The sequence below is a fragment of the Diceros bicornis genome, unplaced genomic scaffold (assembly GCF_020826845.1).
Source record: "Diceros bicornis minor isolate mBicDic1 unplaced genomic scaffold, mDicBic1.mat.cur scaffold_263_ctg1, whole genome shotgun sequence".
NCBI classification, from domain to species: Eukaryota; Metazoa; Chordata; class Mammalia; order Perissodactyla; family Rhinocerotidae; genus Diceros; species Diceros bicornis.
Window position 1 is genome coordinate 224429 of NW_026691139.1, and position 72089 is coordinate 296517.

At 37.5% G+C, this 72089-nt stretch overlaps 1 pseudogene; it reads right to left on the reverse strand.

Moving 5' to 3' along the window:
• Window positions 1-882: 882 nt before the first annotated feature.
• Window positions 883-35771, reverse strand: LOC131402772 (androgen-induced gene 1 protein-like; annotated as a pseudogene).
• Window positions 35772-72089: the final 36318 nt, after the last annotated feature.

Sequence of the window (72089 nt, forward strand, 5' to 3'; positions counted from 1 at the left end):
AGTTTCCTCAGCTATGAAATACAGATAACAAGGTTCCTATCCCACAGGGATGTTGTGAATCTTGAATCAAAAGAGGTAACTTTGTAAACCACCTGGTATGTGTAATAAGAACTTCATAAATGGTAGTGTGGTGGGTATCGGGATGAAATTTAATCAAACTACAACTCACTGTGAAAAAAATACATTTTTTATGTTTAATTAAGAATTCTCATCTTCCATATAAGCTCCTGTTGGATAGAGGAGGAAAACGTTGTCAGCTCTTAGTGTTCTCAGTGTCTCAGTTTTTCGGTTTAGTCTTACCTGGAAAACCCAGTTTATATTGTGTGAAGACTTAATCTTTCAAAATTTCTCACCCTGATCTTGTTCCTCCCAAGATGGCATCTGGGTGTTGGTGTAGGTGCAGCTTATGGGATCTTGTAGCTGTGAAGTGTGGACTCCAGGTGGGGGGTTTTGTCTACAGATGGAGCATGGCCCCATCTTGGTTCTTGCTTGTCCATCAATCCTCTCAGAAGCTCGGCATCTCCCAGGGGTCCATGCAGTAGCTCCTGGTTTCCATGTCCAGGCTACAGAAACCAGAAGAGTTTTCTTGGGTCACCTACTAGCTCTCCCCGTCTGCTGGTTCTAATCCTTGGCCCCCACACCATGTTGGATGTGGCAACAGCAGAAAGAAAGCTTTTGTTGGGAGAAGTCACCCCTTAGCCTTGATGCCCCTAAATTCACCCACTCCTATCTGGAAGTCTCTGAGGTGACCCATCTCCACTTACATTTAGCCTTGAAGTGAGATGGCAGAGAAGCAGGAATCCTGGTGAGTCTTCTTCGTCTTATCTCTCTTTTAGCTTCCCACAGTTTTCTTTCTGCCTGTATAACAGGTATATCCCTTACATCATATCCTGAGTCCTCTCTACACCACAGCTTAATGAAATCTCTATCTTCCAGTCCTCCAAGCCTGGCTATTTAAAAATAAAATTTATTGAGATATAACATTGTGCAAGTGTAAGACATACAATGTGTTGATTAGATACAGTTATATATTGCACAATGATTACCACCATAGCATTAGCTAAGACCTTCATCACCTCACATAATTACCATTTTTTTTTGTGGTGAGAACATTTAAGATCTACTCTCAGCAACTTTTAAGAATATAATATAGTATTGTGAACTATAGTTACCATTCTGTACTTTAGAACCCCCAAACTTATGCATCTTGTAAGGCTTTGCTTTCAAGACTATTGTCGTCTTGGGAACTCAAAAACCCAATTTGATAAGGAAAATCTGAACATTACCGTTTGGCTGTCATTGTGTGTCTGCAGCTAAGACATCTGAAATTTTCCTTAATGAGATGAAATCCTTTGGCAGAATGGGTTTGAGGAGGGGGGGGTCACATCCCTATAAGTGGAAAAGAGAAAATTACGTCAATATATTTCCAAAAAGATCATCCTTGATTTAAAAAATCTATCATTTTTTAAACAATAAAAAAGTCTTTAATAAAAATTTTTAATAAACCTGAGCCCAGACAGCCTTTGGTTGGTGAGAAAGAGCTTATACTAATCTCCATAGTTCTGGGACCCCACCCAAGCCTGGCACAGTGTGGGGAAGTTAGGTGGATAAATAAAGAATATGTGCGCCACATAGAGAGTGTGAGGAATGTATGGGAGAGGGATGTACAAGGAATTTATAAACGGGAATTCAAAAGGCTTAACCTTTGAGAAAATTTGGTACCATCAGGATTAAAAATCCATAAACACAGGTGTATTAACTTTGTGAGAGTCCATTGAACTGTACACTTATGATAGTTGCACTTTTCTATATATATATTACCCTTAGTAAAATGCTATCAAAATGCACATACACTTGACACAGCAATTCTTCATCCAGGAATTTACTCCAAAGAAATAGTCATATAACATAGAGAGATATCTCACTATACACTCAAGGGTGTGCATGTTAGTACTATCCTGGTAACAACCTGGTATAAACTAAATGTTTGTTTACACTCAGGGACTGGTTGGGTCAATTGTTGTGTTGGTTAGACTAACTCTAGCTACTGTAACAAATAAACCCAAAACTGTCAGTGGCTTAATAAAAAGAAATTTAATTCTTGTTTGTTTAAGAGTCCAATGCAGATATTTCTGGCTAGTGAGTGGCTTTCCTCCACGCGATGATTCAGGGACCCAGATCCTTCTGTATTGTGGCTCAGCCAAGCTAGGGTCTCAGAGTCTTCTGCAGGCAGCGGCAGAAGGGGAAAGAAACAGTGGAGAAGACACACCCACTTCATAAAATCCTAGGCCTGGCCGTGACACATGTCACTTCTGCTCACGGTCACATGACCATACCTGGAAGCAAGGTGAGCTGGGAAATGTAGTCCATGGTTGGGCAGCTGCCTCCTAGTGACAATTCCACACCATAGAAAGGGGAGTGTGGAGTTTTTGTTTGATCTTTGGCTACCTCGCTATCTCTGGTGCATCTATAGCTCATGGATACAATGGAATACTATGCAGCTGTTAAAAAGCATGAGTTAGGTCTATATGGACTGACTTGGAAAGTTGTCCAAAATGTATTATTTTCTTAAATTTCTATTATAGAAATATTAAACAATCAGAGGCAGAGAAAATAGTATAACAAATGGCCATGTGCCCATTGTCCAGCTTCAACGCTTGACAAAAAAAATTTTGCTTCTCTTGGTTTGCAAGACATACTGTTGAGTGAAAGAGCAAGTAGAAATAGAACAGAGCTGCCCAAAAGAACTTTCCATGATGATGGACATGTTATAGATCCACAGCAGCCACTAGTCACATGTGGTTATTGAGCAGTTGAAAAATGCTGTTGGCACTATCTTCATGCTGCCTCAAACCTACCTCAAACCAACAACCAAAAGAACCCCACACTTCCCCCTCAAGGTGCAAGGACACTTCCTCTCTTCAGTTTCAAAATAGAGTTTCTCTGTCATATTTTGTTTCAGGGTGTGAGTCCAAAGGAAGGTTTTTGCTTCTAGACAAACTAAAGCAGCTCTCTGCTAAAAAGAGGGCACATAACTAGCAATAAACCCATATAAGAAAACAATGATCCTCAACTCCTACCTCACACCACACACAAAAATCACTACCAGATGGATCATAAACGTGAATGGTAAAATGACAAAGCTTCCAGAATATAGCATAAGAGAACATCTTCACCATCTTGGATTATGTAAATATTTCTTAAAAGGACAAAAGAAAGCACGTACAGTAATGGAACACATTAATAAATTGGGCTTCATTGAAAGTAAGAACATAAATTGATCAAAAGATATCACAGAGCCAGCCCTGGTGGTCTGGTGGTTAAGATTTGGCACTCTCGCCACCGCGGCCTGGGTTTGTTTCCCAGTCGTGGAACCACACCATGCGTCTGTCAGTTGTCATACCGTGGTGGCAGCTCACATAGAGAACTAAAACTAACAACTAGGATACACAACCACGAACTGAAGCTCTAGAAAAGGAAGAAAAGGGGCCAGCCCGGTGGCGTAGTGGTTAAGCTCACACACTCTGCTTCGGAGGCCTGGGGTTCACAGGTTTGGATCCCAGGCGTGGACCTACACACTGCTCATCGAGCCATGCTGTGGTGGCGTCCCACGTACAAAAAATAGAGGAAGATTGGTACAGGTTAGCTCATGGACAATCCTCACCAAAAAAAAAAAGAAAAAAAAAGACATCATAAAGAGTGAAGATAAGCTATCATAAAAGATACACTTGTAATATATATCTAACAAAGAATTCATGTTTTTTTAAAAAGCATCCTACAAATCAGAAAGTAAAAGAGAGACCACCCAATTTTGAAAAATGGCAAAAGACATTAACAGGCACTTCATAAAAGAGCCTACCCAAATGGCCAACAAGCAAATAAAAAATTTTAACATTATTAGTGACCAGAGAAATACAAATACAAACCACAATGGAGTATTACTACATATCCCCCAGAATAGCTAAATAAAACTCATAAAATAAATCAGAAAAAACACTGAGTCTATAAAGCACTGGTGAGGATACAGAATAACTGGAACTCTTAAACACTGTTGGTGGGAATGTAAAATTTTAAAACCACTCTGGAAAACTGTCTGGCAGTATCTTCTAAGCTGAACAAATGTGTATCCTATATGCAGCCATTCTAATCCTAAGCAGACATGCCCCAAACACACACACAAGCACGTCTATAGATACATTCTTCTTTTTTTTTTTTTAAATAAAGATTGGCCCTGAGCTAACACCTGTTGCCAATCCTCCTCTTTTTGCTAAGGAAGGTTGGCCCTGGGCTAACATCTGTGCCCATCTTCCTCTACTTTATATGAGACGCCGCCTCAGCATGGCTTGATGAGCGGTGCGTAGGTTCAGGCCTAGGATCCGAACCCACGAACCCCAGGCTGCCAAAGCAGAGTGTGTGAACTTAACTGCTATACCACTGGGCCAGCCCCAGATGCATTATTCTTAATAGCTTAAAACTGTAAATAACCCCAAAATGCGTCAGCCATAGGATGGAACGTAAATTTTAAAATACACAAAATGGAATGCTACAAAGCAATGAAATAGAACAAATTATTGCCACATGCAATCACATGGATGAACCTCCCAGACACAATACTGAGCAAAAGAAGCTAGAGAAAAAAGCAGTACGAGTTGCATGATTCCATTTCTATGGAAATCAAGAACCAGCAGCACTAGTCTACAGTGACAGAGGTCTTAAGGGTTGTTACCTTTGAGGAGGTAAGTCCATGGAGGGGACTCAAGGTGGCTTCTGGGGTGCTGGTGGGGTTTTTTGTGTGTGTGAGGAAGATTAGCCCTGAGCTAACATCTGTTGCCAATCTTCCTCTTTTTGCTGAGGAAGATTAGCCCTGGGCTAATATCCGTGCTCATCTTCCTCTACTTTATATGTGGGACACCACCACAGCATGGCTTGATAAGTGGTGCGTAGGTCTGCACCTGGGATCCGAACCTGTGAACCCCGGGCTGCCGAAGTAGAGCATGTGAACTTAACCACTACGCCACCAGGCCGGCCCCAGGGTGCTGGTGTTTGATATCTTGATTTAGGTGGTGGTTTACAGATGTGTCCCCTTTGTAAAAGATTTTTGAGCTACTCATGTAAGATTTGTGTACTTCTCAGTAAGTCTGTTACGTTTAGGTAATAAATAAATTAAGTAATTAATGAGTGAGTGAATGAATACAGAAATTTATAAATAAATGGGGCATAGTAAAATGGAGTCAAATGTGTGGAATCATGGTATTCCACACTAACGCACCTTTAGTCCAGGGGTTTAAAAGGCATTTCTCACAGTAAATGTCTTAGAAAATTCAATACCTATGTGTATACCACATATATAAGTCTGTTTGAAACTGGCAAAAGTGAGTGTTAATATCGTCACATACAGTTAAAAGTGTAATTTTATATACCAGAGCCAGATTCTGGGCTCCGTCCAGCTGAAGTTGTTAAGGAGAATTCTCTGAGCTGCAAACTGCCCTTCTGTTTTCAATTCCTAGAAACCGAGGTTAGATTAGGGACAAGGAAAACCAAGGAGTTCTCTTTCGCTTGCTGCACCATCGAATAGACACCACAGACATTGGACTATCCCAGTCAGAAGATGCTTCCTTCCAAGTCTTTTCGTTTGGTTTTAGGTTTCACAAGATACTGTCTTCAACTGAGTGAATTTCTCTTAAATGCCACGTAGCAAGTGGGAAAGCTTACAGAAAATTTTATCTCACCATTTTTAGTACAGTAAATCTGGAATGTTCTTAAAACAGATTTGAGTCTAGTGCCTCTAATTCACACTGTTAGAGCAATCTTACACAGTAAACACGGAGAGCAAAGCCAGCGTAGAGTCACCTCTGGCCACATGGGATATGACCTTCCCTTTTCTCTGAAAATCCTTTTTACTGAACTGCAACTTGAGACATGTAATTCAGCATAAAAGCTTTTGTGCAGCCATTTTGACAAGTCTAAACGTTCAAGCAAAACATATAACTCCACTTAAAACAACCATAATTCAAGGAAATGAGTTTTCAGAGGGAAGTTCATGTAAAATCATGCTGTCCATCATATATTTAACTGGACCAGGAATTTAATGGAAGTGTTTATCTTTGTTTCCCTCTTTTAGAAGAAACATAACCAGACAAACACAAAGAACCCCAGGAACTGAAACACACAAAAGATACGAAGTTGAAAACGTTTCCAAGTTATCATGGTGTAAGGATATTTCAGTTGATCTCCAAGCTTTCACAAGAGACTCCTAAGTCAGGGGTTCAGAGGACTCTTACAGAAAGATATCCCATCCACCTCTGACCCAGAATTCTTCCCCTCTTCCCTGTGTCCCCCTATGTCATCTTGTCCCCTTTGGAGCCTCCAGTAAGGCTCCTTCCCCTCTGCTTCTCAACTACTTGGTACAAAGGCTAAAACGCAAGTAAATAGATGCCGAGATTTCCACATATGGCCAGTTGGCATATTTTCATTGCTTGCATCTGGGGGAAAAGTTTTCCAGTTTACTTTTAAGGACCTACATTTTCACTTATAGTTCAAAAATATCTCAGTTCACTCAGACATCACTATAATCTTGTATAGCTAGTTTCCACAGTCTAGATGATAGGATCTGCATCTATGGTAATGTTTTGGATAAGCTATCACTTTGCTCTAAGTAAATTGTCCACTTAATGTTCTTTATTTACTCAAGACACATCTCTGTAATGAGTAGACATCTTTATATTAAAATCAATCCTTGATTTTATTTGTCCATCAATAAAAAAATTGCTTTTTTACCCTCAAGAAAATCCTAACCCAACATTTGATATAACCTATACAAATTTTATCGTAAATGAAGGCTTTCCTAGAACAGTGGTATAAAAATTTCACTTATCTGTAGATACTATGAAAATTGTTATGTTTAACTTTTAAATACAGAAATAGCTGAATGAAGGGCAGTGGTAGGATCTGGGGAGAAGAAGGGGTAATCAAGGGAGGCCACCCTGAACCTAATCCAGGGTCCAAATTACTAAATTGAACTAAGTTTGAGAATTGGGAGAATAGAATATACGCTTTGCTAATCGAGAGATATCCAAATGTTATTGGTAGAAACCAATATATTTACTTATTTATTCAATAAACATTTTGGGGGCTCTCTAAGTGTGCTAGACACCGTTCTATGTGACGAGGATTTGGAAATGACCAGGACATGGTCCCTGACCTCAATGAATGCAGAGTGAATTGGAGGAGACAGATAAGAAACACAAACAATACACATATTTGTTTTCTAGTACCACAAACTAAATGGCTTAAACAACAGAAATGTATAGTCAGTCTCACAGTTCTGGAGGCTAGAAGTCCAAGATCAAGGTGTCAGCAGATTGGTTCCTTCTGAGGGCTGTGAGGAAAAATCTCTACCATGCCTCTCCCCCAGCTTCTGGTAGTTTCCTGGCAATCTCTGGCATTGCTTGGCTTGTAGAAGCATCACCCCAACCTCTGCCTTCATCTTCACCTGGTGTTCCGCCTGTGTGTGTCTGTGCCAGACTTTCCATTTTTATAAGGACACCAGTCAGGTTGGATTAGGGCCCACCCTATGCCATTATGATCTCATCTTAACTAATTATATCTGCAATGACCCTATTTCTAAATCAGGTTACACTCTGAGGTACTGCGGGTTAGGATTTTGACATAAAAATTGGGGGGGGGGGGTGGAGCGGTGACACAACTCAATTCAAAACCATACAGAAAGAAGGGCATTCAACCTCCCTCTAATCATCCACAGACTTTCCTTAATGGCCTCCATTCCTACCACCTATTTCCAAGTCAGTCCCCTGTCCCTACCATCTGCCCCAGTGGGAGGCTGGCTGCCTGCAGAGCTAAAATCTCAATGAATGGGAGCTACTGCAACTGAGTGTGCACAATAGCTGTGTGAGGGTCCTTGCCTTCTACTTAACTTCCAAAGCAAAGCCATATGTCAGAACCCAGAATACTGAAGTTCCAAAAATATAAATCGGAGAACTCAGTAATACATTCCCTGACAGAAAATGATCCATTTCACTTGTGTTGCCAATTCAAGGATAGAATTGTGCTTGTGGACACATTTTTTCTGGAGCTGTGGGGAAAATATTGATATCATTTGGTACTTTTTTCTCAGTAAAACCTACATTTCATAGTGTTTATAGTCAACTTGAGGAAGCATTCCAGCTATCACACTCCTAGGGAAATATTTTAGACTTAAGGATGTAAATAATAAGAAAATGACAATACAAAACAGATCTCCGAGCTTCCCGAATTTTTGTCTCTGCAGGTCTATGCTCTGTTTGCTCACCCTCATGGCTCCATCAGCAGCCTCAACGTGAAGATCATTGACGCCTCTCTTCTGAGTGCCACTCAGGGCTCTGCCTCTTCCCCTAATATGCTGTTCACTACCTCCCACTCTTAGCACTGTCTTGAGTTTTCTCTTCGGTCGGTCAAATGCCTTTGGTTTATCTGGTTTCCTTGGTTGGGAGACTTCACTAACCACTTACCTTACCCTAGCTTGACCACACCCTCAGTATTCTGCTCTGTTCTCCTTGGTCTGTACCATGCTGCTCTTCTTTTAAACATATTTTTGTGAAAATGTAGAAATGTGGCAATGAGCTGAGAACACACTCAGAATTCTGTCTTAGCTGAGCTAAATTGCTAATAGGCCATTGTCCACCCCAGACAGACATCCCCAATTCCAGGCTTTAGTTCTAGGCCCACTAGCTGTAGCTCTGGGATACACTCAGGATATTCTATGGCTTCCATGGTTTCTCTGATCCAGCACTGAAAAACAAAAACAAAAACAGAAGAGCTCACACCTGGGCAGGCTAAGAGGTCTTTAGTAAATCAAACGTCATACACTCAAGGTCTTTAGAATTACAAAGTGCCCAGTTGAGACAAAGGACCACTATCTTCTTCCGCAGATGGCATCTTCAGGCTGGAAAGAGGTGCCCTCATGAGGAAAAGAATCCCTCCACTAAAATGAGGTCAGAAGGAAGCTCCACCCTCAATTAAAAGAGGGGCCAGTGTCCTTCATTTACTACTGTGAAGGGATTAGAGGAATATAAGGCAAAGGCCTTTATAGAATAGGGCTGGAAGCCCTGTAACTTGGCAATGGTTCTATTTTTTATTTTAGTCCCTTGTCTGTTTCCATGGAAGAATTAGCTGTAAAATTTGAAATAAAAAAGTTCAAGAAAGGCAATGAGGAGGATTCTCAGAAGCCAGCATGGATCAACTCTCACCTCCATATTTGTGTATCAAATGGCTTCTGAGAAACAATGCTGTGGTTGACTAAAATAAAAAGAGAAATCTCTTACCACCATCCCCACCACTACCACCACCGTCAGCAGCAACAACCATCAGAAACACTGTCAGTTCCCTCCATTTAGTTCAGAAAATGAAGGCAAAATACTTTGATGAGGAAAACACTTTTCACTCAGTCACTCATAAGAATTCTGGCTAGTACCCAAACCTCTTCCTGGGTCCTGGTAATTCTCCTTTACTGAACAATTTTGGGTTAGAACTTCGCAGGAAGAAGGAAGTTTAGTAACTCATTTTGGAAAACTTTGATATTTATCACATCTACCTGTCAATGCTATAAATGAAACCGCATGAGCTAAAACAGTGTACTTCTGAACACAGCCATATCCTTCACCAGGCAAAGGCAGAACAGGTATATGCACTCTACCACGCAGTGTGGTTCCTTATGTGGGTGGTCTTAATTCAGCTAATCAATGTTACCTTAGTATCCAGCAGTGACTGCTCGGAGCAGAGTTCTCAGTCATTCATAAGATCCTGTACATGTCTATTTCACTACACTTTCACATTGCTTTATAAGTGTTTGGGTCTGATGCCCCCATTAGACTGCAACAATTCTGAAGGCAGGAGCTGTGTATTACTTGTCATTGTATTACCATAACCTAGCAGAGTGGCACATAGTAGGTATTTAGAAAGTGTTTGCTGAGTAAACAAGTCAACTAATAAAAAATGGCTCCTTTTTCATTTTCTTTGCGTTGATTTTAAATGTATAATTCGGTGACACTTTCTGAAAGAACAGATTCACTGGTAATGGCCTAAGACATATATGTATGCTAGATATTTGTGCTAATGTGTACACAAATCTTCAGGACTCTGGGATAACATAAAAATTAAATTAAGTGGCAATCCAGTGTATGGAGTTTTATTTGTTTCTTTGTTTTAGTTTGCTTTCGACTTTGATGAAAAAATAAACGACTGTTTTGATATGTCTACATCTGTCTCTGCTCATAACTAACCTTTGTATTTTATTAAGTCAGATATCTGCTAAGTAGAACAAAAAGTAAAGGTGCACGATGGTGATGAAAAATAATGTCAACTCCACTATTATTTTATCTAGGACACTTTTACATGCCAGATTCAGAATGTTAGCATGAATGCAATGATAAACAATTAGTATAATCTCTCATTGGGTATATTCTGTCTATGGTCTTTAAAATATATCCAGGGGCCGGTCAGGTGGCGTAGTGGTTAAGTTCGCGTGTTCCACTTTGGTGGCCCGGGGTTCGCCGGTTCGGATCCTAGGCGCGGACCTACTGAGGCAGTGTCCCATATAGAAGAACTACAACTCTACAACTATGATATACAACTATGTACTGGGGCTTTGGGGAGAAAAAAGAAAAAGAGGAAAATTGGCAACAGATGTTAGCACAGGGCCAATCTTCCTAGAAAAAAAAAAATCCAGAGTCCTGAAATAATATTTCGATTTAAAGTCTCCTGGATGTTTTAGGTCATTCTTCTGACTGAAAATGTTTGCTAAGACATTAATTCAGGATCACAGTAGATGTTTCCATCGTGGTCATGTCTGACATGTCATTCTGGACTCTGTCTCCCCGATTTTCAGGGCCCCATCCCTACGGCTGTCCTCCAACAGTCTCCAGCCCCTGCAGACCTCTACCTGTTCCAAGCTTCTTTCTAGAAGGAATACATGCCCTTAAACACGGTCTTCCTCTCCCCAACCCTTCCAAATAGCTCCTCTTTCCTCTAACCAATAATTCCCCAGAAATTAGGCTAAGATAGTAGAAGGCAAACAATGCAATTACCTAATTAGAGTAATTTGCACAATGTTGTGAATAATTGATATGTACCACTCTTGCAGGCTACTTGCACTTTAATCGATGGAATGTTCTCTCCAGGATTTTTTTGATCATTGGGTTCAGTGGTTTCCCAGATGCCTCTACATGTGCCATCTCACTATCATATTTTCTCACCTTATTCCCTTAAAATAGGAACTTCAAGAATGAAAGCCAGCAATCCATCTCATTTTTGTGAACTTAGCTGTGCCTGCTACTTAAAGCAGTTTAACATCAGTATAAGTAAAAAGAATTATAAGAAAAATAAAAGGTTTTCAGATATGCATCCAAAGATGATACAAAATAAAATTCAAACTTTTTTTACAACACTGAGCTTAAATTAATTATTTAAGGCAATAAACTTTAAGTATGACCATATTATTCTATTCTCCATTAACATCTTATAAAATCTTTATGGAGGGTATGTATACATAACTTGCCTTTTAAAACAAAGGGAATAAAGACAGATCAGAATTTTGAGGGAGCACTTTTAAAACTAGGAAGATTTAACTAGCACATTTTCATAATATTGATTCTTATTATTTCCTAAAGTAGATGAATACTTTTTTATTTTGTAGATTAAAAAATGTCAGTTCCTTCTTCTTCAGCTTTCCTTATAAAAATAATTGATAGCCTTTTCTATCCATGTCACATTGAGACAAAAGCCAAAAGAATATTTTTAATGAAAACAAAACTCCAACCATCTCTGAGACCAAAGTAAACAAGCTGGGTCAATGAGTAGAACACACAGTTTTCTAAGAGCAAAGGGAAGCCCTCTTCATGCAAATCTTATGGTTCAGAAGATCCACTTAGCAGTTGACATTGGAAGAAGAGAAAGTACTAGCACAAACAGTGGCAAAAACTAACCTAGCATAGTCAGTGGGTGACATCAGGGCCCATGGCATATATCCCATGGGTGTTGAAAGTTTCAATAATGCTGATTGAAGCCATGTAAAGGGTAAACACATTTTTAAATCAGTATGACACCACTGACAAACAAAGAAAATCATACTTGAATGGAATTCAATGCTGGCTGAATTTTACTAAAAAGCTGGCCACAAGTCTGCCATTACACACATGTTTCAGTTCGGCACTGGGCCTCTCCAACAACAACGCAGGTGAAATTCCACAAAAATCCGCTCCTGATAAATCATCCTGTCTAGGTCTCTGTCTTGCTTAGAATATGGAGTACCCTATGTCATAGAGCATAGCAAGCTTGGATTACATAGAGAGAGTATCTATATTTACTGTTAGAATTAGAAATCTCTTTGAAAGCTCTTTGATCTTTGCAATATTCTGGGTGAAAAGCTTATGAAGTTTTCTGCAGTAGCAGCAGCATATAAAAAAAGCTAATGATGTGCTTTTAGTTCTTTGATATTTATCACTTTTTTAAAAATAAAGACTTCACTGTTTTAAGAGCAGTTTTTGGTTCACAGAAAAATTAAAGGGATGGTACAGAGATTTCCCATATACTCCCTGCCCCTTCTCCACAGTCTCCCCCATTATCAACATCCTGCACCAAAGTAGTACATTTGTTACAACTGATGAACCTACATTGACAAGTCATAATCACCCAAAGTCCATAGTTTACCTTAGGGTTCACTCTTGGTGATGTATATTCGATGGGTTTGGATGAATGTACAACGACATGTATCCATCATTATGGTATCATACAGAGTATTTTCACTGCCCTAGAAATCCTCTATGCTTTGCCTATTCATCCCCCCGACCACCCCCCAACCCCTGGCAACCACTAATTTTTTTATTGTATCCATAGTTTTGCCTTTTCCAGATTGTCCTATAGTTGGAATCACACATTATGTAGCCTTTTCAGATTGACTTCTTTCACTTAGTAACATGCATTTAAGGTTCCTCCGTGTGTTTTCATGACTCGATAGTTCATTTCGTTTTAGTGCTGAACAATATTCCACTGCCTGGGTGTACCACAGTTTATTTATTCATTCACCTACCGAAGGACATCTTGGTTGCTTCCAAGTTTTGGCAATTATGAATAAAGCTGCTATAAACATCTGTGTGCAGGTTCTTTTGTGGATATAAGTTTTCAACTACTTTGGGTAAATACCAAGAAACACAACTTCTAGATCATATAGTAAGGGTACATTTAGTTTTGTAAGAAACAGCCAAACTCTCTCTCAAATTAGCTGTACATTTCCCAGCAATGAATGAGAGTTCCTGTCGCTCCATATCCCTGCCAGGGTTTGGTGTTGTCATTGTTCCAGATTTTGGCCATTCTAATAGGTGTGTAATGGTATCTCATGGTTGTTTAGATTTTCACTTCTTTGATAACATATGAAGTGGAGCATCTTTTCACGTGCTTATTTGCCATCTGTATATCTTCTTTGGTGAGGTATCTGTTAAGGTCTCTGGCCTATTTCTTAAATTGGGTTCTTTGTTTTCTTACAGTTGAGGTTTAAGAGTTCTTTGGATAGCGGTCCTTTATCAGACATGTCTTTTGCAAATATTTTCTCCCAGTCTGTGGCTTGTCTTCTCCTTCTCTTGTCTTTTGCAGAGCAGAAGTTTTTAATTTTAATGAAGTCTAGCTTGTCACTTACTTCTTTCATGGATCATGCCTTTGGTGTTGTATCTAAAAAGTTATCACCATACCCAAAACCCATCTAGGTTTTCTCCTATGTTATCGTCTAGTACTTTTATAATATGGCATTTTACATTTAATTCTGTGATCCATTTTGTGTTATTGTTGTGAAGGGTGTAAGATCTGTGCCTAGGTTCATTTTCTGCATGTAGATGTCCAGTTGTTCCAGCACAAATTATCTTTTCTCCATTGTATTGCCTTTGATTCCTTGTCAAAGATCAGTTGTCTGTATTTATTTAGGTCTATTTCTGGGCTCTCTATTCTCAGAACAGAGATCTATTTATCTATTAATCTATCCATTGATCTATTTATTTTTTCACCAATACCACACTGCCTTGATTACTATACCTTTATAGTAAGTCTTGAAGTCAGGCAGTGTCAGCCCTCTAACTTTGCCCTTCTCCTTCAATCTCGGATTGGTTATTCTGGGTCTTTTGCCTCTCCATATAAATTTTAGAATCAGTATGTTGATGTCCACAAAATAACTTACTGGCATTTTGACTGGGATTGCATTGAATCTCTATAAATTAAGTTGGAAAAAACTGACTTGTTGACAATATTGAGTCTTCCTATCCATGAACATAGACTGTCTCTCCATTTATTTAGTTCTTCTTTGGTTTTGTTCATCAGAGTTTTATAGTTTTCCTTATATTGATCCTGTACATAATACATTAGATTTATACATAAGTATTTCATTTCATTTCATTCCTAATGTAAATGGTATTGTGTTTTTAATTGCAAATTCCATTTGTTCATTGTTGGTATATAGGAAAGTGAGTGTATCCTGAAACCTTGCTGCAATCACTTATTAGCTTTAGGAGATGTATTTTGGTCAATTCTTTCAGATTTTCTACATAATATTTACCACTTTTTAGTGAAAAACAAATGTGGCCATCTTCTGTGGAATCAAAAAATAAGGTATGGTTACTCCCCTAAATGCTAGGTAAAAACTGATTTTTTTAAAAATCAAAAACCCTTTGCTAAAATTTCTTCAAGACCTAAAACTGGTTAAAAGTTTTTTTTTGTTTGCTTGTTTGTTTGTTTGTTTTTGCATTACATGCTCTGTCCGATATGAAGGTTATTCTCTGATTTTTGGTAATTTCTCAAAAGGATATTAGTTGATCATTTTCATCATGTAATTAATATAGTAGCTGCCCAGTTAGGTTGAAAATTTCAAGAGCTAGGTACAATTGCCAAATTGTTTACATTTTTAAGTCCATTTTGAATAAATGAGATGCCCCTTGGGGAAAATACACAGAAGATGTAAATAAAAATTCAATTAACCCATAAGAACAATGCGCCTCGGATTTGTACAAAACCACAGTCCTGGATGATGGTGGTATTTACTGAGATAGAGAACAATGAAGTAAAAGCAGATTTGGGAGGTGAAACCAAGAATTGTTTTTGAACAAAAATTTTAAATGCATATTAATCTTCTAAGCAGAGACCTACAGCATGCAGTTGTATATAGGAAAATGGAGCTTAGGACAGATTGGGACTCAAGACATAGATCTGGAGGATCATCATCAGATAGAATGTATTTAAAGCCACAATAATAGGTGAGATCCCCAACGAAGGAATGTAGACTATACAGGGAAGAGGATCCAGGGCTGATTTCTGGGGCATTTGACGTTGAGAGGTTAAGAAGAGGAAGAGAAACCAGCAAGGCAGACTAAGAAGAAACAGCCAGAAAAGTAGGAGAATGTATTTTAGCAGAAGCCAAGTTTTAAGAAAGTGTTTTAGAAAAAAGAAAGTGACCGACTGGATCAAATGTTCCTGAGAGTTTATGTTAAATGAAGACTCAGAATTGGCATTATATTTGTCAATGTGCTGGCCACCGCTGACCTTGATTAGATGTCTTCCAGCAGAGCGGAGTGGGTTTAAGAGAGAATGGGAGAAGAGGAAGTGGAAACGGGGAGTGCAGAGAGTTCTTTCAAGGAGCTTTGCTAAAAACAGAACAAGAGAAATAAGGTGGCACGAAAAGATTCAAGACCAAGATCAATTTTATTCTGTTCTATTTACGTTGAGAGATGACACAGATACCAATCTACATGTTTGTAGATTGATGGAAATAAAGCAGTCAAAATGGAAAACCGTACAATGCAGGAGGGAGAGGAGATAATGTCAGTCTTGGAACGCTCAAGTAGATGAGAGGTTGTGGAGTCCAGCGTACAGGTGGAAAAGTGTAGAGGTCCAGACAGTTCATCCACTGTAACAGCAGGGAACAGGGAGTACAGTTTCAGATGACGGTAGATTGGCAGATCTGATGGTGGGAGAATGTAGAAGTTTCTTCTGATAGCTTTTGTTTTCTTATTGAAACAAACAGGAAGTTCATTACACTCTTTCGCCAATATGGAGATTGTTCTCTGAGCGACAGAGTGATCTGAGTGAGAGGATCAGGGGAGAGATGCCCAAGATTTGAGGATAGAGGAAAATAGGTGAAAGAGGCATTGTAAGAATAGGAGATTCACATGACTAGGGACATGTGGTACATTGTTGGACAGCAGTGAGGACCCACTTGATACCTGTGATCATGAATAACAAGCAGACCAAATAGCATGCTTCTGTGATTTTCTGTAATCATACTCAGCTGCTCAGATGCAGGCATGAGTAGGCAGGTAGTTGGGTTTAATTAGAATTACAGATTTTCTAGGTAAATAAGATTGAAGGCAAAAAGGGATATGGTAGTTGATGGTTTGCAACGATGTGCTTATAATGTTGGACCACAGAATCTGTGCTAAAAAAAAAAAGAAGGAAATGAGAGGGACGTAAGGACTGGGAAAGGTGCTACAGCAGAATATCTCTGAGAAATTCTCCCACTACAAAAAAACAGAGCAAGCCCCATTTCAGGAAAAAGCAAAGGAGGTTACATCTGACAGGCATTCTCCTAGAAAAAAATCTCATTTTGCCTTCATAATTTAGATCTTCTGACACAGTGCTGCTCCCTTTCTATTTGTGCCTAAAGTCACTAATGGCAATTTTTAAAATATCAAATTAGGTCACATCATAATGGCTTTTTGTGGCAAACAGAAATTGGCTCGAATATGTTTATTACAGTCAAGTTATGAGTTTAACTTGTGTTAACATATGGAAAAATTAAAAATATGAGAAGAAAAAATTCATTTTAAATTATAATGCCAGGTTGCCCTTCAGTAAAAATGTCAAGTAGGAATAAAGCAATTGCAATTGTATTCCTAACATATCTATATCATACTCTTATTAACTTCCAACTTAGATAGAGATCTCTAAACGAGATAGAGATGTAGACAGAGATAGAGATCTCTAGATAGAGACAGACATAGAGATACAGATCTATAGATAGCGATCTATGGCTAGATTGAAAGATATTCTTTTCTTCATTTTGAAATTATTTTTCCTTAGTCATTAAGAAAACTGCATATCAATTATTATCATATAGTATTTATTGATCCTCCATACCAGCATAGCACTGTGGTAGTAAACACATAAGTGAAATTTTAGCCCAAGGGAATTCACATTGTGAAGTATCAAGATTAAGCCTTATTTACACTGACAATAAGACAAGGTTCTTTTTTTTTTTTTTAACTCTATGCTATTTGAAATCAGAATTTAAGATCAAAGATGGGAGCAGTCTGATTGGGTGAGGTCTTTAAAATATCTGAGTCATTCTCATTCTAGATAGGCCTAAATAATACTAGAATTTACCTTTGAAACTGACCAACAATAAAAGCACACTAATAGTTCAGAAAAGATAATTTAGCCAATTTAGGCATATCAATTTATATTCATTCATGTAAACCACAATGAAAGCAGCAGAAACCAACCCTATTCAAATGAGTACTTTCAGGTTTTAATTACAAATCATTCTTATGCACTCATTAAAGTTGTATCTCTGCTAGGAAATATTTGGCCAGATAGTTCTGTGTAACTTTAAGCAGGAAAACAGCATTAAAAATACATATAATGCAAACCTCACTAACTCAGCTAGATTTCCAACCAGTAGTCTGCCTTACTGACATTTTAGTTTTTAATTGTACCACTATTCCTTGTAACCTGAAAAAAACCTAATAGATTCCTTAGACTTAACTCTATAATCCATCAGTTTCAGAGACAACACAAGTTTTATACTATCTCTATTTCATGCTTGAATTCTACATTTTAATTCCTCTCTGATTCTTCAGTAAAAAGGCAGTAATAAATAGAATAAAAAAAAAACAAGAAGAGGTAAATAGTGGTGGGATTTTCTGAAACCTTATGTAACTGATATATATGTCAATTACCTGAACTCAAAAAGATAACTTGGTTGGGTATAAAATTTTAGATCACATCATTTTTCTCCTCAAAATTCTGTAGGTATTGCTCTGTTACTTTGGTTTGGAGTCTAAATGATAGATACTAAACTTAGATGACTCAGAGTACTGTCATTTTTGCTCCTTAGCAGGTAATTTGTTGGAGTGCTCTATTTATGTTTTGTTTCATTCTTCATGCATGGAGGCTTATATGATGGTTAATAATTATTTCAAATCACAACGTTTGCCAGGATGAGTCCAGGTGTGTATCATTTCTTATTTATTTTGCCTAAGAGACCAGGAAGCTTTTCAATCCATATACAATCATGTGTCACTTAACGACAGGGATACATTCTGAGAAATGCATCCTTAGGCGATTTTGTCATTATGTGAACATCATAGAGTGTACTTACACAAACCTAGCTGGTATGGCCTACTACACACCTAGGCTATATGGTGCTAATCTTATGGGACCACCATCATATATGTTGTCCGTTGACCAAAATGTCGTTATGCTGCGCATGACTGTACTTGGGCGCTTTTCTCCCCCCCAGCAGTGGGAATTTTTTTCAATTTTGTTTTGATTATTATTTCTGTTCTTACTACTGTGGTTTATGTTTCAGAAACAATCAATAATTGTTATCAAATCTCCATTCTCTTTACCTCAAGGCTTCACTTTCATTATTTTAATTTCTTTTTCCTTTTCTTTTGAATTCTGGGAGGATATCTTTACCTTGTTCTCTGCCATACTGATCTGATTTTCCACAGTATCAGTTTTATTTTTTACTGGCCCCATTGTCGATTTTAATTTTGCCGCTGCATTTTTTAGAGTCTTGCAATTACCCTTATCTCACCCACCCCCCTTTTCATCGCATCCTGTTACCCTTCTGTTTCTCTACTCTCCACTTAATGACTTTATACTCTATTTCTTGGATGCCAGGTTCTTTTTCATTCTGTTGAGGATTTTGAACAGTTTTCTAAAATTTTTTGGTTTTCAACTGTACATAATTTTCATTAGTGTGCTCTTCTGGCGGCTTTTCAGGATAATATTTCATTGCCTTTGTTATGCAATAATTTTCAAGGGTTGCATACAGTTGTTTTTTTATTTTTTTCTATTTCTTCAGCCTGGAACAAGAAAAGATTTGTCTAAGACTAGTATTTTCCAACAGAGAGGATATGTAGATTGATCTGGGGGTGACTCTTTTGCTTCAGTGCTCTTTTAGTCCCAGGGCTGTGGCTGAATAATAGTTTAAATGTATAGTTCTCACACAATTTTAGTAGTATTCTGTAAACTTCCATGTAATGAGCCTGTGCTCTATTGAGAAGGCATTTTCCCCCACCCACGGGTTAATTCTCTGTCACTCTGAAGTAATGGAGTACATGAAAATGAAACTGTAAATCCCAGAGTACACTCCTGCTGAAGTTTTCTGATTAGCAGGAACCTACAGCACCTTCTTTGTGTATGTTACATCTCCCAGGATGCAATGCACTTGCGTTAGTCCTTTTCCTACTTCCTTCCCGCTCTGTGGTTTTCTGGGTTTTACAGACCCGGATCAGGCAACACTTTGGCTGCCTGCCAGGTGTATCCTCCTGAAATAAAAAAGAAGTCTTTCCAGATACCTTATCCCTGAATCAGAAACAGGAAAGGAGTGTCAGAGCCATTTTTTCAGATTTTAGACCATCAGATATGGGGGGGCTATCAATTACATATTTGAAAACAATTTCACTAGCCCTGGCTTTCATGGATCTATCCTTTCAGATTCTGGAATGAGGTTGGCTATAAATTCCAAATTTTTGACATTATTGTGAATTTTCATCCTTTCCATTTATATATATATAAATGGAAATATACATATATATATTTCTACCATCGCCAAGTTTCAGATAAAGAAACTAAGGCACAGAGCAGATATGAGGCTTGTCCAAGGAAAGAGTCAGATGCAGGACTAGGCTGAAAACCCAGGAGATTTTACGCCAGAGCCTGTGCACTTAATCACTGAACTCTCTATCCTTTCTGAACATTATACTTAATTAAGCAATTAGTTTTATCATAAAATGACCACAGTCTTTTCAAATCATGGTTCTTGTCCCTGGTCACAGGTATATATGTAACAATTAGAAGAATAATAGATAACATTTATTAAGTACTTGATAAATGCTAGGCATTGGGTTATGAGGTCAACATACATTATCTCATCTAATCCTCACAACTCTGTGAGATATGTACTATTTTTATTCCCATTTAAAAAATGAAAAACAACAACAACATTAGGCCTTAGAGAAGGTAATAAATTTGTCCGGAGTCAAATAATAGGTAGATGGAAAGGCTGAGATTCAAATTCAGTCTGACTCCTGAACCCAAGTGCTCACCTCTTATGCTATAAAGCCTCTATTTAATAAGTACATAAATGTTGTATATAATTCTCCAATAAATTGACAGTATATTATGCTAAAAAGTCACATGTTAAGAATTATCATTTTATATATTCAACTATAAATCAATACTTTGTGAAATAGAAATGTCCCTTCATCATATGCAAATGGTTTCAAATTAGCCAGAGACGTCTGAACGTATTTGTGGTAGGGGATTTAAATTCAATAATTTTTCCATCTTCACTTTGGTAGATCTTTGTGCACTGCGTGAAGAGGTTTTTTGACCCTCTGACTTCCTGTAGGGTTTAACCAGTAAGGAGCACTGGCAGGAAATCAGACAGAGGAAGGAAAGGAAACCTGGGGTGTTTGTTTTGCTCGCTCAGTCCCTGAAGGGTCCCTACGTGCTGGATGAGCACCAAGGTCACTGCTCAGGCCTAGCAGTGGTAACCTGCTCCTGTTACTAGCCCAGCCCACAAGTTTTGTATTGTATTTTGAGAGTTCTCCACACCTGTCCACCCTTATAAATCATTCCTTCACCAAACTCACTCAAATCACCCAATTTAAGTGTGCCATCTCTCTTCTCTGCCAGGACCTGGGCTGACACAGAAATGATTTATTCTGAGATAGAACATATGCCTTGCTATTTTAGAAGACAATATTTTCCCAAGCTATATGCATTCTTAATGTTCATATGTCTTTTTTAAAAATAGCAAAGATGTGTTAAGTGTAATTACAAAGAAAAAGACATGTAATGTTATAGCAAACACACTTTCCTCAGACTCCTAATGTTGACTTTTCAAATTGGATCTAATAAATGACTCAGCTAAAGTACAATTTTAATGCAAGATGAACGGAATGCACAAGTAAACCCATGATTACTGTGCATAGAAAAGTATTCTTGCTCACTGCAGCCATGTCAATTCTATCCTAATTAGGATGCTCTAGGCACTTAAAGATTTATGCTTGGCTCAAGGAGTTATGAGCCCAAACTAAGTGTGCCTAATATCACTGGGTTTTATAAGCACAGCATCAAAGACAGTTAGTCACTTACATTTATGAGATATGTGATGAAATATTTGCAGGGCATCTCCTGGACAGGAAATTTTGAAGTCGAAGAACCTTGAGTGATCATTGGAATTATTTTTCTATTCACAGTGTTAGCAGGGATACAGAGAAATAAGTACTCTAAATATTGGAGGAAGTGTAAATTGATTGATTTAAAGTTAAGATACTCTCTTAAAGACTTAGTATAGTAATTCCATCTCTAAGAATTTATCCTAAGAAAATAATCACAGATGTGTGTGGAGATTTATCTATTCATATGTTCACTAACACAATCAACATAAACACCCACATGAAGGAATATCTAGTCTTTAAAAATGACGTTATGGAAGAATGTATAGTAGCATGGAAAAATGTTTACAAAATATTCTAGATGGAAAGAAAACAGGTATTAAAATTACATGTAAGCTACTCCCGGTGCCAGCCAAGTTGGAGAAAGCTGTCTACAGACCATCATTCCCACTGATTACAACTAAAAACTCTGAGCAGAATACAAAAGGCAACTACCCGGGGACTTGGAAAAGTACGCTTAGCAAGTGGATCGGGAACTAAAGTGAAAACTTGAATAAGGATCCATAAAGGGTGAGGTTCATGCGTTTTAATTTTCCTTTTCTCCCTAGATTTGACCTGAGGATGAACTGAATCCTGGAATTGTGCAGCAATCACTGACAACAAAAACTCCAGGAGAAACACCTTCTTTCCAGACAGAGGACTGGGAAAAAGACAGTTACGTGCTGGAGATTGTGAAGCAGATCCTTTTTTCCTTTTTATTTCTCTCCCAGCCTTGCTCTGAGGCCAGGCCCAGTTACAGAGTTGCACTGGCAATAGCACAAGTATCTGAAACTCCAAGGAAAACCCATCTCTCTAGCCGGGAGGAACAGGGAAAAAGGAGGCCCTGTTGTATGAAGAGTGTGGAGGGAGTATGAGTTTTTTTTTTCTTGTTGCCTCATTGTGAAGGTAGCCCCAATTGTGTAGGACTGCATGACAGCATGGGAGGCTACAATTCTGAGAGGACTCCATCTTTCTAGCCAGAGGAACCAAGAAAAGGAGCATCTGAGAGTTGGAGAGCATGGGACAAACCATGGAGACCTGGAAAAGGGCAACTCCTAATTCTGTGTATGAACTAACAGAACTCCTGGACCTCCACAGAACAAACCCAGAGAAGCATAGCAGAGGTGGCAAGACCTGAGCTACCACATGAACCATTGCCCAGACTAAGAACTGAGTGATGTAAGCTCCAGTAAGATCCAAAAGGCATGGCAAGATCTTGAACAATTAAGCTGACATTAGAACTACCATGGGAGAAAATACAAGGTTTGAACCTAACCTGGTTGATTGCCTCCTAAGCAATCAAACAGACAAACAAGTCAACGTTCTCCAAAGGACTTTAACCAGACCCAGAGGGCACAATCCAAAATAACTTGACATACAAAGAGCCAGGAAAATTGGACCAATATTCAAAGAAACAGACAATCAACAAATGCCAACTCCAAGATGGACCAGATGTTGGAATGATCAGGCAAGGCCTTCAAGACAGCTCTTGAACATTCCTCCATAAGGAATAATAATACAAAGAAATATATCCAAATAGCCAATAGTTAAATTAAAATTAAATACTAAAAAAAATTCAAATAATCCAGAAGAAAGCAGGAGACAGGGAACAAGGAAACAAAAAAAAAGGTAACAAAAAGAAGACAAGTAATAAATGGCAGACATAAATCCAACCACATCAATAATTAAGTTAAATGCACATGATGTCTACTAAAGGATAGAGATGACCAAATTAAATTAAAAAAATAAGACTCAGCTATATGTTGTCTATAAGAAACCCACTCTAAATATATCAATATAGATAAGATAAAAGTAAAAAGATGGAAAAAGGTATACCATTTAAACACTAATCAAAAGAAAGCTGGGGGCCAGCCCAGTGGTGTAGTAGTTAAGTTCACACGCTCCACTTTGGCGGCCCGGAGTTCATGGGTTTGGATCCCGGGTGCAGACAAACGTACCACTTATCAAGCCACACTACGGCAGGCATCCCATATGTAAGGTAGAGGAAGATGGGCAGAAACACGCAATTGTACTTAGAGACTTCAATGTTCCTCTCTCAGTTAATGAGACAGTAAGTAGACAGAAAATCAGCAAGGACATAGAAGATCTGACCAACACCATTCACCAACTTTATGTAATTGACATTTAAGGAACAATCCACCCAACAATAGAACAATACATTTTTTTTCAAGTGCACATGGAATATTCAACATGATAGTCCATATTCTGGGCCATAAAATCAAACTTAACAACTTTAAAAGAATTGAAATCGTGTGAAGAATGGTCTCTGATTATAATGGAGTTAAACTAGAAGGAAATAACAGAAAGATATCTGAGATATATTCAAAAATGTGTAAATTACACAACACATGTCTAAATAACCCACTGTGAAATAGAAAGACTCTTGTGGGGGCAGGGGGTATATGGGAAATCTCTGTGCCTTTCCCTCAATTTTGCTGTGAACTTAAAATTGCTCTAAAAAAAAGTCTTAATAAATTGTTTTAAAAATAGGAAAACTCAAAGAGAATAAAAAAATACTTTGAAGTGAATGACAATGGAAATAAAATGTATTAAAACTTGTGAGATGCAACTAAAGCAGTACTTAGCAATTAAATGCCTATATAGGGAAGAAGAAAGGGCTCAAATTAATGAATGAACAGCCTAAGTTTCCACATTAAGAAACTAGTAAAAGAAGAACAAACTAAACCCAAAACAAACAGAAGGAGAAAAATAAAAGAGGTTAAAAACAGAAATGAATGAAATTGAAAACAGAAAATAACAGGAAAAAACAATGAAACCAAAAGCTAGTCTTTGAAAAAAATCAATAAAATTGAGAAATGATTAGCCAGACTGATGAAGAAAAAAGAGATAAGATACAAATTACCTATATCAGGAAAGAAATGTGGTTATCACTACAGGTCCTACAGACAGTAAAGAAAGGTAAGAAGAGAATGCTGAACTTAAGATGAAATGGGCCAATTCCATGAAAGACATAAACGACCAAATCTCAGTGAAAAAAAAATAGATACCTTGAATAGTCTTGCATCTTGAAATCAATCAAACTGAATTTGTGGTTGTGACTTTCCAACAAAGAAAATTCCAGGCCCAGTGTTTTTTGCTGGTAAATTCTATCAAAAATTTCAGGAAGAAGTAATACCAATTCCACTCAATCTCTTCCAGAACACTGAGGAGGACCAAAGCTAGCATCACACTAATATCAAAGTCAGACAAAGAAGAAGGAAAAAAACTACAGACAGGGGCCTGTCCCATGGCCTAGTGGTTAAGTTTGGTGCGCTCTGCTTCGGTGGCCTGGGTTCTGTTCCTGGGCATGGACCTACACCACTCATCAGCAGCCATGCTGTGATGGTAACCCACATACAAAATAGAGGAAGATTGGCACAGATGTTAGCTCAGGGCAAATCTTCCTTAAGCAAAAAGAGAAAGATTGGCAACAGATGTTAGCTCCGGGTAAATCTTCCTCAGCCAAAAAAAAAAAAAAAAAACAACTACAGACAAATATTCCTCATAAACAGAGAGGCAAAATCAACAAAATATTGGCAAATCAAATGCAGCAACATATAAAAGGGACAATATATCACAACCAAGTGCATTCACCCTGGGAATATAAGACACATTCAATATTCAAAAATCAATGTAATTCACCATATTAACAGGAAAAAAAAATAAAAGCCATATGAACAAATCAATAGATGCAATTAAACTATACGACAAAATTCAACATCCGTTTATGATATTTTTTTAAAAGCCTCTCAGCAAACTAGGAATAGAAGGAAATGTGCTCAAACTGATAAATAATATGAGCAAAAACATCTATAGCTAACATCCTACTTAATTGCAAAGCCTATTTTCCTCCTAAAAAAGAAATAAGGTAAGGATATACACTCTCAGCATTTCTACTCAATATTGTACTAGAAGTCTTAGCCAATGCAATAAAACACGAAAAATAAATAAAAGCCATGACGATTGGAAAGGAAGAAAACTATCTCTACTAGCAGATGACATGATTGTTTACATAGAAAAAAAGAGAATCTCATGGAATCTATAGCAAAGCTCTTAGAATGAATAAGTGAGTTCAGCAAACACAGGATATAAGGTAATATGCAAAAATCAAGTGAATCTCTATATACTAGCAATAAACAACCAGAAAGTAAAATTTAACAAAACCAGACCATATGTTTCACTGCAAGGATATACAGACAGCAAGCAAACACATGAAAAGATGTTCAACATTATTAGCCATTTGAGAAATGCAGATTACAACCACAATGAGGTATCACTACACACCAATCAAAATGGCTGAAATTAAAAATACTAACAATGTCAAATAACTGGCAAGAACGAGGAGAAACTGTATCACTCACACATTGCTGGTGGAAATGTAAAACGGTTCAGCCACTCTGGAAAACAGTTTGGCAGCTTCTTTTAAAACTAAAGTTGCAACTACCATACGACCCAGCAATTGTCCTCTTGGATATTTATGCCAGAGAAATGAAAACTTATGTTCACACAAAAACCTATGCATGAATGTGTATAGTAGCTTTATTAACAATTGCCCAACACTGGAAACAATCCAGATGTCCTTAAGTGAGTGTCTGCTTAAACAAATTGTGGAGCATCCATATCATGAAATACCACTCAGTAATAAAAAGGAACAAACCATTGACACACGTAACAACTTGGATGACTCTCCGAGGAATTATTCTGAGTGAAAAGAGCCAATCCCCAATAGTCACATATATGATTCCATTTATATAATATTATTGCAATGACAAAAATCATAGAAATAGAGAACAAATTAATGTTGCCAGGGATCAGGGATAAGATGAAAGGAGAAAGTAGGGGTGGCAATAAGAAGGCTACATGAGGTATCCTTGTGGTAGAGTAACTGTTCTGTATCTTGATTGTTTCAATATCATTATTCTGGTATTACACTACAGTTGTGCAAGATGTTACCATTGGGGGAAACTGAGTAAAGCCTACCCAGGTCTCTCTCTATTATTTCTTCCAACTGATATGAATCTACAATTATCTCAATAAAAATGTCAATTAAATATAATAGATTTAATAAAACACTCATTTTTAAAAGTACCATTTATAATAGCATTAATAAAAATACAACACAAGTATAAATCTAATAAAATATGTACGGGAACCATACACTGAAAACTATAAAACACTGATGAAATAAATCAAAGATCTATGTAAATGGAGAGATATATCATGTTCATGGATTGGGAGAGTAAATATTGTTAAGATGTCAATTTTCCTCAAGTTGTTCTATAGATTCAACAAAATCCCACTCAAAAATCCCAGTAGGATTATTTATAGATATTGACAAAAGTATTATAAAATTTAAAGAGGCAAAGTAATTAGAATAGCCTAAACAAATTTTGAAAAAGAACAAAGTTGGAGGACTCACACTACCTGCTTTCAAGACTTATGGTAAAGCTGGGATAATCAACACAGTGTGGTACTTGTGAACAGACAGACACATCAGTGGAACAGAGTACAGTTCAGAAACAGACCCTCAACGTAGCCAACTGATTTTTGACAGAAGTGCGAAGGAAATTCAATGGCAAAGGATAGTCTTTTCAAGAAACGGTACTGGGACAACTGTACATCCATATGCTAAAAAAAAAAAAAAAAAAAAAAATAGGACTCAACTCTACACTAACCTCACACCTTATCCAAAAAACTAACTTGGAAACGGATCACAGGCCCAAATGTAAAACCTAAAACTACAAAACTTCTAGAAGGGAGTAGAAAAGAAACTCTTTGTGACCTCGGGTTAGGTAAAAAGTTCTAAGAGAAACATCAAAAGCATGTTCCATAAAATAAAAAAATTAATTAATTGGATGTCATCAAAATGATAAACTTTGCTCTACAAAAGACACTACTAATAAAATTCAAAGATACACCACGAACAGGAAGAAAATGTCTGTACATCACATATTTGGTAAAGAACTTTTATTTGATATACACAACAACTTTCAAAGCTTAACAATAAGAAAACCTATTTTTTTTAAATGGGCAAAAGATATGAACACTTTGCAAAGAAGATATTTGTACAGTAACAATGCACAGGAAAAGATATTTGACATCATTAGTCATGAGGGAAATGCAAATTAAAACCACAATGAGATACCACTACACACCTATTAGAATAGCTAAAATAGAAGAAAAATTGACACCACCACGCACTGACGAGGACGCAGAGCAACTGGAACCCTCGTACATTGCCGATGGCAACGCAACAGGGCACCTCCACTCTGGGAAACAGTTTGGCGGTTTCTTACCAAGTTAAACAGTTACTTGCCGTATAACCAAGCAATCCATCTCCTAGGTACAAACTCAATAAAAACAAAAACACATGATCATACAAAAACTTGTATGCAAATGTTTATAGCAGCTTTTTTCATAATCACCCAAACTAGAAAAAACTCAAATGCCCTTCAACGTATGATTGGATCAACAAAGTGGTACATTAATGCCTTGGAATACAACTCAGCAATTAAATGGAACAACTACCAGTATACACAAAAACATGGAGGCATCTGAAATGCATTATGCTAAGTGAAAAGAGCCAGACCCAGAGGCTACATACTCTATGCCTCATATATTTTTCTAGAAAAGGCAAAACTATAGGGATAGAGAACAGATCTGTGGTTGTTGAGATGCATGGGAGGGTTTGACTATAAAAGGGCAGCATGAAAAAACATTTTTAGGTGATTGTGGTGGCGGCCACATGGTTCTATGCATCTGTCAAAACTCATAGAACTGTACACCAAAAAGAGTAAATTCTGGTGTATGTTAACTAAAAAATAAATTTATACAAACCATATGTATATATGGAAACTTTGTTTTAAATAAAAGTATATATATGGCTCAAAAGGCAAATATCAAAATACTAATGTTGGTGTCTATGAGTGATAAATATTTTTCTCTGTAATTTAAAACTAATTTTTATATAGAATATGATTTTTCTGAAATCTGACTATATATGTACACACACATATATACATATACACATATATATCTGAAGTCTGACTCTCTCTCTGCGTTTCTGTGTGTGTATAAAGTTCTGAAATGAATACAATCTTCAAGCACTAAAATGCTAAGATGCACAGAAAATTAGAGATAATCAAGATGGAATATATTTTCTTTCCTATGGTTTCCTATATTGTACAAATTTTCTATAATTCTATGTATCGCTTTTGAAATTAAATTAACACAGCCTGACAGGTCTAAATATAAGTCAGTATGAAGAGGGTAGGCCATTGTCTAACTGACTTTTTAGAATTCCATGCTCCTAAAGCATTGTAACGAACACATCCCGAATTCTCAAGATTCAAAATGACAGTGTTCTTGCCATTTTGCAAATTCAAGCAATTTCTCTGGTTGTGCTTGATTAGCCTGTGTTGATCAGGCCTATGGAAGCCACATCCTGTATCTTGCTCCCCTCCACAGTGGGTCTGATCAAGGGGTCTCTCACATTCAAAGAGAACTCTGTGCTCAGAGGGCAGGACTAACCTGCAGGTGGGAAATGGGCCCTTTAACTGTCTAGCCACAGGCTTCTAGACACAAAAGAAAGCTCTGTTGCTGTGGAATCCTAAGCAGAAAGATTTTTCCAAGCATGCTTTGGATCACAGGCACGTCTGATTCAAGACGGAAAATTGTACTATCGTTCACGGTTCCACAGAAACACATGACATTTCAGGAGAACACAGAGAAACAAATGAAAACCCTCAAGAGCAGCTACCAATTTTGCTAAATGTTATACCAGACGCGGGGGACGGTGGGGATGGGAAAAGAAGTGACCTCAACGAGTGGTCAGATGACTTTCTGTAATTTAAAAAACAGTTGCAACTAAGAAAGAGGATGGGCGATTATATCACCAGCTATTTCCCCCACGCTGAAAAAACCAGGCCCCTGTTTTATATCTGATCCAAAAGAAACACTTTCAAAGAAGGTGAAGAAGATTCTACGCAACGTATTATACTCGCGATTCTTCCCCTAGGTTAGGAAACAGCATTATATAATCCCTAAAATTTATGTGCACATGTCAGGGTCAAGTCTGATTCTACCGAAAAAAAATGTGCAGTTTCACCCTCTTTGTATAATATCCAAAAAAAAATAAAACACCCACCTAACTTTGTTCACTGAGTACTCAATGAATTACTGGCCTTCGCATGGCACTCTGTGGTTTTGACTGGCAAGCTAAGTACCATAGTTACATAATAATATACAGAATCTCTTCTCAAGATATTTCATTTCCTATTTAAAATTAAGCCATGAACTAGAGTCAAGAATATTTTATAAGTCTATAAGTAAATATGAGACCAAATGCATTATTTAGGATACTTATGCAGTTTGTTTTGCCTTTTTCACACTTTTTTAAAGGTCAAAAATTCTTAACATGTCTAAAAGCGAAAATATATCCTCCAGGTATACTTGATGATTTCCTGCTCTTTGAACACCCCAAGCTTTTCCACATCTGAGCCCTTATTTATCTTGCTCCCTCTGTGATTTTCTTAAATTCTTTTGCAATACGGATGTAGATAACAAAAATAAATACTTAGATTATATTACTTTAAACCTCTACAAAAATGCCTTCAACCAGTCAAAATATAGGACCATACCTTTGGTTGTCATAAAAATCAGATATAAGAAACATCAAGTGTAAGAATATTTCTATACCATATTCTGCTAAAAAAAACAATCAAAAGCATTACTTACTACGCTACTCGATGTCCTTTATATGACAATCTGAGTGATAAATAACCTTGAAAAGTCAGTGCTTGGAAAGAACTGGATGTTTCCTGATAAATTGTTATGGTTCCTTTATTCCAACACTACAGACAATGCAATCAAACGCGTATTCTTTTTCGCCTTGGCTGCCCTGAAGAGTAGCTAAATTTGTTTCTCAATTGCAATAAATAATCTATCCCTGGTGCCTAATACATATTTTTCTCTTCCTTTTATTTTAAAGTTGTAATTTTTTACAACACGTTTTTAATTATGTCACAGTAAGAGTCACCTTAAATATGTTTTGAAATACGTTTAAATATGTGTTAAAGGCAGAATTAATATATCAAAGCTGTGTCCTACAAGACATTCCATGTTAACTTACAAAACAAAAGCAGTGTGTCCCAGAGTTGCATTTATCAAACCAGAATGCGCAAAGAAATCACCTAGAGGTCTTCTTAAAGTGTAGATTCCGATTCAGAAGGTCTGGGATGGAGCCCGAGCTTCCACATTTCTAGCAGGCTCCCAGATAAGGCCCATCCTGCTGGTCCTCAGACCACACTTTGAGGAGGCAGGCCCTGAGCAATCTTCCGCCCATGCATGAATGACAAGTCAGTACAGGAGGAATAAAGAGTAAAATGGAGCCTTTCGAGATGATAACTCTCAAAATGATGAGTACCACAAACTACAGCAAATGAGATAGCCAGATGTTTGTTTCAATCTTTGCAAATCAAAATATTCCAAACCCAGCATCAAAATTAATTTTTAATAATGAATGTCCAGTTCACGTTTTCCAAAGAAGCTGATTCTGACTCATGTATCCATCAGACAGTCTACCATATACATCTGAATAAAGTTCTAGTTGTATGTTTCAAAAATCCCTATTATTTTGAATGTTTGAGAAGGAAATAGGACAAGAAAAGAATACTCACTGAAAATTTGGAAAGGGCAAGTTTCCATTTATTCAAATGTCTACTAAACACCCATCATACTCCAGCCTTACACTGAGGCCTCAAACTAGAGTTGCCTTTTTCTTTTAATTTATTTATGCTCATTTTATTCTGATTCCCCATTTTTATTATCTTTGGGGGCAAGTATCCTTTAATGAGTGAATAAGTGAATGAATCTGCATCATTTGAAGAAGATTCATCAGCTGTGATACTGGTTAAGGAAACACTTGGACATCAGGTAGTTTAAATTTTCTTTCTTTCCAGGTTATTTCCAGTTAAGAGTATTCCTTCTCTAGGCATGACATGTCGCATAATGATAATTTCTAGAATACTTCCCAGTAAAGCGAAGACCTAGTTTTCCCAATGTTGGTCAATTTTTATAGATTCTCATATTGTCCATTGTTATATGTATGTCTTCTCTGCATAGCTTCATGGATTCAGTAGGCAAAAACCTGTATTTTGGTGAAAGCTAAAATTAACCAGTTATCTAACATACATAAAGAACTAGCTGAATCACTACATAAGCACAACATTTAAGTTTTTCTTCTGGGTCAGAGGATTGAGAGCCAAGTGTACTAGTTTTCTATTGCTGCTGTAACAAATTACCATAAATTTAGTGGCTTAAACTACAGGCATTTATTATTTTACACTTCCGGAGGTCAGAAGTCCAGAATGGTTCTCACTGGGCTAAAATCAAGGTGTCAGCAGCTCTGTGTTCCTTCTGGACGCTCTAGGGGAGAATTTATTTCTTTGCCCTTTCCAGCTGCTAGACACCTCCCACATTCCTTGGATCTTGGCTCATTCTTCCATCTTCAAAGCCAGCAATGTTACATCTCTCTGTGATTTTCTTCCACAGTCACATCTTCTTCCATCTGACCCTTCTCTTCTGCCTCCCTCCATTTTCAAGAACCCTTGTGATTACACTGGGTCCACCATGGATAATCTGGGATAATCTCCCTATTTTAAAGTCAGCTGACTAGCAACCTTAATTCCCCTTTGCCATGTAACTTAACATATTCACAGTTTCTGGGGATTAGGATGGAGACATCTTTGGGGGCTCATTATTCTGCCTACCATGCCAAGACAGTGGTCCATTTCCATTTAATAACTTGAATTTTCCTAAAGCACTTTAGTTATCTTGAAGCTCTTGGGGAATAACAATATACGATTACTGATAGCAATAACTTGCATTTCAGTTTTTAACCATGAGCTCTGATTCTATCAAGATGACTCACATACTCAAAGAAAGATACGGATATAGCTGGAATGGCCACTGCCACATAACCATCTGCTCCCAGATACACGTAGCCTGAGCTTCCCGATTTACGTTCCAGTAAACTGAGGCCATGGAACATAGAATCAGACTGTGGCCACCAGGATAAATGTCCTGACACTGCAATCCAAGCTGGTTAGAAAAAGGGCCTTCTCGTTAAAGTTTAGAGAAGGTAAATCATCTTCCAAAATTGCTCTAGTGAACTTAGAATCATTAAAATTGTCCAGGGCACAAAATAAGAAAGTTTATTCGGTTTTTTTTTAAACACACAAAAAATGAAAGTGAAATGGGTAAATTCTAGTAGCCAAATCTTTTCCTGCCATTACTAAAGATTGACAGGTTGGTTGTTTTAACAGCTGTCCAATGTTTAAGCTCTGAAGACTTTAAATCTCTAATAATAAAGAGAGTAACACTTCGCATGAGTGTTTTTATGACTATATTCTAGACACTGTGTTTATGACTATATTCTAGACATTCTCACAGGAAGTCTTGATTAAAGATAATTATTATATTTCAATCAGAGGCCACAGAGAGTAAAAAGTTTGAATGATTGGCTGAAGGCTCCATACAGACTGAATCGAAATATGAAACAAAGTAAAAGTTTCAAATTTGAATTTATGGCCTGCCTGAATTCTGATAGACAAAAGCATAGTTGCCGTGATGAGTGTAACTTAAAATAGGCAAGTCCAATCATCAAATGCTATATAAATATACACTGCATGACAGTTTTAAGTAGAACCAAGTTGGCTCTGCTACAGTTTCATGTCACTCAAAGGTTAGGCGAGGGAATGGTTTCTTGTGAGTTATTTTTTTTAAATAAGGAAGATCAGCCCTGAGCTAACACCCACTGCCAATCCTCCTCTTTTTGCTGAGTAAGATTGGCCCTGGGCTAACATCCGTGCCCATCTTCCTCTACTTTATATGGGAGGCCGCCACAGCATGGCTTGATAAGTGGCACATCAGTCTGCACCCAGGATCCGAACCTTCGAACCCCAAGCAGCCGAAGCAGAGCGTGTGAACTCAACCACTATGCCACAGGGCTGGCCCCAGCGGTGTTTTTTAACACTCAGTAAGCAATGCCAGTGTGAGAAGCAGTCATATCTCATGGGTTAACCAACACCCTCAACTTCTACCCCCTCACCTGTTGACCCCGTCCTCTGCTCCCCCAAAACTGTACCTAATGCAGAGGTGCTTCTGAGAACTGTTCACAGTTCCTGTGGCTCTGGCGGAGTCTCCAGCAGTATCCAGCAGCTCAGCACTGTTCCTTGGCAACACGCAAATGGGCCAGCTCTAAGCAAGATCTGACTGAGGAATGGTATAAGGTAGTCATCCAAGAGGAATTTTGTTCACACGGCCCCTAAAAGAACTCTGAAAATCTATGCACATATTTTTAAAGAACATCTAAACATTTTTAACATAAGTTTAAACATTTGAGAAAGGGACATGATTTCTTTCTAACGCTCTGATACATATTTATTGGAACCTCAGGGCTGCAGGTTTCCCTCATTCATCTATGGAAAATGTCTGCTATATAACATAATTGGCAGAGCCAATTGTCATTTACAGGCCAGTCAACCAATAAGACTTTCTGTTAAAACAAGTCTGACTTCGTTTTTCAATCAAATATGAAGATAGTCCTGGTGGCAACCATCTACCTTCTGAGTGCTTAAAAGGAACAGATAAATACAGCACAGAGCCTTGTCATGTGCTCGGCCCTTGAATGAATAGGGAAGAAGAAAGGAGAACTGGCAGGCATCACCCATGTTCAAAGGCAGATCAGTTTCAAGAACCAGATGGAAGTTGAGGGTCTGAAATTGAATCCGCTGAAACACTCTCTGCCCTGAGAAGCCGGGTATGTGCACAGTTGGGATACTGCTGGGAAAAAGAACTTAAATTCCTCTCTGAAAGTACCTAACATGATACAAATATAAGGCAGTATTTCTAAACAAAAACTCTCTGCATTTCTCTGAGGCATCCTAAGCCTTTGTCAATATCTTAAAACAGGTTTCAAGTTCTCTTCATCAATATGGAGGATCAACAATTAGAGATCATAAGCTTGCTTGAGTAGCCAACCTCATGTGTAATCTTGGACAGTTCTAGCATCCCAGGAATCGGTTCTACATTTTCTCTAGTCCTTAGAATTAGTTGCTCTTGTTTTGACTCTCTGCCCTTATTTTATCATCTCTTAGTATATGTTTGACCCAGTCTAAATTAGTCATCTTTCACCCTAAAGTTCCTAGATTCCTCCCCATGTTATTACTGGGCCTTATGCTTCTGTTCTGATTCTCTGGCCCTTTTAGTGCCAGAAGGGGACACGCCTTTAAAACAAACAAACAAACAAACAAACAAACTCCAACTGCCAAGGTTACCAAGTTGTGCAAAAGAGGAGCTGCTTATGCAAACTGCTTCAGACTTTTATACGGGAAGGAAGAGTGCAGAGTCACACTGGAAACGCATTTTGCAAATCTCTCTCCCCTAGTGTTTCTGGAGTAAAAGGTTTTAAGTAAATTACTGACAATGGGCAAAAAAACACATGGAAAAAAACACTTTATTAGGTGCTTTCTCTTCTTTAGGAAGAGAATTTTGGTCCTTTCAGAGGAAGCTCCAAGTAATTCGACAATGCCCAGTTTCCTTCAGTTGCTGCAAGTGGATCCCACGGTGGGTGCTCTGGAAAGCACCTTGGGGGCGAACGGGTCTGAGGCCGCTCATGATCAAGGTCGTCCAATCCACTTGCAAAGTTGAGAATCTTGCCGTGTCACCTTAGCAGCAGGTCTGTGTTCCCCTCCAAAGAGCCCACCACCTGGCGCACCCCACCTCCACTCGGGCCCCAGCCACCAGGTAACGTCGGGCGCTTTAGGAGGTGCTGCTGCGGGGCCGCTGCAGACGCAACCGCCGGGGAAGAGGCGAGGACAGGGGTGGATGCTGCAGGCGCGCGCGCAGGTGCTCGCGCACCCACAAACACACACAGGCTCGGGGTGCGCGGAGGACGGGGGAGGGGCGGGGACGGCCTTACCAGATCAATGAACGTCAGGAATTCCCAGCTCCCTCCGTAGGTCTGATGCGAGGGCATGTCGATGGCCTTGTAGTTGCACGGGATGGAGCAGTAGGCCAGCAGGATCGCCACCGCAGCACCTGGCAGGGGACAAGCGCCATGTCCGCCAGAGGCCTGGGCGGGCGCGGCGGCGCCGAGGGCGGGCGGGAGCGCAGGGCGGGGGCGGGCGCCGTGGGAACCCGGGCGCGGCCGGCGGGGCGGGCGGGGGCTGCGGCGGGGCGCCCCCGGGGGACGGCGCGACCGCGGGCGCCCGGCGACCTGCGCGGGCGGGGCGATTGCGGGCACTGCTGGCGGCCGGGCGGCGTGGCGTCAGCTCTTTCGTCGCCTCCGTCGTTCTGCTCCTGCGTTCGCGGGGCCCCGGGACACCCGACCGGGGGCGCCCCCTAGGCGTCCCGGCGGTGGGTGGGTGGCCGCCGAGCGCGCTCGAGCTCCGGGGCCGCGGCTGGTGGCATCTGGCGGGCGGAGAGCGACGCGGCCCGGAGAGGGAGGTCGGCAAACCTGCACTGAAGGAGGGGACCCCAGTGTAGACAAACGTTCCAGCCGGGGCATTGCAGCGGAGGTCAAGGGTGGCTCCTGTGGCCAACTGGGGTGCTCTGTGGCCACAGGAGGTGGAGGCGTGAACTTGGGGTGTAAGCCCGCGCCCCGGTGCCCCCGAGTGACTTGCTTTATTTTGGACCCAATTGAATTTTCAGTGTTAAACTACTATTAATCACTATGAAATTCCCTTATAAATTCTATTCCAGTGCCTTGCACTTTTCCACGGGAACTTTATAAATATCATATCAGTATATAATATAACAAGACAGGCTATGCACTTTGGACAAGAGGTGTATACGTGAAAGATTATAAAGGAAAGAGTGTCAGATAATTTTCTGCTACAAGATTACATTCAGCTTAAAAACAAATCATTCTGAGTTTGGATGTAAAACCCGGTGTGTAATTTGATACTAATCTTTTGAGGGTTAAACGGGTTTTGCCCTTTTACTTATTTGTTTTTTCCTACACTACAATACCAGGGCTTCATGGAAGGAAAATAAATATCAACTGGATTCCCTCTGCCTTCCAGTAAATGTTGTCACGCTGAAGTTGCATCAGTCTGTGGGCAGCATTTTTTTTTTTATCATGATCGCATTTCAGCCAACCAGATGCAGGGTCAGATGATGAAAAGACCACATAGGTATTTCCTGTGGATCCATTTAAAACAGGTGTCCTCTCCAAATAGTCTCTGAGTCAGAGGATGTGGAGGGAGGGCACAGGGAAAGCCGAGTGTTAGAGAGAAAGGAGCAACTCATGAATGTTTTCCTGAATTTTTCCAAAGAAGCTCTAAACCAAAATAAAGAAACCCCGTAGATTTCTTTCATTGGCCTTATAATTATGCTAATAGAAATTGATGTCACAAAAATCAAGATAATTCCAAGAAGATTCTACTGGCATAAAACTATTTATTATTGGCAATTTCTACTTTTATTTTTATGGAAAAGTTGGGTCTATTTTTTTAATTGTGTATCCATGTTACATGTTCATAAGATTGCAAAATTAAAAAGTAGATCTATTGAAGATCTGTCTTACTAGGTCCTTAATAAAGTTTTATGAGTTAGAGTGATGTCCTCAGTGTTTGATATACCTTCCTACCTTACAATTTAGAAACTCATTAATGAGACTCTCTGTCCTTATCGTTACAAAATATAATAATATTTTCATAAAGTCATTTAAAATTTTATTCTATGGTCAGTTTCTTTTTAAATAACTATAGGACTAAAATAAGTGATTTGAACTTATTCTAATGTGTTTGCTTTTGTTATTTTGTGATTTTCTAACCACAGTAAGATAGTGAGTTTTGTGTTTGTTCTTTAATCAAACATCTGCATAAATTTTGATTCAAATATTTTATGAGACTGTCAGTCTACAATATCTGGAACTTCTTGGTAACTGTGTATTAACAAGTCCAGGTTGCTCTTTTTGCTTTTTAGACCATATCTAATAATTTTAGTTATGCTTTAAAGGTATTCTTTGTGAAAAAATATTAAGCTATACACAGTTTGTGTTTTTACAGTGTAAAAATACAATGGGGTGTTGCTTTTAAAACATCACATCACTCAGTAGGTTATCCCTTTTTATGAACTATAATACTTTATTCATTGATAAGTATTTACATGATGATTCCATATTCGAGTTACAGAATACTGTTTTTTATTGTATAGAAGAAATATCTGCATGTCACTTTGTCTTTTTCATTCTACCATACAGTTAGTGGGGATGGAGGAGAATAGCCTTATCCAGTTGAGTTTCATGGAAACATATTTCCCAAGGGCAGATTTCTAGGCCCTGCTTTAGCTTCTCATTACGTTAGTGTACCGGGGTGATTGTAACAGCTCCTACTCTTCATATGTGGGCTGAAGATACTCTCCCTTAAGAACTTCTAAAAGCGGACACAGACTCCCCACTCCTTTCTATTTTGGAGGGGAGGGTGTCTGACATACTGGTGATGATAATCCTCGCTAATTTGGGAAATGACAGGGACCCCTGGGTCTCCCTTATGTTGTATTCCAAGAAGCCAACTTCATACAGCCATGAGTCTTGGCTTAAAACTTCAGGAGGAAGAATCGTGTTCATGCATATCCTTACAATATTCGATGTTAATGCTATTTCCTTTGGTTCTGTATTTACGTTAGATAAGCATTTTCTAACGATATCAATATAGATGAGCAATTCGTTTTTCCCCCTTTACATTTCTCTGCACAACAAGGGGAGAAGTTGGGATGTATCCCTTTGAGACATTTGGGCATCACAGAAAAGACACTGTGGGTTTCTTATTTTTTCTTCATTATAAAAGTAGCTTATTCATGATATTAGAATAGGAAAGTTTAAAAAAAATTACCCCCACTCTCATCAACCAGAGAAAACACTGCAAATATTTTAGCATGTACCTGCCAGTCTCTTTATAATATGTAGCTAGTTATGACACACTGTGTAACAATTTGCATCAAGCAGATTTTTTTGCTTTAAATTTAATAAGAATGTTTCCTTATTATTTAAAATTCTTTGTAAAAATCACGTCTAGTGATTGCATAGTATGACATAATATGAACTTATCATATTTTGCTTAAACTTTTCTCTGCTTTGGGATATTTAGGTGTTTCTAGTTTATCACTATAAATACACTATAATGTCTGCATTTTGTGTTGAGAAAGCCACTTTTTAAGGATTTTTTGTAGCCCAAAACCAGTTAAGAAACCACCCTTTTATAATCTAATGTGTATATTTCTTTACACGTGTTTATATGAACTGAGGTGCCAAGGAGAGCTCTTTCACACTAGAGGGCAGTTGGGAAAGATTAAGATCTAAATAAAAGAAGTAGGTGCAAGTCACTCTTTTTTCCAGCCGTTGATGCTCATTACAGATTTTAAAAATCGCCTTGGATATGAAACATAGTGCCAATGCATTTCATCAGTCAGATTTTTTGCTGGTAACCAGAAAGAGCTATTTACAGCCTAAATGAGCAGCAGCTACTAACAGCTGTGCTGAGGCTGCTGGTTGCAACAGTTTTCGCAGATTTAAAAATGGACTGTATTTGCTGTAGAGAACTCCGCTAAATTATGAGATTTCTAAACACTAAGGATTCTATGGAGCGTCATTGATAAGCTTTAGAAAAAGTAGTGTTGAGATTAGGCTCGAGTCGCTGGCTAGATCTCATACAGATCTGAGACATCCTCCTGGCTCCCTGAAGGCTGTCGGTGCATTTGCCTGGAATGCTCTCTCTTTGTGTGTGTATATCCAGACCAGCACATCTGGCAGGACTTGGTATGAGTCCACTTTGACAGTCCCTCTTCCGGACGTAGGATGTGGTCTTCCTGCTCTGAACGACCCACGTGGATGGCTTACTGGTGATTCAAATTCTACATGTACTCACTATATCCTTCTTAGAAACTACCCACTCTGCAGAGTCCGCAGTCTCCGGAAACAGCACCAGCATGCTGTTAGAAACATTAGGATGGAGCCAGATGGCCTGGGGGTGCCAGTCTCTTAGTGGTGTTAAAATGTCTCTGGAAGTGTAGCAAGGGAAGGTAATCCACTTGCCAGAATTCTTCTCGTGGAGGGGACTGTGTGTTGTTAGAAGAAACACTTTCATAAACTATGGTGGATGGGGGTGATTGGTAAGAGAGACCTTCTAAAGCATTCTACAATAACAGTATGCCATTGCTAAATTTCTTCTCCCCAATGGGAGTTGGGGTAACTGCAGAGCTTCTGTTTTGCTGAGTGGACTGTATACATGAATTTAGGACTAGAACTCTATTGCTCTGTGTAGTGGAGGAGAGGCAGACCACCACCAGGAGGGTCTTTGTTTCCGAAAGCCTTTAGCCTCTTGTCTAAATAAATGTTGAGCAGGTATTTAAAAGACATTTCAGGGGGCCTGCCCAGTGGCATAGCAGTTAAGATCGCACACTCCCATTCTGCTGCCCGGGGTTCGCAGGTTCGGATCCTGGGTGCCGACCAACGCACCACTTGTCAAGCCATGCTGTGGCGGCATCCCACATAAAGTAGAGGAAGGTGGGCATGGATGTTAGCCCAGGGCCAATCTTCCTTAGCAAAAAGAGGAGGATTGGCAACAGATGTTAGCTAGGGCTAATCTTCCTCATTAAAAAAAAAAAAAAAGACGTTTCAGAGGTCTTAAACTCAAATCCTTTAGAGCCCAGGCACGTATCATAATTAAGTAAAGCTAGATGTAAGGTAATAGGGCATAATTGGGCCTACAAAAAACTAAAGTAAATGCCCTACCTAGATGCACTTCAATTCAAACTTTTTAACATTGTGTGAGACAAAATAAAAGAAAAGCACACTTGCAGAAAAGCTAGATTCAGCTGCAGGTAAAGACTTTTGGATTATCCTTTTGAAAGAGTGCCATGTGAACATCTTACCCAGAGTGTCCAAAAAGCCCTGTCCCTCACTCCTCCTCCTCAGCTGCAAGAGTTAAGATTACTTTGGCTGTAATTGATAACCCTATTCCTTGAGACAGGATGGAGGAAAATATGAAGACAGGCCAAAAGGGCACATGTACACTGTCCCTTGAAGATGATTTGCCGAGGAAGCTGTCACACACCAATCCACCTACACCTCATTGGCCAGCACCCTTCCACATGGCCAAAGCTAGGAATAGCAGCCTCCCTTCTGGGTGGCCATGTGCCCAGCCCGAAATCAGGGCTCAATTAGTATGGAAGGAGGATGTTAGGGGTTGAATTGTGTCCCCCAAAAAGATATGCTGAGGTCCTAATCCCCAGTACCTCAGAAAGTAGCCTTATTTGGAAATAAGGTCATTGCAGATGTAATTAGTTAAGATGACATCATACTGGCATAGGGTGAGCCCTAATCAAACATGACTGGTGTCCTTATAAGAAGGCGGAGACACACAGGGAGAATGCCACGTGATGATGGAGGCAGAGATTGGAGTCATGACAAGCCAAGGGATGTCAAGGATTGCAGACAGTCACCAGAAGTTAGGAGAGAGGCCTGGCACAGATTCTCCCTCACAGACCTCGGAAGAAACCAACCCTACCGACACCATGATGTGTAGCCTCCAGAACTATGAGACAATCAATTTCTGTTGTTTTAAGCCATCCAGTTTGTGCTACTTTGCTAATGGCATCTCTAGGAAAGTAATACAGGGGAGAAAACAGATATTGGAAGATCACTAACAGTTTCTGCTACAACATCCAATCAACAGTCAAATTCCAGTAATTTATTCTCTGAAACATTTCTCAAATATGAGCCTTCATTTCTCTTTCTATCGCTGTTGCCTCATTGAATAAGCTCTAACTGGCTTCCTGCCTCCATTGTTGCATCTCCACATCACCCTTATCACTGCCTAGAATTATCTTCCTGAAACTATAGATCAGATTATATCACTCTTCTCCTCAAAAATAATCAGTGATTCCCCACGGGCTACAAGAAACCTCACTATTTCAACTTTCATTCCTGCTCCTTTTAAAATAATTATGCATTCCATTATCATGGGAATACTTATTTTTCCCCCAAACTCAACATTTACTTTTAGTCTTTCATGCCTCTCAGGCACTAATGATTCACATCACCTTCTCCATCTATTAAAATTCTACTCATCTCTCAAGACCCAGCTCTGGCAGAAATTCTCTAATAATGTCTACATTTGCAAATACTTTGCCAACTAGGAAGCACTTGCACCTTATACTAAATGGCGATCGTAGCATCTTCTGATGGGGCAGCCCGTGATCATCCCTGGCACGACCACCGTCACCCTCCTATCACGGGATTACCCTGAGATGCCCTTCACATGGAAGTAGCCAATCCATAGGGGACATAGTTGTCAGAAAGTGTTCCCTCTCTTTTGTGAGATGGAAAGCATATTACCCAATAGATTGAGATCACGTGAAGCAGCTAACTAAACTATCCCCTTGGGTCCTAGACTCTGTCCATAGAAGGCAAGCCTTTGGGGGACCTGGTAGCCTCTGCAGCAAGGCAATGTCACAGAATGTGGAATGCAGGGATGGTGGGATGGGTTGCCACTTCTTACCATATTAAGCAACTTTCCCCCAGAATGAAGGTCAGCTAAAACGTCTGCAGCCCATTTATTGGCCCTCTGTGTTAGTTATCCTCAAAGGTAGTTAAAAGTCTGTTTTAGAAACACTTGTAATAAACATCCAGCACGAAAGAGGAGTTCGATAAAATTAAACCAAATACCATCATTTTGTTTTCAGGAAACATGTGATCTGCCATGAGAGGTGGCAGCATTAGGCAGTCTCACCAAGTGCCAGGAGCCAGTCTAAATCGTCTGTGAAGGTGGCCAACTGAGGGCAGAGAGAACTCTCACTTCCCTCGTCCTGAGGGAAGACCCTGGTCGCCAAGCAGGCCTGCTGGAGCCAAGGCTACTTCTGACGCCTCGCCCCCCCCAGGAGCTGAGCATGTAGTTTTCATTCCTCTCAAGAATTCCTGTGTCAAAAAATGCAGGTGAATGGTCCACATCACTGACGGCTGCGCTCTGAACATAGAAGATAGCAGACCCACAAGGATGTTTGGAAGGTTGCCTGGGAATGCAATGATCCAGCTGGGCCAAGCCATGGTTCTGAGAAAGTTGGAAACTGCTGGAAGGATTTCCGAGAAATAGTTCACTAGTGCAGCCCTTCTCATCTCTATTTTTTCCTGCTTTATTGTGTACATGATGGCTGGAGCTGCAGTAGCCATCTTGTAAGCATGAGGAAAAGAATCAGAGGATCACAGAGATCTTGCCCTGACATCCATAACCTGCTGAACCAATGCCAGCAGTGGCCTCCTTCCAGACTTTTTGTGATGTGAGAAAAATAACCTCCTATTTATTAAAGCAATGTAGTAGAGTGTTCTGTTACATGCAGCTAAATAATGGTAGAAGGAGATGTTTGGGGTTATTTCCTGGCATGCTTCAAAAGTGCTAAATCATGGGATAGTGGGATAGTACTAAGGAGACTAGGGTTCAAATTTATGTATTTTTTATTTAATAAACACTCACATAACACTTACTGTGGGCCAGGCTCTGATCTAAGCACTTTACAAATATTAACTCATTTTAGCCGCACTGAGGGTGCTTACTTACTATTATCATCTCCATTTTACATAAGAAGAAATGGAGGAATAGAGAAAATTAGGTAAAGTACTCAAGGTCACACAGTCAGTAAATGGCAGAGCTGGGATCTGAAACCGTGTATTTCGGTTCTTTTTTTTTTGCTGAGGAAGGTTTGCCCTGAGCTAACATCCTTTGCCAATCTTCCTCTTGTTGTATGTGAGCTGCATGGCCACTGACAGATGAGTGGTGTAGGTCCACACCCAGGAACTGAACCTGGGCCACCAAAGCACAGTGCACCAAACTTACCCACTAGGCTACCAGGGCTGGCCCTGGGTTCTTAATCATTATACTAGACTGCCTGATGCTGCCAGTTGGTGCATATCACATCCCACATTCTAATTCCCCTTCTGCTACTGATGAGGGGTGTGATTTTGATTATATTTTCTCATATGTTAAAGTTCTGACCTCCCCTCCCAGGTGGCTGCCTACTCCTCCCACATTAATATCTGACACAAACACATCATATCAGCCAGAAACAACATCTGTATTTCCACATCTTTGTAGGCATCAGTGTCTGATTTATAAGAACGAGAAAATTTTAGCTAAGAATTCCAAGAGCCACAAATCATTTCATCATAACTTTCATGAAACGTCTATTACCGACAATCTCTCTGTTACCATTTAACTACATCATTTAATTTCATGGCACCTGAGGCATCTGAAGTTATCTTTTAAAAACTTGAGCTCTATCATCTTTAAATGAATGCTTCATCAATACCTATTTATGCTCCATTTCCCCCTTATTCCTTTCATATAAATTACATTTGATCACCAGATTCATCCAATAATTATGTTGTTTATTTGCCAGAATTGCATAATGATATTCCTTTGAGTTTTGCTTCAATTGATGAATTATTTTCTTTCAAAATACTTTTTTCTTCTATCATAGTATATATTGGAGGCCAGGCAGTCACAGAAAGATAGAATCTTCTATTTGGAGGAGAACTAGTCCAGTCCCTTCATTTTATAGATGATAGAACTGAGGCTCAGAAGAGTTAAGTGACTTGCCAGGAGTCACACCGTTAGTAGCAGAGCTGGATCTAAAACTTCCCTTAGGGTAATTTTTTTCTTTTCTTTTTGTTTTGCTTAAATTAATAGATTTTATTTTTATTTATTTATTTATTTATGCAAGGAAAGATTCACCCTGACCTAACATCAGTTGCCAATCTTCCTCTTTTTTTTTTTTCCTCCCCAAAGCCCCAGTGCATGGTTGTATATCCTAGTTGTAAGTCCTTCTAGTTCTTCTCTGTGAGCCACCACCACAGCACGGCAACTGACAGACAGGTGGTGTGGTTCCGTGACCAGGAACCGAACCAGGGCCACCAAAGCAGTGAGAGCGCCAAACTTTCACCACCAGGCCATCAGGGCTGGCTCCATAGAGTTTATTTTTTAAGAGCAGTTTTAGGTTTACAGAAAAATTAACAGAGAGTACGGAGAGCTCCTATATACTCACTAATTCCCTGCCATACACAGTTTCCCCTGTTATTAATATCTTTCATTAGTGTGGTACATTTATTGCACTTGATCATTGCTGGTAATTACAGTCCATAGTTACATTAGGGTTCACTGTTCTTGTGTTGTACAGTTGTATGGGTTTTGACAAATGTATGACATCGTGTATCCACCATTAGAGTATCATGCAGAATAGTTTCACTGCCCTAAAAGTGGCCTGTGCTCCACCTATTCACCCCTCACTTCCTTTCCCTGAGTCCCTGGTAACTATTAATTTTTTTATTGTCCTATAGTATTGTCTTTTCTAGAACGTCATATAGTTGGAATCATACAGTATGTAGTCTTTTCAGACTGGCTTCTCACTTAGCAATATGCATTTAAGGTTCCTCTATGTCTTTTTGTGGCTTGACAGCTCACTTCTTTCTATTGTTGAATAATATTTTATTGTATGGATGTACCACAATTTATCCATTTACTTAAGGACGTCTTGGTTGCTTCCAAGTTTTGGCAATTATGAATAAAGTTGCTACAAACATTTGTGTGCAGGTTTTCTTGTGGACATAAGTTTTCAACTGATCTGGGTGAATACCAAGGAGCACAATTGCTAGATTATATGGTAAGACTATGTTTAGCTTTGTAAGAAACTGCCAAACTGGATTCCGAAGTGGCTGTACCCTTTTGCGTTCCCACAAGCAATCAGTGAGAGTGTGTATTGCCCCACATCCTCATCAGCATTTGGTGTTGTCAGTGTTTTGGATTTTACCCACTGTGTAGTGTGTATCTCATTGATGTGTTAATTTGAATTTCCCTAATGACATATGATGTTGAACACCTTATATGTTTATTTTCCATCTGTATATATTCTTTGTTGAGGTGTCTGTTCAGATCTTGTGCCCAGTTTAAATTGGGTTGTTTTCTTATTGTTGAATTTTAAGAGTTCTTTGCATACTTTCCAGACAAGTCCTTCATCAGATATGTTTCGCAAATATTTTCTCCCAGCCTGTGGTTTGCCTTTTCGTTCTCTTAACAGTGTCTTTTGCAGAGCAGAAGTTTTAAATTTTAATGAAGTCCAGCTTATCAATTCTTTCTTTCATGGATTTTCTCTTATGTTATCTTTTAGAAGTTTTATAGTTTTGCATTTTACATTTAGGTCTGTGATCAGTTTTGAATTAATTTTTGTGAAAGGTGTAAGGTCCGTACCTAGATTCATTTTTTTCCATTTGGGTGTCTGGTTGTTCCAGCACCATTTGTTGAAAAAACCATCCTTTCTCCATTGAATTTCTTTTGTTAAAGATCAGTTGACTATATTTGTGTGGCTTTATTTTGGTTCTCTATTCGGTTCCATTGATCCCCTTGTCTACTCTTTCTCCAATACCGCACTGTCTTGGTGACTATAGCTTTACAGTAAGTCTTGAAGTCAGTTAGTGTCAGTCTTCTGACTTAGTTTTGTTTCTGTTGGCTATTCTAAGTCTTTTGCCTTTCCATATAAACTTTTGAAATAGCATTGCAAAAATAACTTGCCGGGATTTGACTGGGAGTGCGTTGAATCTGTATAAATCACGTTGGGAAGAGCTGACATCTTAATAATGTTGAGTTTTCCTATCCATAAGCATGGGATATCCATTTATTTAGATCTTTTTTGATTTCTTTCATCAGAGTTTTGTAGTTTTCCTAGTATAGATCTTGTACATATTTTGTTAGATTTATACCTAAGTATTTCACTTTTTTGGCACTAATGTAAATGGTGTTTTGCTTTTACTTTCAAATTCCAACTGTTCACTGCTATTCTTTAGGAAAACAGTAGACTTTTGCATAGTAATCTTGTATTCTGCAAACTTGTTTTAATTTTTAGTTCCAGGAGTTTTTTGGTTGATTCTTTGGGATTGTCTACATAAACAATTATGTCGATATGAACAAAGACAGCTTTATTTCTTCCTTTCTGATCTGTATACTTTTTATTTCTTTTTCTTGTCTTATTGCGTTAGCCAGGACATTCAGTACAATGTTGAATAAGAATGGTGAGAGGGAACATCGTTATCTTGTTCTCAATCTTAGGGAGAAAGGATCTAGTTTCTCATCATTAAGTATGATGTTAGCTGTAGGTTTTTTTGAAAGATATTCATTGTTAAGTTGAGGAATTTCCCCTATATTCCTAGTTTGCTAAGAGTGTTTATCATGAATGACTGTTGGATTTTGTCAAGTGTTCTTTTCTGCATCCATTCATTAATTGATTTTTGAATGTTAAACAAGATTGGCATACCTAGAACAAATCCCACTTGGTCATGTATAATTTTTTATACATTGTTGGATTTGATTCGCTAATATTTTGATGAGAATTTTTGCACCTGTATTCATGAGAGATATTAGTCTATAGTTTTCTTTTCTTGTAATTTCTTTGTCTGATTTTGGTATTAGGGTAATGCTAGCCTCATAGAATGAGTTAGGAAGTATCCCCTCTGCCTCTATTTTCTTGAAGAGATTGCAGAGAATTGATGTCATTTCCTTCTTAAATGTATCATGGAATTCACCAATGAACTTACCTGGCCTGGTGCTTTCTATTTTGGAAGGTTATTAATTATTGATTCAATTTCTTTAATAGATATAGGCCTGTTCCGATTACCTATTTCTTCTTGTGTGAATTTTGGCACATTATGTCTTTGAAAGAATTAGTTTGTTTCATCTAGGTTATCAAATTTGTTGGCATAGAATTGTTCATATTGTTCATATCATTCCTTTATTATCCTTTTAATTTTCATGGGATCAGTAGTGGTGATGCCTCTTTCATTTCTCATATTAGTCACTTGCATCTTTTCTCTCTTCTTCTTGATTAGCTTGGTTAGAGGGTTACAATTTTATTGACCTTCTCAAAGAGCCAGCTTTTGGTGTCAATTATTTTCTCTGTTGTTTTCCTGTTTTCAGTTTCATCGATTTCTGCTCTAGTTTTTATTATTTCTTTTCTTCTGTTTACTTGGTATTTAATTTGTTCTTCTTTTTCTATTTTCCTAAGATAGAAGCTTAGATTCTGAATTTACATCTCTCTTCTTTCCTGATTTATGCATTCAGTGCTATAAATTTCTCTCTAGTCACTGTTTTCACTGCATCCTACAAATTTTGATATGCTGTATTTTCATTTTGATTTAGTTCAAAATATTTAGAATTTCTTTTAGGACTTCTTCTTTGACCCATTTGTTATTTACAAGTGTGTTGTTTGATCTCCAAGTATTTTGGGATTTTTCCAGTTTATTTTTCTGTTATTAATTTCTAATTTAATTTTCTTGTGGTCTGAGAGCATAGTTTGTATGATTTCTGTTCTTTTAAATTTGTTAATATATGTTTTATTGCCCAAAATGTGCTCTATCTTGGTGAAAGTTCCATATGAACTTGAGAAGAAGGCATATTCTGCTGTTGTTGGATGGAGTATTCTATCAATGTCAATTAGATCCAGTTGATTGATGATGCTCTTCAGTTCAATTATGTCATTACTGATTTCCTGCCTGCTGGGTGTGTCAATTGCTGATGGAGGGGTGTTTAATTCCCCAACTATAATAGTGGGGATGGGGATTTGTCTATTTCTCCTTGTTAGTCTGTATTTCTTTTCTTATTTTTTATTTATTTATTTATTTTTGCTTCATGTATTTTGATGCTCTATTGTTAGGTGCATATACATTAAAGATTGTTATGTTTTCTTGGACAAATTGACCCCTTTATCATTATGTAGTACTGTCTTAGTGCATTCAGGCTGCTATAATAAAATAGCACAGGCCAGACGGCTTATAAACAACAGAAATTTATTTCTCAGAGTCCGGAGGCTGCAAGTCTGAGATCATCATGTGCTGGCATGGTTGGGTGAGGACTCTCTTCTGGGTTGCAAACTTATTGTGTATCCTCACATGGTGGAAGGGCAAGGGAGCTCTCTCATGCCTCTTTTATAGTGGCATTAATCTCATTCATGAGCGCAGAGCCCTTATGACCTAATTATCTCCCAAAATCCCAATTCCTAATACCATCTCATTGGGCATTAGGATTTCAACATATGTATTTTAGGGGGACACAAACATTCAGACCATAGCAAGTATCCCTCCTTATATCTGATAATTTTCCTTTTTCTGAAGTTGGCTTTGTCTGAAATTAATATAGCTACTCCAACTTCCTTTTGATTAGTGTTAGCATGATGTATCTTTCTCCATTCCTTCATGTTAGTTTATCTGTGTCTTTCTATTTAAAGTGGGTTTCTTATGGACAACATATAGCTGAGTCTTGTTTTTTATACACACTATCTCTGTTTTTAATTAGCATATTTAGACCATTCATGGTTAAGGTGATTATTGATATGGTTGGATTAACATCTACCACATTTGCAAGTGGTATCTGTTCATTGCCCTTGTTTCTTTTTTTGTCTTCCACTCTTTTTCTGACTTTTCTGGTTTTAATTGAGAATTTTATTTTATTCTATTTCTATCACCTCTTACTACATCAATTATACTTCTTTTTAAAATTCTTTTAGAGGTTGTCCTAGATTTTGCAATATACACTTACAACTAATCCAAGTCTACTTTCAAGTAACACTATACCACTTCACAGGCAGTGGAAGTGCCTTATAACAGAGTATTCCCAATTCTCCCCTCCTGTGCCTTATAATATTTCTATCATTCATTTCACTCATCCATAAGCTATAATCACCAAATACATTGTTGTTATTATTATTTTAAATAAACTCTTATCTGTTGAATAATTAAGAATAAGAAAAATAAAATACTTTATTTTACCTTTATTTATTTCTTCTCTAACACTCTTCCTTTCTTTATGTAGATTCTAGTTTCTGACTTATATCATGTTCCTTCCCTCTGAAGAACTTCTTTGAACATTTCTTTCAAAGCAGATCTACTGGCTTTGAGAACAAATTCCCTCAATCTTTGTTTGTCTGAGAAGGTCTTTGTTTCTCCTTTATTTATGAAGGATAACTTTGCTGTACACAGAATCCTAGGTTGGTGTTTTTTTACTTTCAACACTTTGAATATTTTACTTTATGTTCTTATTTGCATGGTTTCTTGCTAACAGGGTAATTTGGATCCAACTTAGTCCCAATTTTCAAGAATAACTCTCAAAGCAATGATTTATTGTTTTTTCATGTCCTTTCCTTTAATAACTTTTTTATGTAGTACTTTATAACCTCTTTGATGCCAGAAAATACTATGTTCCCCCCTGGTCTTTTTTCCTTCTCCATCCATCATTCTGAAAAAGGAAAATGTACTCAACTCAAGGTCCAAATCAACTGTCTTTGTTTCTCTGACTTTCATTGACATCTACCCCAGCTTCATCCTCATCACCTGTCACTACTAACACCCCAAACAGGCTGCCTCCTCTGTAGTAGCAACTTCTTATACTATTTATCAAATCATATTATACCTACTTTTATAGGACTTCTCCCTCCTAATACATATACATTATGGGTTCTTCAAGAGAGGACAGTGCTTTAATTAATACAAATGCCCAGAACTCTTTTGGGAAGCTGTGACCCTTTGGAGTATTGGGGTAACTTAAAAGAAAACCATTGAGTGCCATGGACAGATCGTTAACATCCCTTTTTTTGTACTTGTTCTGAAGCAATTGAGAAGGGAAACAGCTACAAATTAATATCAATTGTATTACTGGTAAAGCTGGCAAAAATGAGAATACCCTTATGAAACTGTCAACATCTCTTACTGGGACAGAGCTTGACCCAACAATTTGACTCTATTAAGAAGAGAAGAATGTGGGTATGCTGCAAGGACACTCATCTGAAAGAGAATCAGAAAATAGGCTTCTTTCTCATTTTCACCAGTTAGAGAAGTCACTCCTCACCAGGAGTCATGAGCATGAGAAGAAGGGTGTAAATTGTCTAATACATTGAGGAAAGAAGAAGAAATTCCTATTTGGTGGGTTAGCAGGAACCCTGAGAACATTGGGAAAAAAAGACAAAGACTAGTAAAATTAAAAATTGATAGATGAGTTGTAATTTCTAAGGCAATCACTTAAAAGATGGTAAAACAAAACAAAACAAAACAAAAAAACAATATAATCTTTAGTTAATACAGAGAACAAATGCCCAACCTACATATAATGATGAGAAAAGACGTTGGGCCCACATGGAAAATCTGGGATAATATCCCCATTTTAAGGTCAGTTCATTGGCAGCCTTAATTCCCCTTTGCCATATAACCTAACATATTCACAGGTTCTGAGGGTTATGACGTGGATATCTTTGGGGGGCCATTACTGTGCCTACCATAATGTCTCTCGCAGAGTTTGTCAGAACAAGTAGGTAAGAAAAATAAAGCTGTAAAAGATTTTAATAACTCAACTAAGAAACGATTTAAAAGTCTACAGAGAGCTTTATCAGCCAAGATATAGAACATTTATAAAAATTATCACTAGACCACAAATAAAATCTCATCCAAAAGTAGAAAGCATACTGAATGCTGTAGCCTTCCTCTACCATCTCAAATCCCCAGATGTGCCCTAAAAATATATAATTAATGAAGAAACCCAGAACTTCTCTGGAAAACAAAAAAAAGGTGCCTCAGTGGATCAGAAGCTGTACTGAATAACTGAAGGATGGAAAACAAATACAATCAACTGAAGAGGAAATGTGTAGTCAACATGCATCCAGGGTAGGCATTTATAAAAGAGTTCTTCATGCCCTGGGTTGGCAGATGCAGTGGGCAGGAAGAAGACATCAGGAGTAATGGACTTGGTGATTAGTTGGGGTACTTCAGCAAGAGCAACCAGATGAGTCAACCCCTCTGCACCCTTGCACCCCCAGAACAGGCAGCAGCCTGCAGGTGGGAGCAGTGCCCATGGCTGCATGGGTCAGAGTGCCCTGGATGCTGGAACCCCCATTCCCAGTTGTTTGCTACCAAAAAAATGTATACAGTACTCAGAAGAATATGCTTATCCTTAAGTGTATTTATGAGGAAAGAAAGATTTTAAATAAATTTTCAACCCAGTAATATAGAAAAATAGAAACCAAAAAATATTATTTGAACAATTTAAAAAGACCTTTAAACATACATAAACTTTGGCAAAATATGCTAATATTTACTTCAAAGTTCTGTTTCCATGAACATAAGTGAGTTTGGCCTCACTTTGCATTTCTAATCCTATGATTTTTGGATTTAGTATTAAGATTATAAAATAAGCTGGGTAATTTTCTAAAATTTGGTATAGAATAAGGGTTACCTATTTCTTGGTGGCTTGTTAAAAACTTGCTTGCAAAACCATTTGAGTCCAGAGTCTTTTGGGTAGTGGGTGGTCAAGGATTATTCTGACTAGCAGTTCAATTTCTTTGTGTGTGTGTGTGTGTGTGTGTGTGTGTGTGTGTGTGTTAGGAAGATCAGTCCTTAGCTAACATCCATGCCAATCCTCCTCTTTTTGCTGAGGAAGACAAGCCCTGAGCCAACATCTATTGTCAATCCTCCTCCTTTTTTTCCCTTTTTCTCCCCAAAGCCCCAGTAGATAGTTGTATGTCATAGTCGCACATCTTTCTAGTTGCCGTATGTGGGATGCGGCCTCAGCATGGCTGGAGAAGCGGTGCATCAGTGCACGCCCGGGATCCGAACCCGGTCCGCCAGTAGCAGAGTGCGCGCACTTAACCACTAAGGCACGGGGCTGGCCCCAGCAATTCAATTTCTTTAATGATTGTGCAAATTTTGTATTTCTACTTGGGTCAATTATATGAATTACATTTTAAATAATCTTGTCCGTTTCATCTAACTTCTCAAAATCATTAGCATAAAGTTATTGATATATTAGCTCATGATTTATTAATTCTCTATCATATCTGTACTTATATATCATTCTTAATATCATTTCAGTGTGACTTCTTTTTCTTCTTGATCAGCCCTACCAGAAGTTTCTCTGACTTATTAATCTTTTCAAAGTCTGTTTTTATTTCATTATATTCTATCTTTAAATTTATTATTATCCTAATTCTGCAATTTTTAGGGGTATTGCTTTCTAACTATTTGAGGTGAACATTTACCTAATTTGTTTCCTATAGTTCATATTTTTAAATACATTCCTCCTGACCTTTAGCTGTATCCCGCATGCTTTGGTATATGTTGATTTCTAATATCAGTGCAGAGTCCGCAGATGACATGATTTCTGTTGTGATGATTCTTATAATTTATTTATATTTCTTTGGTGACACGGCAATATTGGTAAATGTTCAATGTATGATTGAGAAGAACATTTTTTTCATTTGAGTAGGATTCTATTCAAATATATTAGATCATGCTCATTAATTGCACTTTCAAATATTCAAACTTTAAAAGTCAAATATGAATGTCTATGTTTTTAAATGTGAGTGGTTTTACCAGCTTGTATTTATCCTGCAATTTATACATGTTGTCCCATGTATGTGACACGAAGGGACTAGTTTTTCCATTTGTTTTGTTTCCTGACGTCTCCCCTTTATTTCCTTCCCTGTTTTGAAGGTTACGTGTTTTATTTCTACTGTTTGAGTGCCGACATTGGAAATTTAACATACATATCTACCATGATATTTTTCTCACAAAGTATAAAATTAAGCAATATCTCTGTTTTGCCTTTGAACAGCTCAAGGACCTTAGCATTCTCTAGCTTCCCTTTCCTCTTCCTCCATCTCGTGTTTCACGTTACTATAGATATTTTATTTCCACCTTGTTTTTAACATAAGTATAATTCTATTATTACTTAGTGAATGATGATTTAGATTTGCTAATATATTTTTCTGATTCTTTTTTTTTTTTGAGGAAGATCAGCCCTGTGCTAACATCTCCTAATCCTCTTTTTTTTTTTTTTTGCTGAGGAAGACTGGCCCTGGGCTAACATCTGTGCCCATCTTCCTCCACTTTACATGGGATGCCGCCACAGCACACCTTGCCAAGCGGTGCGTCGGTGCGCACCTGGGATCCGAACCGGTGAACCCTGGGCCGCCGCAGCGGAGTTCGCACACTTAACCGCTTGTGCCACCGGGCCGGCCCCTCTGATTCTTGCACACCCTGTTACTTCTTGTGTCATGTTTCTTCTTTCAGTATTGATACTTTTTTGCTGAATTATATCTTTCAATAATTCTTTCAATGGGTACCTGTTGAGAATAAATTCTCTTAGGTTTTTAAATGTCTGGGAAAATCTATTTTGCAATAAGTCTTGAATAATATTGATAAGGGATTAAATTATAAATTGAAGGTAAACTTTCTTTATTATTTTAAATATATTTTACCATTGTTTTCTAGAATTAATTGATTCTGTTGTCAGTCTACTTGTCATTTCTTATGGATACTCTATACTTTCTCCTTGGTACCTTGCAGGTTTTCTCTTTATTATTGATGTTATGCATGATATTATGTATCTAGACGTGGACTGTATATTTAACAGGTTTGTGCATTTTCAATATTTATTCAGTGTCTAGAAAATTTCCAGGTCCTGTTCACATACCCTGTTGGAGATTTCCTCTCCTTCATCCCCTTTATTCTCTTCTTTGGAGGCTCCTATAGTAAACTTCTTCCAGCAGACCTCCAGGTCCCCTAAATTCTCTTTCATATTTTCTATCTCCTTGTCCCTCTGTGTTGATTTCAGATTTTTCTTCTCGAATCTGTCTTCCAATTCACTGGTTTACTCTTATGCTGTGTTCAACCTACTATTAATTCTTGTAATGAGTTTTTCTTATTTGAACAACCACGTATTTTTCACTTTTAGTATTTCAATTAGGTTCTTTCCTATATTCACTTATTTTTGATCCAGTCTTGGCTTTCCTTTTGTGGACCAAATACTTTCTTTATTTCTTTGAATGATTTTAAACATATTAATATTAACATCTCTTTCTATGAGTCTTATATTTTTACTTCCTTGGAAATTAGTTTTTCTTCTTATTGGGTCCATGGTTTGTCTTCCATGATAATTAGCTCCTTCATATTTTTAGAGTTCATCACATGCTCTGGAGCCTTGTTATTGAAAGTTTTGTGTTATTTTTGCTTTCGCTCTATGAGATTCAACAGATCAGAAGGAATTTTTACTTGGTTTCATGACTCTGTGTCTGAACCTATGTGAATGTATTTCATCCTTGCCCAAAGGCAGGTAGTTTGATTTAGCTCTCAAACTCCAGCTGAAGGGTGGAAAATTTCAATCCCTATTCACAGAAGTGTCAGTGATTCCCTGCTCTCTGCTTTATGCAAGGAATCCAGTGCCTGGAGTCTTGATTCTGATTCATCGAGAGCTTAAAATCCTCAGCTCCTGACGTGTCTATACAGGTCCTCAATGAGAAGGCCCCAGAGGATGTTACGGATCCTTAGAAAATACAACTCCATGGAAGATGAGTTCACACTCAATAAGTGCAGTATGGTACTAGTCACTAGTGGTAATATGCAAATAACAGAACAGAGGTTGAAAGGATACACAACAAATCAATAACTAGAGTTGCTACTAGAGATGGGACTGAAGGAAATTGCTTTATCTACATTATATGACTCTTTCACAATAATAATATATTTATATGCAACTTGTGTAATTAAAAATTTTATATATTTGAAAATTAATAATACGTACAGGAAATATATTTTGATTCAATGCAATAAACATAGACATTAACATTAAAAAGAGTCAACTATTCAATATCACCTGGAGATAAAAATACGATCTTCTAGATAACTCCTGAACAAAGAGGAAGAAAACCTGATAACATAATGTAATTGTAAGAGATGTAGCCAAATTATAACTTAGAAAAAATTTTGTTAAAAATAACTTATATAACTGAAATTAAAAAAGAGCAAAATAAATCAAAAGAGAGGAAAGGATCTAAAAGCAGTGATTTAAACAAGAGAAGACCAAACATTAGAGTTTATTGATAAAAACAGTGAGCTGTTATTTAAAAAACTGTAAAAACAAAACAAAATGAACAAACAAACAAATCAACCCCTGGTAAGTCTAGCCAAAATAAAATTCAAGAGAACACAAATATAATATCAGGAAAGAGAAAGAGGATATTAAAAAAAGGAAATTACAATTTTAAAATAAAATTTGTACACTTACCTGCAAATAAAAGTTTAAAATAGATTTTTTTTCCTAGGAAACTACAAACAACTGAGTTTAACTGAATGTAATCTAAGAAGCCTAAATAGATTAATAGCCATGGAAAAGCTGCAAATTTTAGCAAAACTCCTATCAAATGGTTCTGGGCCTTGTTGGTTTTTTCAGAAATTTTTATCTAATATTTAATAAACAGTTAAATTCTATATTATTTAACTGTTGCAAAGCTTTTTTTGAAAGCTCTAAAAAGCCTAACTTTGATATCGTAAACTTAAAAAAATTTATCACAAAACCGTGAGCTAATCTCTCTGAAAAGCACAGATGAAAATGATCTATTACGAAACAGCAAACCCAGCAGTAGATTAAAAGAATAATGTAGTACACCTGATCACATTTGTTCAGGAACACAAAAATCACGCAATGTTAGAAATATGCTGATATAATTTCAGTGGATGGTGAAAGGGCGTTTTCTAAATCTCAACATTCCTTCTGATTAAAATTCCCAGTGAGCTATGAAAGAAGCAAACTTTCTTCACTTGATAAGGAGTATTTTTCAGAAGTCCAGAGCAAATATAATGCTTAATACTAAAATATCAAAAATAACACATTGAAGTCATAAATAAAATAAATCTTTCTGCTAATACCACTATCAGTCAACAATATTGTGGAACTTCTAACCGATGAAAGAATATAAGAAAAGGAAATGAAGTATACATATTGGGAAAAAAATGTACGATCACTTACCAAAAATTATATAATTTCCTTGGAGCAAAACCAAGAAAATTATTTGATATATTAATAGCAACAGAAAGTGAGTACAGAGAAACAGTCAATACAAGAATAATATAACAAAAATCAATAACAAGTTTGAAAATGAAATGGGAGAGAAGGCTCATTAACAACACTAATAAACACACCCAGCCTAGAAATAAATCCAACAAGAAAGACACAAGACCGTTAATGAAATGCAGTCATGTATTGCTTAACAACAAGAATATGTTCTGAGAAATGCATTGTTAGGCGATTTTGTTGTTGTGCAAACATCATAGAGTGTACTTACACACACCTAGATCGTATAGCCTACTACACACCTAGGCTACATGGTATAGCCTATTCATCCTAGGCTACAAACCTGTACAGCATGTTACTGTATTGAACACTATAGGCAATTGTAACACAGTGGTAAGTATTTGTGTAACTAAACATATCTAAACATAGAAAAGGTACGGTAAAATATGGTATAAAAGATAAAAAATGGTACACTGTGAGGGCACTTACCGTGAATGGAGCTTGCAGGACTGGAATTGAGTCAATGAGTGATGGTGAGTGAATGTGAAGGCCTAGGACATGACTGTCACTACTGTAGACTTTATAACACTGTACACTTAGGCTGCACTAAATTTATAAGAATATATTTTTCTTTCTTCAATAATAAATTAACCTTAGCTTACTGTAACTTTCTTATTTTATAAACTTTTTTTAACTTAGTGACTCTTTAGTAATAACACAGCTTAAAACACAAACGCATTGTACAGCTGTTAAAATGGCTACGATGTCACTAGGTGATGGGAATTTTTCAGCTCCATTATAATCTTATGAGACCACTGTCGTGTATACATGGTCTGTCATTGACTGAAACATCATTATGCAGCGCATGACTGTACAAAAAGCAAACTGAAATAAAGAACAAACATAACCATACTGGGGAAAGAGTATAAAGTGATAAATTATAATAAAGTTATTGCAACTCAGTTAAAAACTAAATGTAGCATTTTAAGAACCTTGAAAATTTAATTTTAATTGTATTTGGAAAAGAATACATAAATTAGAGCATTCAAGAAAAATATAAAAAAGATTAATGAATTTTTGACTTGTAATTTATTAGAATATATTATATAAATTAGTAATTAAAATATCCTGATACTAATAGAGATACAAAACAATAGATCAATAGACCTTGATTTATATGGGATTTGCTATACGATAAAAATGACAGTTCGCGTCAATGGAAAAAAGACGTATTATTCAATAAATGGGGTGTGAAATTTGGCTATCCAATTGGGAAGAAATGAATTTACATTCCTATATCAAAACCATATCCTAAATTGTCTCCAGAGCAATTAATGCTTTATCCATAACAAAAATAAGACATTTACCAGGAGAAAATAATTTTTATGTGGGGAACACCTTGCTATAGGTATATAACATCATGATAAACACCATAAAGAAAAAGATGAACAGAAGTGACTATATAAACAAAAATAAAAGACAAACGACAAAAGGAGAGAAATTTAACAGTCAATGTGTTACAATTCTCTCTCTTACAAATCTGAGATAAAGGAAAACACCACTACAGGAAATATACAAAAAATATGACAAAATTCACAAAATAACTACACGTGATCATTAAACATATCTTTTAAAAGATACTTAAACTCACTTATAATTAAATAAAAGTAAATTTCACTTAGACTGGCAAAGACTAAAAAGGATTAGAAATTTACAATATTAGGTATGCCAACAGGGAAATAAGGATTTTCATACATTCTTGGTGCAAGTATAAATTAGAAAAATATTTTGTCCTAGTAATTTCTAGGAATTTACCGTGGAGAAATATTGCCCCAAGTAATTGAAGATACATGTATAATGATATTACCTTCAGCAAAAACATCAAAGTAATCCAAATGTCCGTGACCAAGGGACTGGTTAAATGAATTATGATATCTCCATATGATTGAGTGGAATACTATGCAGCTATTAAAAAGAATGGAGTGAGTCTGTGTGTATTGATATAAAAAGATGCCCAATGTATATTGTTAACTAAAAAGAAAGTGCAAGTCACACACACACGCACACACACACCCCCCACACATACACACTATGATGTATTTTTTGGTAGTACTTGTACATACATGTTTGCATAAACACAGTCAAAAAGCTGGAAGGATATACACCAAATGTGATTAGCAGTTTTCTCCGAGGGATGGAGTGGAGATTTTCACTGTTTTCTTCTTTTGAATGATTTTTGCAATATAAAACAAAGAAAAGTAAAAACTAAGAAATATATGGTACAAATGGTAACTCAAAGCTAAACTTGCACCTAGCTCTGACTTTAAATGCCAGAAGAGAAGAAACTTTGAAAGAATACAGTTTAGGCTAGTCCTAAATCTCTGGAATCCAGTAAATTTCATAGTTTTTTTCCTTGACTTCTCCGCTGATTTCACTGGGATTATCTGCTACACAGATTGACGGCGAGTCCAAAGGGCATTGTCTATGATCAGGATGCCAGTGTGTGGCGCTAGAGAGTCACCAAGCCCCAAACGAAACTCAAGCGCTATAGCAGGGTAGGGTTCCCCAGTCAACAAAACCAGGAACCCGTGCCTGCCAAGACAATAATCAGACCTATGGAGCCATTTTTATAATCATCTCTCAATACTCTTCCATGGACCATCGCTGAAGGGCATGTGAGATGACAGCAGTTGAATCAGGTAAAACCACCTAAGGTTGGGCAGAAGAGATGCTCTGAGGACATGAAAACACACCTTCAATGTAGCAGGACACTGACTTGCAGGGGATGGAAAGAATATTAGGAATTGACTTGGGTAGCTCTTTTGGAACACAGACCTCCTGTAGAAGCAGAAGTTTCCTCCGAGAAAATGGCAGCAAATAGGACTGCAGCCACAAAATAAAGAACAGTCCAGAAAATACAAATGAGCATGTCTCTTCCTACAAGTAACTATATATCTTTATAGCATCACCTTCAAGCCTCGCAAATTTCATTGCCTCTACAGTTTTATAACTCTTCGGAGAGACGATTTAAAAAACACCACTGTTCACGAATAAGATTTTAGCGCATATACATAGTTATAAATAGTGAGATTAGATGGGAGGGAAATCCATACAGTGGTAAAATTAGTTTATAAATTTTTAACTAGCTAGTGCTTTCATCTAAGTAAAAGAATCACGATTTTTTTCTCAGCATTTCCTTTTAAAGAGATAATAAAATTAGGCTGTAAAAGGATTCACAACATCCTGCTGGAACAATAGATGATCAAGTCCAGGCAAATTGTCATTGGCACACACTTGTCTTTCTCCTGATGGGAAGGGAAATTTCAAGAAAAACTCTGCAAAGTAATTTTTATAGAGTGAAGGTAATTGTGCATTAAAATGTGCATTTGACTGGATTCAGGCCCAGTTCTGCTATTTATTAATACATGGAATTGCTTAGCTCATCTTGGACAGCCTCTACAAACCCTGAACCTCAAAATCAATTTTTTTATCAAAAGATGGGACTGAACTAGATGTTTATAGTTATCAACACATACATGTTATGTTGTAGATTTTCAACAAATTGTAGATTTTTCAACAAAATGCTACAGTGTATATATATCCAAGTTACTAATTCACAAAGAGTTGATAAATAATGTTAGAATGAGGAGGAATCCCAAAAGGACCTATTTAAATAAGGACTTCAAATCTATTAAAATGAAAAATAAAAAAAACATGGGAATGAGGAAAAGCAGCAGCAGCAGAAGGAGGGAGAGGGAAAGAGAAAAAGGAAAGGCATCGAGGAAAGAAAGAAGGAAAGAAAGACGTGCGAGAGTAAATTAAATTTAGAATGATTTCCAGATTTAATCTAAAAACTAATCTTTATTGACAAAAGTAAATTTATTCTGTTTTTTCAATGGTACTGTTTTTAAAATGTGCTTTTTTCAAATTAATAAAAGTATTTTTTCAAATTAATGTTTATTCTATTTGAAGTCATAGTATATGTTATTGTTTGTTCTCAAAACAATACAAAGAGAGTTGTATGTAGGAAAACAGCCTAGTTTTGGTATAAGCTTTTTAAATAATTATTATAAGTTTTTGTATATGATATACACAAACTATACGCGTAAATGTCATATTACCAGGAAGACATTTTGAGTTGTGTAATAACAAAAACACCCAGATCCCAAATCAAATAAATTAGAAATGCTGTTTCCTCATTGAACGGGGAAAAGTGTTTATAAGAGAAAGAGGTAGATAAGGAGTCTGATTTTTTAAAACTAAACTTTTATTTTTGAATAGTTTTAGACTTACGGAAAAGTTTCGAAGATAGGACAGAAGAATTACTATGCACCCTGGACTCAGTTTCTCCTATTGTTAGCATCTTACATTTTAGGATACATTTGAAACAAATAATGTACAATGTATACATTCTAATTAACTACCGTGCCTACTTTATTCGGATGTCCTTCATTTTTACCCAATGAGCTTTGTCTGTCCCAGGATCCCATTCAGGATACCACATGACATTTAGTCGGCACGTCTGCTGATGTGAGCCTCTGTAATTCCCAGTTCCCCACAACCGGGCATCCTGCCTTCCCATTCACTGGGGCGACTCCAGCCCTGAGCCAGGCCATCTTTCAGCGGCTCTAGTCCCGCGGGCAGAAGGCTTCTCCTCCAGTTCCATCTTCATGACACTGACCTCATACTGAAGGCGTCTGCTGAGGGAGCAATTGGGTCCTGAAGTCAGGCTCCTTGGTGCTCTGTTCCAGCAACTGATTTTCTGAGACTCCTTGCTTTTTATTGGACCTAGGATAAAATGTCTCCAGCTGAACTCTGACTTTTGCACTCAGGTCCTAGGCACAACCTCCCTTGGGTGCCATGTTCTTAAAAGATGGTCTTGTCCCCAAACCCACCTTTCTAGGTGCCTCTGATTCTAAACTTGGGCTTCTGCTTTAATCCAATTCGAGATCTTTGTTCAATAACCTACATGGTTTCTCTCAGAAAACTAGGAGCTTGTTTTTTTCGAGGCAAACCTCCTGCCAGATATTGAATCCTGTCCCTGAAATCCAGCCCACCAGCTAAGGCCCTCCTTCCCCGTGGACCCTGGGTCCCCTGTGGCTAGGACCCACACGCTCATTGAGACATTGGTGTTGTGTCATGGGTGTCCACGCTCACCCATTCCTCTGATGCACTCCCTACATGAAGGTGATGATGGCCAGAGGCCGCCCTGGTTCCTGGCACAGAGGATGTACTCAATCAACTTTCTCTGAGCAAACGCCCATGAGCCCGAGGCCAGGCTGTAAGCCCTGACTCAGGTCAGCTTGCCCGGAGCAGGGCGGGCCCTTCTTCTGTGGGGCCTGGCTCCTCCCTGCCTGTCCTGTACGACTGGGAGTCATTGGCCACACTCTCCAAGTGAAATGCTCCTTCAACCCAACAACTCAGCAAAAGAGGGAAACTCATTCTTTGAATGAAAAAAAATTTAGGAACATTTGGGGGCTATTTCCTGACTTTACCAAATATGTGTTAAATTCTATACTGTGTTTTATAATTTTACTAACCAGGATTATAATAGTTATTGTCTTTAATAGTGATCTTTCCTTGTTTAAGGCTACAGACGTCATGATGGGCAAATTTGGTGAAGGTAAACCATTTGCCTTAGCTCTTTTTATTGGACACAAAATTGATTAATAAAAATTTGAAAATCAAATACAAATATCTGGCAATACTAAAACCACTGGTTATGTAAATATAAAATTCTATTCATTTAGGGATACTTTTTCTAGCAAAAATATTTATTTAATTTGAAAAATCTGAACAAGTATTATTTTTTACCCAATTTCTAAAATCAGATTTAGCAGCTAACATAACCCATAATTCCTATAACAATTTCAAAGAATAGGATCTGTTGATAAACACTATCTAGAAGATGTTTTTCTTATATTCCATTGATTTTAGTTTGTAATTAATGTTTATTGTTTTTTGATAAAATTATTCTCTATTTGTAATTATTGACACCTTTATATTTAAATGTGTCTGTAGTCTAGACAGGATACACTTATTTGCATGATAAATAATAGATAAATGATTAGGGTGCCATTTGCCATTAATGTGATTGATGGACTCCCCATTGCACTCCTTCTCTGTTCCTATTGTGGCTCTGACGCCAGTGGTCTCCGCCATTGTACGATGCCTGTCTCACAATGAATGGCGCTCCTCATGTGTCTTAAATTTGCTCTTTTCGTTTTGCCATGTCACAAAAGTGGTGTTTAAAATGGAGCTTCAAATCAGGACGTGTTTTGCTCTATTACCACTTTGCTACATAAAATTTATTTTTCAGAGGCAGAATCTCGGGGCTATGTAGTAGGAGGTGTGAGAGAAGAGAAACTAGAATAGAAGTGGCTTTTCATGGCTGGGTTTCCTGAGGTGATGCAAAATGACAGAGTGGAGCGTTCCCTTTCTCCTGTGCAAGTTCCCAGAGCTTGTAAAGGGTGACCGCAAGGCCGAGAATTTCAGGTGGACCTCAGGGAGGATGAGAAGCCCTTCTGCCCATCCAGCAAATATCCATGCATCACTTGTACTCATATTGATATTAAGAGAAATCTAGTGTATGTTTGTGAACATCCTTGTTTTGCTTCTACCAAGAACAAGATACAAAGAACAGGCTTAAATTAAAGGTATTATGTATTGTATATATATATATATACCTCCATATATTATATAATTCATATATATATATATATATATATTTAACTGCAATGAGAACTAGATTAAAATTGGGAAAAAATATATCCATGATTACAGGATATAAAGTACTAAACAAACCGAGTGTCCAGATCTTGGTTTCTAATACTGTTCTCCAGTAAAAGGAACCAGGCTCCTTAGAAAACTCGTTGATTCTAGGACTGGGGCAGGAAATATACAAGATGAACCTGGAGTAGTTTGTAGTGTCATAAAGGAAGGAGGTGCTCCAAAAAAAAAAAAAACCCAAAGTTGGAGGTATGTCAAAGGGACACAGGAACCAACAGAAAGAGCTCCCAACGGCCAAGGCTGGAACAATTTGAGCAAGAAAAGATATAATGTAGTACTGAATTGTAACCCAAAGTATTTAACAAATATCCATGAGTTCATACTGACATAAATAAATAATTGAATAGATAACGAACCCATGTAGAAGAATTCCAAAGAGTTTGTATAGATACTGCCCCCTCAAGGAGGTGGAGATAACTTCCATTCCTTAAATATGGGCTACTTATAGTGACTTCCTTCCAAAGAGCACAGTGTGGAAAGAGGGAAGAGTAACCTCACAGTGGAGAAACCTTAAGAACTATGACCTCAGCCAAGTGATCAAGCTTAACATCATCAGTGGTAAGTCACGTTGACAGCATGTACGCTTGATGTGATTGATGAAAATGGTACTCTACCTCTGTGTTCTTCTTCCCACAAATTCACAACCTCACATCTGAATAAAGTATGCACTTTATATAATAATGTATCAATATTGACTCATCAGTTGTGACAAATGTACTAACGTCAGGTGTTAATAATTGGAGAAACTGGGTGCAGGGGTTATGGGACTCTTCTGTACTGTCTTTGCAACGTTCCTGTAAATCTAAAACTATTCTAGATTAAAAAGTTCATTTAAAAATAAAATTTTAGTGCTGGCCCCCTGGCTTAGTCGTTAAGTGCGCCCGTTGCGCTGCTGGTGGCCCAGGTTCGGATCCCGGGCGCGCACCAACGCGCCGTTTCTCTGGCCATGCTGAGGCCGCGTCCCACATACAGCAACTAGAAGGATGTGCAACTATGATGTACAACTATTTACTGGGGCTTTGGGGAAAAAATAAATAAAATTAAAAAATAAAAAACTTATAAAAAAAATGTACTAGACCACAATATCAAAGTAGAGAGAAGTGCTCCTTCATAAAACTCTAATGATCCAAGATGCAGACTAAAAATTACACATAAATCTGTTTAGAATTAATCAGTAAAGCAAAAAGTTAGGGAAAATTGGGGAAAAATAAGAATAAAAGTATCATATAGTCATACAGTATAATATTAGGCAGCCCTTTGACGTTAATTTTTGAAAGGTATAATGGCATAGGAAAATGCATGTGAAGTAATATTAAATGAAAAGATGATACAAAGTTGTACATATAATATGAACAACAAATATATGGCAAACAATTAGAAAACTGGGCAAAGAATATAGTTGAGCAAAAATAAATGTTTAATGGAAAAGGAGATACATTTGAAAATATTTTTAAAAATTAAAAACGCCAAAGTACAGGGCAACTGCACAAAGGGAAACTCAGTTGGAGAGGGTAATTTTTGGTGCAAGCCTTTACAGGAGAATTTTAGCATTACGTTTTAAACAGCTTCAAAAAGGCATAGCATATGTTGCAAGCCCTGAGCATGACTACCCGAGACGTTCAAAGCATTCTGCCTGCCTTACCCCATTACAGAATCTGGAAGGCTAAAATAATCACCCAGCCTGGCAGCGAAGGGTGCGTCACAACAGAATGTGGGCAGACGTCCCTGGGGAGTTCCTTCCCGAACAAATGAAGTTTCGCGAGGAGAAAGCTCTGTCCTTTCTTCCCGCTTTGGATCAGCTTTACTAACACAAGGCATGTAAACGCAGGAGCCATTTTGTAACATAGAGGATGCAAGCCAAAAGCTCAATTTGGCAAAGCTGAAAATCAGAAGAAGACGGGCTCGCTGATGACATCCTTGAGCACGTGTATCAGGCAGACCCGGATCCCTGGCTTTTTTCTGGCCTGAGACCAATAGACGTCTTTTTAAAACCACTGCGGTCAGATTTTTCTGTGACCTGTAGCCAGATGCAATCCTTATAGTTACAACAAAAATACAGGGAAGCAGACCAAGAGTGCAACTTGGGGCAAACTTTCCGAGGGCAATATAGCAATATGTGACAAAAACTTCTGAACTTTAATGCACATGTATTTCACCTATATGTATTTATTCTAAGTGAAAAATTAGAGATGTGCACAAATATTCATATATATGAATATTAATTTGACCACGCTTAATAATATAAAAAAATGACTCTTTCACGTCCCAACGATATGTTATTTACCTAAGTATTGTAAAATATTTACATAAATTATGATGTGATCATCCAAAGGAATACTTCACAGTCATTAAAACTCAGGTTGTATAAGTTCACAGGAAAAGTTTCATAATAAATGTAAGAAGGAGTTTTTTCAAAGAAGTAGGAACCATTTGATATATTAATAACATAACCATAATTATTATTATTAATATACAATATTCATAAAGTATAATAATATAATGTCAATATAATATATGTTGATATATAATATATATTAATATATACAATATATAATTGCAAAATATAAATATAATTATAAAATATATAAAAATACAATTATATTTATAGAGACAAAAAAATTCCAGGTGGTAATCATATTGCAATACATAAATGTATCAAATCAACATGTTATACACTTTAAACTTACACAATGTTATATGTCAATTATACCTCAGTTTTTAATAAAAAGAAAGAAAAAAATGGGGGGATTTTACCAACCAAAATTATAATAGTGATTGTCTTTAACAGTGTTCTTTATTTTTCTTTACACTATATTTCACTTTTTTTATATTACATTTTTCTAGATTTTCAAAATTTACATGGATTCTGTATTACTTTTTAAACTAGAAAAGAATACATATTATTTAAAAAAAAATTTAAATCACGCTTAGAAGTAGGCTGTGATGTGAATGAACTTCAGTCAATGAGTATAAAGTTACTTTTAAAATGGTTTGACCTAGCCTTACTCCTAGTTAAATGCATTCCACTGTGAGAAGACTTAGTCGGCTTTGTGTTTTAGAGTCTAGAAAGTTGCAGTTTTGTGTAACTATGAAGCTGGGTTTTGCACGTGTTAATACAACTTTCTTATCTGTTCCATGGAGTAGAAAAGACGGTAGTGTTGTAAACATAGCCCTTGGAATCTGGAAATTTGAGTTCTCAATTTGGATTATTTAATCCTCAATTGTGTTTCCACTAAGTCTCTTCACTCTTCGGAAATTATATTTTCCTATGTGTGAAAGGACATATTGTTAAATCTTGAGGCCTCTTGGGAAAATGATGTGTTTGGTGACACCGTGACCCCAGGAAACGGTGTAGCTGCAGCGCTTTCCTTTCGTTTTAACACATTAACCTCACTCATCTCCACAACCTCCTAAAAGGCAGACAAGCCACAGATGTTACCATGACAAGCAGCCGTCAGACGAAGCAGTGGAATAAACAGGCACAGAGGGAGGAGGATAAATTGCCTTTCAGACCACGTGGGAGGAGAAGCTTTCAGCGCCAAGGATGAGTCCACGGTTACAGTCTCAGGTGAAAATGTACTTGCTCGACATTCCAGAGAGGAAACTCCGCCGCCCCCTGACTTCTCGAAGCTACTCAAGGCCAACTTCTAGCGTGGAATGAGAAACCGCAGCTCACATGACTGCTTTGTGAGGTAGAAATGACACGCCACGTGGGGAAAACCCAGGAGGAGACCCATGTTAGCACCTTCTCGTTACCCTTATAGATTTCTTCAGCTTTCCTATTTGAAAAGGAGTTACCATCAGCACAATTCAGGGACCTGGAGAGTTCTTTTTCCCCGGCAAATCTAAATTAATCCCAACCTGATTGGGATGGGCATAGAGAAGATTCCTTCCATCTCGACTTCTTAAAAAAAATTAAAGTGGTTTGAGAAAAACAGACTAGAAAAAAGATACAGAAACGTAGAAATGGATACAGTGTACTCCTGAAAAGATGTCAAGACTCTGTTCTCTCTTGCTTGCTCTCTAGCACTTTCTCTCTATATTTATTTATGCCAACCTGGGTGGGAAAATGTGGCAGTATACACATTCTGAGGGTTTTTTTCATTTTTATGAAAGCCTGGAAATTTACCAAAGTAGCCTCGGGATGTGGGCTTCTCTTCAAGCATTATGATTCCAGTTACATACGAACCATATAAATTTCACTCGTGTTGAAAAGACATGAAATGAAGTTTGAAGATTGGTTAAAAATTCAGGGGTATCATTCAGAAAACTAAGTTTACCAAGTGAATGGCCCATGTGATACTCATTTCTTTAAAACTGTGACTGAATTTCCCTTTTTCACAGAAATTCCAATGGAAAATGTCTTTTAGTGTCTCAATCCCGTTTCTCAGTGCAGGAGAGACTGCTCTCGTCTGGATTCCCTCACAGACAGAAGTTGTTAAACTCAAGCCAGAGCTCAGCCAGGCCTTTTGATGAGCTCTTCCCCAACTAGCAAGTCATTGGGGGCGTCTGGAGACTGATTCATTGACTCTCTAAACTGAGTTCAGAGCAAGAAAAACATCAACGAAATAAAAAGGCAACCTACTGAATGGGAGAAAATGTTTGTAAATTATATATCTGATAAGTGGTTGATAGCCAAAATATACAAAGAACTAATACAACTAAATAGCAAAAAAAAAAAAACCCACAAAAATTCAGTTAAAAAATGGGCAGAAGATCTGAATAAACATTTCTCCAAAGAAGACATACAGATGGCCAACAGGCACATGAAAAGATGCTCAACATCCTTAGTCATCAGGGAAATGCAAATCAAACCCACAATGAGATATCACCTCACACCTGTTAGAATAGCTGTTATCAAAGAGACAAGAAATAACAAGTGTTAGTGAGGACGTGGAGAAACGAAAACACTTGTGCGCTACTGATGGGAATGTAAACTGGTGCAGCCACTATGGAAAACAGTATGGAGATTCCTCAAAAAATTAAAAAATAGGACTACCATATGATCTAGCAATTCCACTTCTGAGTATTTATCCAAAGAAAACAAAATTACTAACCCAAAAAGATATATGCAACCCCCCATGTTTATTGCAGCACTATTTACAATAGCCAAGATAATGGATGAATGGATAAAGATGTGGTCTATATAAACAGTGGAATATTATTGAGTCATAAAAAATATTAAAATCTTGCCATTTGTGACAACATGAATGGCCTTGAGGGTATTTTGCTAAGTGAAATGAGCCAGACACAGAAAGACAAATATTGTATGATCTCTCTTACATGTGGAATCTAAAAAAAAAAAAAATACCAAGCTCATAGATACAGAGAACAGATTGGCGGTTGCCAGAGGTGGGGGGTGAGGAGTGAGAGAAATGGGTAAAGAGGTCAAAAGGTAAAAATTAAAAATATAAATAAATAAAAATAAAGATAAGATGTGGGTCATTTATAAGAAGGGCTTGATGGAAGTATCAGAGAACTTTTCTCATTCCAGGCTCTGGAAATCAGCCAAAACTGACTGAAATAAGCTGACCATGGATATTAAACAACTAACTCAGGATCTAGTGGGCTCGGTTTTCAAAGGGTTTCTGGGTTTGTTCCTCAAGTCCTTTGAAGCTGCAAAAATTCACCAAAAATTCATGTAGATGCATCTGTGTTAGCAAGCCTAATAAATACCCAAGCACAAAGCTTTCAAACCAAACTGATTTTCACGTACAGAAATACTGACAATGAGGGCCTAAATTAATCTGTGCTTACCATATTGTATCAATTGGAGTTCGATTCTGAGCAGTTTTTACTAAAACCTTGAAGAAATTCTTTGATGGAAAAGATAAGAGGTGAGAGAGAAAAATTATGCCCCGCAAGGATTTCTATAATAGTTTTGTAAGAAATGATTTAGGGGAAAATAAAAGGATACAGAATTGAATTTCAAGGGAATCCCAGTGGCCAAATCTGGGACAATTTGAGCAAAAAAATAAATAAATGAATAATGATGACAATAGATTAAAATCCATAGACTAAAATAAGAAGCCATGACTCCATACTGATATAAATAGATAATTGAAACACACAAACGGGGAGAATGGAAAGCCCTTCCTCACAGTAGAATTCCAACTAGCAAATATAGAGGGAAGGGTGAAAACAGAAAATCACTACTTGGCAACCAACACAGTAATAATTGTTTCAGGCAAGCATCATCAATAGATGCTAAAATTACTGGGTGAAAATATCATGAGAAAAGGGATGTTTACATAGTCTCAAAGTATCTCCCTACAAGTTACTTATTGGTTGTAACAGGAAAAATAGTAACTTTCCAGTGAAGAAATTTGAAGATATCACCTTAACCAAGTGATCAAAGTCAACATTACCAGTAATGAGACAATCAACAGCGCGTCTCCTGATACGTCGCCCTGAAGAGGATACCATATCATTTCTGCAGTATTTTTATCCCAAATAAGGAACATGAATTTAATCATGAGAAAATATCAAATAACTCTAAATTTAGGAGTATTTCCAAAAATAACTGACCAGCACTGTTCAAAAGTGACAAGGACATGAAAGACAAAGAAAGATTGAGGGAGAGTTCCAGATTAAAGGAAACGAAGGATACATAGCAACTAAATGCAATATGTGATCATGGATTGGATCCTGGACAAGAATAATGTCATTAGAGACAATTGGTAAAAATCTGCATAAGATTCAATGATTATACTGAACCAATGTTAATTTCCTGATTTTGATCATTTGGTTATGTATGATGTTAACTTTTGAGGAATCCAGGTGAAGGTATACGGAGATTCTTCGTGACTATTTTATAAATCTGAAAGTATATAAAAAATAAAGGTCAAAAAATTAAAAATAAACATAATAAAATGGGTAGAAAAATAATTTTACATTTCTCATAGAATTTGAAGTACTTTTAGTAGCCACAATCCTGTGAGGCAGTATCCACATTTTTAAGACAAGGAAACTTAGACTTATGAAAGTTGAAGTCACTTGCTGTAAGATCACGGGGTTAGTGAATGTTGACTTCAGGACCTTTTGACTCTAAAGACTTAAGAGATAAGTGATACTTTAGAATTCAATTTCATCATATAATTATGTCATTATTATTTTGCTTTAGAAAATCATCTTTATTGAGAAATCATTTTCGTACAATAAAATGCACCTATTTTAAGGGTAAAGTTTGGTGAATTTGAGAATAGTCATGTAACCCACCACCAAAATCAAGATATAGAACATTTTGTCACCCTAAAAAATTTCCTTATGTACTTTCCTAGTCAATTACTCCCTTTCTCCCAGAATTACAAATTACTCGTATGTGCTTTCTGTCAGTTTAAATTAGATTTGTCATTTCAGGACCTCATATAAATGGAATTGTTTAGTATATATATTTTTGTGTCTGACTTCTCTTGCTCAGGATAATGTTTTGAGATTCATCCATGTTGTTGACTGTGTCAGTAGTTCGGTTTTTTTTTTGTTTTTTTTTAACAGGGGTGGGGAGAAAGTCCCTTCTTTTTATTTATTTATTTATTTCCCCCAAAGCCCCAGTAGATAGTTGTATGTCATAGTTGCACAGCCTTCTAGTTGCTGTATGTGCGACGCGGCCTCAGCATGGCCGGAGAAGCGGTGCGTCGGTGCACGCCCGGGATCCGAACCCGGGCCGCCAGCAGCGGAGCGTGCGCCCTTGACCGCTAAGCCATGGGGCCGGCCCAGTTCGTTATTTTTTATTGTAGAATTCCTTTGTACGCATATACCGTAATTTGCTTATCAATTTACCACTTATTGATGAGCATTTGAGTTATTTACAGTTTTGGTTATTATGAATAAAGTTTCTGTGAACATTCATGTACAAGTCTTTTTGTGGGTATGTGTTTTCCTTTCTCTTGTGTAAATACCTAGGAATGGGATTGCTTGGTTGTATGGTAAGCATATGTTAACTTTATAAGAAACCGTGAAACTGTTTTCCACAATGGTTTACCATTTTACATCCTATCAGCAATGAATGGGAGTTCCAGTTACTCCACAACTCCTCCAATGTGGAACATAATCTATCCGAGTGCATATTTCATGTGTTTTTTAAAAGAATGCTTATTCTGCAGTTTTTGCATGGAGTGGTCTATGCATATGTCAAGTAGGTTGCTGTGTTGAGCAAATCTCTTCTAATCTTACTGATTTCCATCTAGTTTTTCTATTACTAAGAGAGGGTTATTAATATCTCCAACCTTAATTGTAGATTTGTCTATTTCTCCTTTCAGATCTGCCAGTTTTGCTTGATGTATTTTGAAGCTGTTATTGTAGGCACATGCATTTAAGATTGTTATGGCATTTTGATAAATTGACCTCTTTAGCCTTATGAAATGGCTTCTTTATCTCTAATAATATTCCTTGTTTTGAATTCTACTTTGTCTGATATTAAGAGACACTTCAGTTTCCCTATGATCAGTGTTTGCATGTTATCCATTTTTTCTTCCTTTGACTTTTTTTTTTAATATTTAAAGTAGATTTTTTGTAGACAGCATAAAATTAGGTTATATTTTTTATTCAGTCTTACTATTTCTGCCTTTTAATTGAACTGTGTAAACCATTTAGATATAATGTAATTATTGATATGGTTGCATTTAAATCCATCATCTTACTATGTATGTTCTCTTTGTCCCATTTGTTCTGTGTTCCTTTTTTTCTCTTTTCCTGACTTCTGTTATATATATTCAATATTTTTTATTATTTCATTTCATCTGCACTATTACTTACTATCTCTCCCTTTTTTCTTGAAGTGGTTGCTTCCTTATGACGTACATTCTTAACTTTTCAGTCTACATTCAATCACTATTACATGTAGGAATAATGTAGGAATCTTAAAACACTA